The sequence below is a fragment of the Triticum urartu genome, chromosome 1A (assembly GCF_056163025.1).
Source record: "Triticum urartu cultivar PI428250 chromosome 1A, HENAU_Tu73, whole genome shotgun sequence".
Classification (NCBI taxonomy): Eukaryota; Viridiplantae; Streptophyta; class Magnoliopsida; order Poales; family Poaceae; genus Triticum; species Triticum urartu.
Window position 1 is genome coordinate 68,838,962 of NC_141873.1, and position 72,089 is coordinate 68,911,050.

The following is a 72,089-nucleotide window of genomic DNA, read 5'->3' on the forward strand; positions in this document are numbered from 1 at the left end:
AGGGGATCTATCGTAGTCCTTTCGATAAGTAAGAGCGTCGAACCCAACGAGGAGCAGAAGGAAATGACAAGCGGTTTTCAGCAAGGTATTCTCTGCAAGCACTGAAATTATCGGTAACAAATAGTTTTGTGATAGGGTAAATTGTAACGGGTAGCAAGTAAATAAAGTAAACAAGGTGCAGCAAGGTGGCCCAATCTTTTTTGTAGCAAAGGACAAGCCTGGACAAACTCTTATATTAAGCAAAGCGCTCCCAAAGACACATGGAAATTGTTGTCAAGCTAGTTTTTACCATGCTCATATGATTCACGTTCGTTATTTTGATAATTTGATATGTGGGTGGACCGGTGCTTGGGTGCTGCCCTTCCTTGGACAAGCATCCCACTTATGGTTAACCCCTCTCGCAAGCATACGCAACTACGAAAGAAGAATTAAGGTAAACCTAACTGTAGCATGAAACATATGGATCCAAATCAGCCCCTTACAAAGCACCTCATAAACTAGGGTTTAAGCTTCTGTCACTCTAGCAACCCACCATCTACTTAGTGCTTCTCAATGCCTTCCCCTAGGCCCAAATAGTGGTGAAGTGTCAAATAGTCGATGTTCACATAACACCACTAGAGGAGAGACAACATACATCTCATCAAAATATCGTACGAATACCAAATTCACATGACTACTTATAACAAGACTTCTCTCATGTCCTCAGGAACAAATGTAACTACTCACAAAGCATATTCATAATCATAATCAGAGGAGTATTAATTATCATTAAGGATCTGAAAATATAATCTTCCACCAAATAAACCAACTAGCATCAACCACAAGGAGTAATCAACACTACTAGCAACGCACAGGTACCAATCTGAGGTTTTGGGACCAAGGTCGAATACAAGAGATGAACTAGGGTTTGAGAGGATATGGTGTTGGTGAACATGTTGATGGAGATTGACCCCCTCTCGATGAGACGATCGTTGGTGATGACGATGGTGACGATTTCCCCCTCCTGGAGGGATGCTTCCCTGGCAAAACAGCTCCGCCGGAGCTCTAAATTGGTTCTGCCCAGGTTCCGCCTCGAGACGGTGGCGCTTCATCCCGAAAGCTTCCTCTTGATTTTTTTTCCAGGTCAAAACACACCATATAGCCAAAGATGGGCACCGGAGGCCTGCCAGGGGGCACAAAGTCGGGGGGGCGCCCTCCACCCTTGTGGCTGGCTGGTGGCCCCCCTCTGGTTCTTTCTTCTCCCAATATTTTTTTATATATTCCAAAAATAAGATCCGTGAAGTTTCAGGACTTTTGGAGTTGTGCAGAATAGGTCTCTAATATTTGCTCATTTTCCAATCCAGAATTCCAGCTGCCGGCATTTTCCCTCTTCATGTAAACCTTGTAAAATAAGAGAGAATAGGCATAAGTATTGTGATATAATGTGTAATAACAACTCATAATACACTATATATCAATATAAAAGCATGATGAAAAATGGACGTATCAGCGAGCTCCTCCTGCTGCGTGGTAGGGCGCGGCCGTGCCGGGCGCGCGAGCTCCTCCTGCTGCGGGGTGGGGCGAAGCCGGGCCGGACACGCGAGCTACTGCCGCTGCGTGCGGGGTGAGTCCGGAATGAGCGTGTGAGCGACAGAGGTGGCCTCTCTGCATGGCAGGACGAGGCCATGGCGAGCTCCTGCGGCTGCATGGCAGGACGAGGCCTGGTCGGACGCGAGCGACGACGTGGCCGAGGCATGCGCGCGAGCTTCTGAGGCATGGTGGAGGTGCAGAATGGCATGCGAGTGGCTCGAGCGCCGCCACGAGCCGGCGCCCACAATGCATCGAAGCTAGCTAGCTAGCGTGGGGCACCATGCACAGGCCGGCATCCATGCAACTAAGCTAGCTAGCTTGCGTGGATGCTTGTACTGCCCACGGCAGGGCGAGCGCGGCAGCACGGCAGCGTCCGAGCAGGGTGATCATGACGGCGTGGCAGCACCTGTGCCATGGCTCGGCGTGAGAGAGAGAAGAGAGAAAAAGTCTTCTGTGAGTGAATGGCAGGTGGGCCACGCGGGATCGGTAGCCGACAGGGGCAGACGAGAGGGACGCAGAAAACGTCCACTTTGTGTCCGCTTTGGACCCAAATGTGTCTCAAATTTGAAACGAAAATGAGTCCACGCAGACAAAGCAAACAAATTTAAGACACATTTGGGTCCAAAACGAACCGGGCGCAAAATAAAAATGGTTTTTTGCGTTCGACTGTCGTTTTTGTCCGTGCAGACCTAAAATGACATGGGCGAACGATAAGGTGACCACTAGGCGCCGGCGCGCCGGCCGAATACTTTCGGCCGGTCCGCTCCTAGCCGCTCGATACATGCATCTACATCCGCTCGATTGGATCCGACAATACTTTTTCCTTCGCCGCAAGAAACAAAAAAAACATCGTCCGCTCGCATCGGGCAAGGCCATGCCCCGCGCCCTCCCGCTGACAGATCGAAGTTCCCCTCCGGCTTGCCTTGCCGCCGATGCTCGTCGCCGCAGCACGCGCCCCCTCCCCTGTCGTCGACAGTAGCCTTCCACGCGCCCCTTGCCGGTGTTGCCCACCCTCGCTCCCTCCCTCCCCGCCCCCTCCCCCCTCGCCCCCAACAAAATCAATGGCGATGCTGCCATGGTTGGCCATGGTAGCAAAAATAGAGATGGTTCCAGCAAACTCAGAAACACTCTTAGTACCAAAAAATGGAGCCAGTTCTAGCAAATCAAAACGGGTGTGATACCAAAAAATACTGATTCCAGCAAAAGATCAAAAATTATGTGGTAGAAAAATATAAACATAGTTCCAGCAAAAAAAAGTTATTGGTTGTAGCAAACGCCGATGAGGTTGTAACAAAAATTGTCGCAGACCCTCAGTTGTAGCTCGTCACACCATGGACGCCGACCGCACTACTGTAGGTTGCAACATCTTTTGGAGCGGTTTCCAGCAAAAAACCAAATCCGGTGGAAGCATATTGGGCAGTTTCCGTAACCTCAACGTTGTGGGTCTCCGTAACCTCATGAAAAAATGGATGTAACAAATCAACACGGCGGTAGTAGAAAAATATCAAAACGTTTGTAGCAAAAGTGATACAATGGTTCTAGCAAGAAATGACATGGAAGCAAACAAAATATTAGTTCCACCAAAAATTGAAGACGGTTGTAGCAAAAAACACACCGGTTCCAGCAAGGGAAGAAGCATGGAAGCACAAAAATTGGTTCACTCCAAACAAAAATGCAAATACTTGGTAGCAAAATTTGAAGTTGGTTCCAACAAAAAGTACACTTCATTGCAGCGAAAGAAAACTAGCCGAGATCTTGAACGCAGTCCGCCGTGGGGTCTCCAGCACTTGTGTCCGTCCTAGTTGCAGCACTTGTCGTCGTCGCTGTTGTTGAGTATATTGTGTACGTGTATATTTGTGTGTAGGGCCCACCTCCTGTTTCCTTTGTATAGTTGAGGTTGTGGCCCACCTCTGTACTTATATATACGTGCCTGGTGCACCGATCAATACATCGAGATTGCACAGCCCATATCTTGTCCTTCTACATTGTATCAGAGCAGCACGATCCTAAACCCTAAACCGCCGCCGCCGCAGCGCTTCTAGCCACCACCGCCGCTTCGCTTCCGCTCCTAATCACCGCTGTCGCACCATCCCACGTTGCCTGCTCCATCGCTCCAGCCGTCTGCCGCCAGCTAGCTAGCTCCATCGCCACGCCGCTTCTGACCTGCTCCCTCGCTCCAAGCCGCTAGTCCCTCGCTCTAGCCGCTAGTCCCGCCCGCCTTGCTCCAGCCGCTAGTCCCGCTGCTTCGTCCCGCACCGCTGCTCTCGCCAAAAGCCATCGCCAGGCCGCACCTGCACCGCCGCTTCGTCCCTGTCACGCCGCGCCGCATCACACGCATCCCCATGCCGCGTCTCTTTCTGCACTGCCCGCGCTGCGTCGCTCCTCGCAACCCTACCCTTAGTCATGAGTTCCTCCTCCTCCACCGTCTCTAACCCGTTCGCCGGTCCCGATGTCACTCTCGTCCGCGACCTCAACATCCACGAGTGCGTCCCGGTGAAACTTGATCAATCCACCGCCTCCTACTCCACTTGGAAGCGGTATTTTTCGCTGGTGTTTTGCAAGTACCTCCTTCATGGCCACGTTGACGGCACTGTGGACTCGGCCCTCATGATCCATGACGAGGAGTGGATGATTCTCGACGCCACCATCATCCGCTGGTTCTACCTCACCATCTCCACCGACCTCTTCCACACCGTGGTGGATGATGACGACGACGCACACGCGGTCTGGACCAAGCTCAAGGGCCTCTTCACCGACAACCGGCTGCAGCGCAAGGTCCTGCTCTATGGTGAGTTTTACAGGTGCCAGCAACTTGACTCATCCATCGATGATTTTTGCATGTGCCTCAAGAAGCTCGCCGATGAGCTCCGTGATCTCGGGGAGAAGATCGGCGACGAGCTCCTCATCAGCACCCTCTCCGGTGGCCTCAACGAGGATTTTGGGAACGCTGCCTCCAACCTCACCCTCATCCCGGAGCCTACCTTCGCTAAGGTGGTCGCGTACCTCAAGTTGGAGGAGCGCCGGATGCGGGTGGCGCGGACTCGCACGACCCACACCGCCCTCGTCGCCGGCACCCGCGGGGGTCCAGCCCCGCCACCGTCGCGCCCGACGCCGCCACCGCCGGCGGCGCCCGCCTTCCCGTCAGGTTTCCCGCCCGCCCCGGCCGACCCCTTCCCACCGCCCCAGCCGGCGGCCAATGGGGGGTCATCGCGGAAGTCGTCATGGTGGCCGCAAGCAGGGGCACAGGCGCTCAAGGAGGAGCACCCCACCCACTGCAGCAGGCTTATCAGCCGGCCCCGTGGTACGCCGGCCAGAACCCATGGACCGGCGTTGTGCACGCCTATTCCATGCCGGTTCCTTGGGCCCCTGCCCCGGGCATTCTCGGCGCCCGGCCACAGCCGCACCAGGCGTTCTACGCTGCACCCTACGCGGTGCCCTACGGCCAGCAGCCGCAGCCAGGTGGGCCGTCGTTGCTGCCCCTGACGGTCGTGCCACCTCTCCCGCCGGCACCGTGGGACCCAGCCCTTCTGGCGGCTCTTCACACCGCTCCCTCCCCATCCAGCTACACCGGCGGCGGCGACTAGTACATGGACACTGGAGCCACCGCCCACATGGCGGCCTATCCCGGTAACCTCCACACCTCCTATCCTGTCCATACTTCCAACCGCATCACCTTCGGTGACGGCTCCTCTCTCCCTATCACCCATATAGGTCACGCATATTTTCCGTCTAACTCCACTCCAATATCCATGTCTAATGTCCTACTTTCTCCTGAACTTATCAAAAATCTTGTTTCTGTTCGTCCTCTTACACGTGAAAATCCGGTTACCATTGAATTTGACGCATGCGGTTTTTCTGTTAAGGACGCTCGCACGCGGATGGTGCTCCACCGATGTGACAGCCCCGACGAGCTCTACCCGGTTCACTCCGCCACCTCCACCACTTCCGCCGCCCCTGTCGCTCTCGCCACCGGAGTGGATCTTTGGCATGCTCGCTTGGGTCATCCTAATCCTGCCACTCTTCGTCACATACTTCGGAGTTTTTCTTTCACGTGTAATAAGAACGAGGATCACTCGTGTCATGCATGTCGCCTCGGCAAACATGCTCGTCTTCCGTTTAGGGCTTCTTCTTTTGTTGCATCGTACCCATTTGAGTTAATTCATAGTGATGTTTGGACCTCTCCTGTTGCCAGTAATACGGGCTTTCTTTATTATTTTGTCATACTTGATGATTTTTCGCATTATGTGTGGACCTTCCTGTTGCGCCGCAAGTCAGATGTGAAAGAACATGCGGTGCCCCCATGTTTGGTTTTGGTAATTGATGACAATCTCTATGGACTAATGGTTGCCTTGAGTTATATTTGAAGGTTTTTGTCCATAGGCTTTTCTTGGAGTACATGTGTTGGTTTCAAGGAGAGTTTGTGTCGACCAAGGTGCTATTCAAGGAATTACCTAAAGATTGGTCTTGTGAGAGGTTGATCAAGACTAAGTCAAAGAGTGAATCAAGTTGACCAACCCACAAAGCATAGAAGATGTACCAAGAGGGATCAAGTGATCCCATGGTATGGTAAGCATTGTCAATTACGCTTCGTGTACTAACCCATGGTCTTCATGAGGGTTCTTTGTGGGGTTAGGTTGCGGTGTGCAAGTTCAAGTGGAGCATCACGAAGAGATCAAATGCTTGAAGCTTGCCGTCCTTTGTGGTGACAATGGACTTGTGAAGATGTGCGGAAGAGTGGCTCACCCATAGTGGAGTATGGGGGAGCAATCAACTAGTCTTCATCAAGTCAACCCAATCAAGAAAGGTGGTCCAACTTGAGGGAGTCAAGATCGTCTTCATCTAGCTCAAGTGGACCATGTGCAAGGCAAAGGTTTGCCCTTGATAGGTTTTCTATTTTACCGGTCTCATGATGGTAGTTGGGAGACTGGGTTATAGGATCGATTGTCGTACTATCAAGGGGGGCTCTCGATGAGTAGCTTGATCGTATCGTTCGCTGAGAGATCAAACCATTGCATCCTTGCATCATCTTTCTTGGTTCTTGTTTGGTTCTCTTTGAGAGTCTTAGAGCTTTTGGTCATCTTGATGACAAGCTTGAGTTCATCGAAAACGGAGTTCGCTTGCATACTCTATGATGTTTTCGTTGTTGGAGGTTTTGCCGGTTCTTCTCGGTTGGAAGTTTCACTCCCCTGCCTCGTTGTTTTGATGCTACTCGTCGTCTTGTTTCCAACAAGCTTGAGTTTGCTCAATTCGGAGCTCATATGCAGAAGTTATGGCAGTTCTTGTTCTCTTGAGTGTGGTTTTGTCAGGGTCCGCGTTGGAAAGGTTTGGGTGGATTCATCACGCACACGTCTCCTTCTTTTCCCCTCCTTCCTTGGAGCTTCCTCCGTTTTCTTGCCTCCCTTGTGTGGCTGCCGTTGTTGGTTGCGATAGTACTGCTCCCAGGAAAGCGGTAGTACCGTAGGCATCAGCGATAGTACCGTGCAGTGGCACGGTAGTACCGCAGGTGCCCACGGTAGTACCGCTCCCCTGGAGCCGCACTACCGCTGCCCACCAGGCTAGTGCCGCCCCTTTGCGGTAGTAGGAGCGGATGTAATTTTTTACATCCGCACCTACCGCGGTAGTACCGCTTTTGCCATGCGGTAGTACCGCGCTATGCGGTCAGGCAGTAGTACCGCCCCTCGGCAGTACTACTGTGTCGAGTTTTTGCTACTTCCGTTTCTTTGCGGAAGTAGGCACGGAAGTTTCCCTTTTCCCCTGGCTGGGACTTTTGCCTCACGGTAGTACCGCATGGGGGGCGCGGTAGTACCGCGCGTGCAGAAGTTCCGCCCCCAGCTCCTGTGCGTCTGTTTATCGGTTCTGTGCTGGGGTTGCAGCAGTACCGTGGGTCGGTACGGTAGTACCGCACAGCCGTGCGGTAGTACCGCTTGGATGCAAGCAGTAGTACCGCGCGGCCTTGCGGTAGTACCGCTGGCCGCGGGCTGGTTGGTGGGTAACGGTTGGATTTTTCCCCACCTATAAAAGGGGGTCTTCTTCCCCAATGAACCTCATCCTCGGAGCTCATGTTCTTCCCCCATTGTTGACCTTCTTCGAGCTTGCTAACTCTCAATCCCTCCATGGTTTCTTGCTAGTTTTTGAGGGAAAAGAGAGAGGAGATCTAGATCCACATTTCCACCCATCACTTTCTCCTCTATGTGAGGGGAACCCCTTGGATCTAGATCTTGGAGTTCTTTGTGTTCTCTTTCTTGTTCTTCCTCTCATTTTCCTCCCTAGCATTAGTTGCTTTGGTGGGATTTGAGAGAGAAGGACTTGGGCACTCCGTGTGCCCTTGCCATTGCATTTGGTGCATCGGTTTGAGTTCTCCACGGTGATACGTGGAAGTTACAAGTTGAGAAGCTTATTACTCTTGGGTGCTTGGTACCCTTGAGCTTGTTCCTCTTGGGTGCTTGGGCGCCCTAGACGGTTGTTGGTGTTCAAAGCTCAATCATTGTGGTGTAAAGCTCCGGGAAAGCGTCGGGGTCTCCAATTAGGTTGTGGAGATCGCCCCGAGCAATTTGACGGGTTCCGGTGACCGCCCCCAAGGGTTGCCAAAGTGTACGGGTTCGGTGACCGCCCCTAAGGGTTGCCATTTGTACGGGTTCGGTGACCGCCCTCAAGGGTCCCTTAGTGGAATCACGACATCTTGCATTGTGCGAGGGCATGAGGAGATTACGGTGGCCCTAGTGGCTTCTTGGGGAGCATTGTGCCTCCACACCGCTCCAAACGGAGATTAGCATCCGCAAGGGTGTGAACTTCGAGATACATCGTCGTCTCCGCGTGCCTCGGTTATCTCTTACCCGAGCTCTTTACTTATGCACTTTACTTTGTGATAGCCATATTGTTTCTTATCATATATCTTGCTATCACCTAGTAGTCTATCTTGCTTAGCATAAGTTGTTGGTGCACATAGGTGAGCCTAGTTGTTGTAGGTTTTGTGCTTGACAAATTAACCGCTAGGTTTTTTCCGCATTTGTTCAAGCCTAAACCGTAATTATTTTAAAACGCCTATTCACCCCCCCCCCTCTAGGCGACATCCACGATCTTTCAGGATGTTATATCCACTCTCGCCGCATTCTACTCCTATGTTCTCACGCAGTTTGGTCGTCCCATTCTCGCGTTGCAGACAGACAACGGGAAGGGGTTTGACAACCTCGATGTTCGTAATCTTCTCACCACACATGGCACAATTTTTCGTCTCACTTGCCCGTACACCTCGCAGCAGAACGGTCGCGCTGAGCGCATCCTTCGCACTCTCAATGACTGCGTTAGGACTCTCCTCTTTCATGCTAATGTGCCTCCGCGCTTTTGGCCTGACGCTCTTGCCACCGTGTCTCTCCTCATCAACATCCGCCCATGTCGTACTCGTGGGAACTTTACACCTCATCATCTTCTCTTCGGTGCACCCCCCTCTTATGATGGGCTTTGCATCTTCGGCTGCCTTTGCTACCCTAGCATCGTCGCTACTGCGCCTCATAAGCTTGCACCCCGCTCCGTCGCCTGCATCTTTCTCGGCTACCCACCTAACACTAAGGGCTACCGTTGCTATGATCCCGGTTTCCATCGTGTTTTCACCTCCTGACACGTTTACTTTGATGAGATGGTGTTTCCGTTTCAGCAGCAGGTACCTCCTGTCGCCTCGTCACCGCCGGTGTAACGCCCTCGATGCGGCTATATCTCCCACGTGTCGAGGCACGACTTAGAGGCATAACCACATTGAAAGCAATGTCGCAAGTTAGGCAATCATCACAACATCCCATGTAATATAGATAATAAAAGGGGAGATACATACTTGGCTTACACTCGCCACATCAATCAAAGTACATAAATAGCGTTACATCAATCAAACACTCATGTCCCGACTACGGCGCCAAAATAAAAGATAACCCAACATGCGACACGGTCCCGATCACCCCAACTGGGAACCACTACTGATCATCAGGGAAAGACACGTAGTAACGGCGTGAGTCCTCGTCGAACTCCCACTTGAGCTCGAGCGCGTCATCTGGAACGGAGTCATCAGGCCCTGCATCTGGTTTGGAAGTAATCTGTGAGCCACAGGGACTCAGCAATCTCGCACCCTCGCGATCAAGACTATTTAAGCTAAATAGGTAAGGCAAGGAAATTATGTGGAGCTGCAGCAAGCGACTAGCATATATGGTGGCTAACCTGTCAGCAAAAGAGAGCGAGAAGAGGAGGCAAAGCGCGAATGAATAACTAGAGAACATCCTGCGGCAAGCATTACTCCAACATCGTGTTCATTTCCCGGACTCCGCCAAGAAGAGACCATCACGGTAACTCACACTGTTGATTCATTTTAATTAAGTTAAGGTTCAAGTTGTCTACAACCGGACATTAACAAATTTCCATCTGCCCATAACCGCGGGCACGGCTTTCGAAAGTTCAAATCCCTACAGGGGAGTCCCAACTTAGCCCATGACAAGCTCTCACGGTCAACGAAGGAATAGACCTCCTCCCGAGACATTCCGATCAGACTCGGTATCCCGGTTCTACAAGACACTTCGACAAGTTAAAACAAATCCAGCAACACTGCCCGAATGTGCCGACAAATCCTGATAGGAGCTGCACATATCTCGTTCTCAGGGCACACTCAGATAGGTCAAGATACGAGTAAAACTAGCCCTCGAGTTTCCCCGAGGTGGCCCCGCAGGCTGCCTGGTTCGTACCAACACTCAGAGGAGCACTGGCCCGGTGGGGGGTTTAAATAAGATGACCCTCGGGCTCCGGAAACCCAAGGGAAAAAGAGGCTAGGTGGCAAATGGTAAAACCAAGGTTGGGCATTGCTGGAAAAGCTTTAATCAAGGCAAACTATCAAGGGGTTCCCATTATAACCCAACCGCATAAGGAACGCAAAATCCGGGAACATAACACCGATATGACGGAAACTAGGGCGGCAAGAGTGGAACAAAACACAAGGCGAGAGGCCGAGCCTTCCACCCTTTACCAAGTATATAGATGCATTAAGATAACAAGGCAATATAATGGTATCCCAAAAAGTAAATAATGTTCCAACAAGGAACAGCCTCCAATCTTCACCTGTAACTAACAACGCTATAAGAGGGGCTGAGCAAAGCGGTAACATAGCCAATCAACGGTTTGCTAGGACATGGTGGGTTAGAGGTTTGACATGGCAATTTGGGAGGCATGATAAGCAAGTGGTAGGCATCGTAGCATAGGCATAGCAAAAGAGCGAGCATCTAGCAAAGCAAAGATAGTAGTGATTTCGAGGGAATGATCATCTTGCCTGCAAAGTTGTTAGAGTTGACTGGATCCTCGAAAGCAAACTCAACGGGATCCTCGTTAGCGAACTCGTCTCCCGGCTCTACCCAAACAAGGCAAACAAGCAAACGGAGCACAATCAACCACGTGCAAACTCAAACAACATGATGCGAAGATGGTATGCTATGCGGGATGCAATATGTGATGCATATGCAAGATTTGACAAGGAAAGAAAGAACCTGGCCTCAACATGGAAATCCAAGTGTGCCACTGGAAAGACGAGATGAAATAGCTTGAAAACGATATAAAGAACGCCGGAATCGGAGTTACGGTTGGGAAATGGCAAGCAATTCAAATATGACCACGTTCTGCGATTTACAGCAAGTAGCCATCTAAATGCAGCAAGATGAACATGCTACAGCACCCAAACATGGCATCAAAATACATGGCAGGGATCCATTCATGATGCTTAACAAAAGACTAGCACTGAGCTACGGCCAATTCATCCATTAACAGGTTCAAACAAACATGGCAAAAATGCATTTGGTAAACAGATTTCAGACTTAGTGAAATTAACACTTGTCTGGAATTTCAGATCAGGTAGCACACTTTGGAGCATGAAAACTATATGCTACAGGACCTGAACATGGCAAAGTAAAGCATGGCATGGATCTACTCAAAGAGCTTAACAAAAGTCCCTTAGTGACCTTGAGCCAAAAGGGATCAGAAAATACATTTGCAAGCATGTGAACATGGCAAAAACATAATCAGTTCTCAGACTTGGTGAAAACTGGAGCATGCTGAAACAGATATCAATTAGGCATGTTTACGAGCTTGATGCACTCACTACAGAGCAAGTCATGACAATCTAAGCATACACCCATCAAGAATACACAAAATACAAGCTAGACATGGCAAGAACAATAACATAGCATGCACGGATCAACTACAACATCCCCGGCAAAATCGCTAACAAGTAGACAATCTGCCCAGATTCACGAAATGACAAAAAGTAGAGCTCGATTGACTCAAGCTAGGGTGCTCCATAATTGCAAACAAAGACATGGATGGATAGAGCACTACAAGATTAACAAAATATGCTTACTGATCATCCTCAAAAGAGGCACGGATCACTAGGAAACAACATGAACATATGGCATAATGAGATAAACAGACCCTAAGTCCCTGAAATCAGCATTAACGAATGCTCCACTTTGCAAGCTTGTGCTAGTCACCACACACATCAAAAAAATACATGGGTTGCACCTCTGGATAGATGGCAAAACATATAACAAAATCATGTAGAACTCCAGGGCATATCATGCACACAATAATCATGGCAAAAATGACAAATATCTATTTGGAGCAGCAGATCTGACAATTATCTCAAATAGCATTCTTCTAAAAGCATTTCGGGCATCAAGATGAACTCAAATGAAAATGACGCAATGAGATGAAATGATGTGCTCTCTGAGGCGAACATTTTGATATGCTATATGCCCAAAACGGAGCTACGGATGAGGTGTTACGGCACGATGAACAGGGGCAAAATATCTAGGGTTTGAGGCAAAAGTCAACCGAGTTTTGGATCTGGCCGCACGGGTTACGAGGTTCGTCGGAGAGGGACTTGAAGCTCGCCGGAGTTCGTCGGGGAAGAAGGCCGGGGCGAGGGTGGCCGGAGCGGGGCGCTGCTCGCCGGGGCCTTGGCCGGCGTGGAGGAGGCGCGTCGTCGGCGGCGAGGCCTCGGGGAGGCGGCGGCAGGCGGCGTCGGGCGGTGAGGCGAGGAGGCACGGCGGCCGGTGACGAGGTGAAGCAGGGCGGCGGTCGGCAGACTTGGGCGGCAGAGTCGAGAAGACGAGGCGGCGCGTGCGGGAGGCCGGTCGGGCCGGCCGGGCGACGGGGAGGGCCGGCGCTGGGCCTTCGGGCCCGCGTCGGTGGCGGCAGTGAAGTGGGGCGCCCGCTGCCACGTGGCACGCCCCGGTTGGCGGCGGCGGTTTTGTCCGGTGGGGGTCGGACGTGTCCGGCGGCGGCGGTGGATGGATCTAGGGTTAGGGGGAGAATGGAACCATGAATTCGGAGGGTGGTCTTTATATAGAGGTAGAGGGAGCTAGGAGTGTCCAAATGAGGTGCGGTTTTCGGCCACGTGGTCGTGATAGAACGCTCTAGATGATGGAGAGGGTTTTGGTGGGTTTTGGGCCAACTTGGAGGGGTGTTGGGCTGCAACACACACGAGGCCTTTTTGGTCCCTCGGTTAACCGTTGGAGCATCAAACGAAGTCCAAATGGTACGAAACTTGACAGGCGGTCTACCGATAGTAAACCAAGGACGCTTGGCAAGTCTTGGTCCAATCCGGAAATGTTTAATCCCCACACACGAAAGAAAGGTAGAATTGACCACCGAAGGAGAACGAAGCGCTGGAATGCAAAACGGACAACGGGGAAAATGCTCGAATGCATGAGATGAACACGTATGCAAATGCAATGCACATGATGACATGATATGAGATGCATGACAACGACAACAACACACGGAGACAAAAACCTGAACCCGAGAAAATAAAATAACTTAACGCCGGAAACGGCAAGAGTTGGAGTACATATTGGGAAAATCATATCCGGGGTGTTACAGCCGGCCACCGGCGGCTCTTCGGCGACTCCGTCAGGCGGACGGTCTCGTTCGGCCCGTGGACCGCCTCCGGGCTTTGGCGGTCCTCGCGCCCTCACGCCGACGCCGGCCCCCTCGGCCTCCTCGGCCGACCCTCCCGGCGCAGCTAGCGTCCCTCCTTCACCCGCCGTCCCCGACTCGGGCGCCGCGAGGTCGGGCACTGTTAGCTCAGCCTCTTCTTCAGCCGCCTTGACGCCGGCCTCCTCGCCGGCTTCGACGCCGGCAACCTCGCCGGCCCTGACACCAGCCTCCTCGCCGGCTGGCTCGCCGGCCCCGACACCGACCTGTTGGGTAACGTAGTAATTTTAAAAAAAATTCCTACGCACACGCAAGATCATGGTGATGCATAGCAACGAGAGGGGAGAGTGTAATCTACGTACCCTTGTAGATCGACAACGGAAGCGTTAGCACAACGTGGTTGATGTAGTCGTACGTCTTCACGGGCCGACCGATCAAGCACCGAAACTACGGCACCTTCGAGTTCTAGCACACGTTCAGCTTGATGACGATCCCCGGACTCCGATCTAGCAAAGTGTCGGGGAAGAGTTTCGTCAGCACGACGGCGTGGTGACGATCTTGATGTACTACCGTCGCAGGGCTTCGCCTAAGCACCGTTACAATATTATCAAGGACTATGGTGGAAGGGGGCACCGCACACAGCTAAGAATATGATCACGTGGATCAACTTGTGTCTCTAGGGGTGTCCCTTGCCTCCGTATATAAAGGATCAAAGGGGGGGTGCGGCCGGCCAGGAGAGGGCGCGCCAGGAGGAGTCCTACTCCCTCCGGGAGTAGGATTCCCCCCTTTCCTAGTTGGAATAGGATTCGGGAGGGGGGAAAGAGGAGAGAGAAAAGGAAGGGGGGCGCCGCCCCCCTCTCCTTGTCCTATTCGGACTAGGGGGGAGGGGCCCGCGGCCTAGCCCTGGCCACCTCTCCTCTCTTCCACTAAGGCCCACTAAGGCCCATATACCTCCCGGGGGGTTCCGGTAACCTTCCGGTAATCCGGTAAAATCCCGATTTCACCCGGAACACTTCCGATATCCAAATATAGGCTTCCAATATATCAATCTTTATGTCTCGACCATTTCGAGACTCCTAGTCATGTCCCCGATCCCATCCGGGACTCCGAACTCCTTCGGTACATCAAAACTCATAAACTCATAATATAACTGTCATCGAAACCTTAAGCGTGCGGACCCTACAGGTTCGAGAACAATGTAGACATGACCGAGACACGTCTCCGGTCAATAACCAATAGCGGAACCTGGATGCTCATATTGGCTCCTACATATTCTACGAAGATCTTTTATCGGTCAGACCGCATAACAACATACGTTGTTCCCTTTGTCATCGGTATGTTACTTGCCCGAGATTCGATCGTCGGTATCTCAATACCTAGTTCAATCTCGTTACCGGCAAGTCTCTTTACTCGTTCCGTAATACATCATCTCACAACTAACTCATTAGTTGCAATGCTTGCAAGGCTTATGTGATGTGTATTACCGAGAGGGCCCAGAGATACCTCTCCGACAATCGGAGTGACAAATCCTAATCTCGAAATACGCCAACCCAACATGTACCTTTGGAGACACCTGTAGAGCACCTTTATAATCACCCAGTTACATTGTGACGTTTGGTAGCACACAAAGTGTTCCTCCGGTAAACGGGAGTTACATAATCTCATAGTCATAGGAACATGTATAAGTCATGAAGAAAGCAATAGCAACATACTAAATGATCGGGTGCTAAGCTAATGGAATGGGTCATGTCAATCAGATCATTCACCTAATGATGTGATCCCGTTAATCAAATAACAACTCTTTGTCCATGGTTAGGAAACATAACCATCTTTGATTAACGAGCTAGTCTAGTAGAGGCATACTAGTGACACTCCGTTTGTCTATGTATTCACACATGTATTATGTTTCCGGTTATTACAATTCTAGCATGAATAATAAACATTTATCATGATATAAGGAAATAAATAATAACTTTATTATTGCCTCTAGGGCATATTTCCTTCAGTCTCCCACTTGCACTAGAGTCAATAATCTAGATTATACAGTAATGATTCTAACACCCATGGAGCCTTGGTGTTGATCATGTTTTGCTCGTGGAAGAGGCTTAGTCAACGGGTCTACTACATTCAGATCCGTATGTATCTTGCAAATCTCTATGTCTCCCACCTGGACTAGATCCCGGATGGAATTGAAGCGTCTCTTGATGTGCTTGGTTCTCTTGTGAAATCTGGATTCCTTTGCCAAGGCAATTGCACCAGTATTGTCAGAAAAGATTTTCATTGGACCCGATGCACTAGGTATGACACCTAGATCGGATATGAACTCCTTCATCCAGACTCCTTCATTTGCTGCTTCCGAAGCAGCTATGTATTCCGCTTCACACGTAGATCCCGCCACGACGCTTTGTTTAGAACTACACCAACTGACAGCTCCACCGTTTAATGTAAATACGTATCCGGTTTGCGATTTAGAATCGTCCGGATCAGTGTCAAAGCTCGCATCGATGTAACCACTTACGATTAGCTCTTTGTCACCTCCATAAACGAGAAACATATCCTTAGTCCTTTCCAGGTATTTCAGGATGTTCTTGACCGCTGTCCAGTGATCCACTCCTGGATTACTTTGGTACCTCCCTGCTAGACTTATAGCAAGGCACACATTAGGTATGGTACACAGCATTGCATACATGATAGAGCCTATGGCTAAAGCATAGGGAACATCTTTCATTTTCTCTCTATCTTCTGCAGTGGTCAGGCATTGAGTCTGACTCAACTTCACACCTTGTAACACAGGCAAGAACCCTTTCTTTGCTTGATCCATTTTGAACTTCTTCAAAACTTTGTCAAGGTATGTGCTTTGTGAAAGTCCAATTAAGCGTCTTGATCTATCTCTATAGATCTTAATGCCTAATATGTAAGCAGCTTCACCAAGGTCTTTCATTGAAAAACTCTTATTCAAGTATCCCTTTATGCTATCCAGAAATTCTATATCATTTCCAATTAGTAATATGTCATCCACATATAATATCAAAAATGCTACAGAGCTCCCACTCACTTTCTTGTAAATACAGGCTTCTCCAAAAGTCTGTACAAAACCAAATGCTTTGATCACACTATCAAAGCGTTTATTCCAACTCCGAGAGGCTTGCACCAGTCCATAAATGGATCGCTGGAGCTTGCACACTTTGTTAGCTCCCTTTGGATCGACAAAAACCTTCTGGTTGCATCATATACAACTCTTCTTCCAGAAATCCATTCAGGAATGCAGTTTTGACATCCATCTACCAAATTTCATAATCATAAAATGCGGCAATTGCTAACATGATTCGGACAGACTTAAGCATTGCTACGTGTGAGAAGGTCTCATCGTAGTCAATCCCTTGAACTTGCCGAAAACCTTTTGCGACAAGTCGAGCTTTGTAGACAGTAATATTACCGTCAGCGTCTGTCTTCTTCTTGAAGATCCATTTATTCTCAATTGCTTGCCGATCATTGGGCAAGTCAACCAAAGTCCATACTTTGTTCTCATACATGGATCCCATCTCAGATTTCATGGCTTCAAGCCATTTTGCGGAATCTAGGCTCACCATCGCTTCTTCATAGTTCGTAGGTTCATCATGATCTAGTAGCATGACTTCCAGAACAGGGTTTCCATACCACTCTGGTGCGGATCTTACTCTGGTTGATCTACGAGGTTCAGTAGTATCTTGTTCTGAAGTTTCATGATCATTATCATTAGCTTCCTCACTGATTGGTGTAGGTGTCACAGAAACAGGTTTCTGTGATGTACTACTTTCCAATAAGGGAGTAGGTACAGTTACCTCGTCAAGTTCTACTTTCCTCCCACTCACTTCTTTCGAGAGAAACTCCTTCTCCAGAAAGTTTCTGAATTTAGCAACAAAAGTCTTGCCTTCGGATCTGTGATAGAAGGTGCATCCAATAGTTTCCTTTGGATATCCTATGAAGAAACATTTTTCCGATTTGGGTTCGAGCTTATCAGGTTGAAGCTTTTTCACATAAGCATCGCAGCCCCAAACTTTCAGAAACGACAACTTTGGTTTCTTGCCAAACCACGGTTCATAAGGCGTCGTCTCAACGGATTTTGATGGTGCCCTATTTAACGTGAATGCGGCCGTCTCTAGAGCGTATCCCCAAAACGATAGCGGTAAATCAGTAAGAGACGTCATAGATCATACCATATCTAGTAAAGTACGATTATGACGTTCGGACACACCATTACGCTGTGGTGTTCCGGGTGGCGTGAGTTGCGAAACTATTCCACATTGTTTCAAATGTACACCAAACTCGTAACTCAAATATTCTCCTCCATGATCAGATCGTAGGAATTTTATTTTCTTGTTACGATGATTTTCAACTTCACTCTGAAATTCTTTGAACTTTTCAAATGTTTCAGACTTGTGTTTCATTAAGTAGATATACCCATATCTGCTTAAGTCATATGTGAAGGTGAGAAAATAACGATATCCGCCACGAGCCTCAACATTCATCGGACCACATACATCTGTATGTATGATTTCTAACAAATTTGTTGCTCTCTCCATAGTACCGGAGAACGGTGTTTTTGTCATCTTACCCATAAGGCACGGTTCGCAAGTACCAAGTGATTCATAATCAAGTGGTTCCAAAAGCCCATCAGTATGGAGTTTCTTCATGCGCTTTATACCGATATGACCTAAACGGCAGTGCCACAAATAAGTTGCACTATCATTATCAACTCTGCATCTTTTGGTTTCAACCCTATGAATATGTGTGTCACTACTATCGAGATTTAATAAGAATAGACCACTCTTTAAGGGTGCATGACCATAAAAGATATTACTCATGTAAATAGAACAACCATTATTCTCTGATTTAAATGAATAACCGTCTCGCATCAAACAAGATCCAGATATAATGTTCATGCTTAACGCTGGCACCAAATAACAATTATTTCGGTCTAATACTAATCCTGAAGGTAGATGTAGAGGTAGCGTGCCGACCGCGATCACATCGACTTTGGAACCATTTCCCACGCGCATCGTCACCTCGTCCTTAGCCAATCTTCACTTAATCTGTAGTCCCTGTTTCGAGTTGCAAATGTTAGCAACAGAACCAGTATCAAATACCCAGGTACTACTGCGAGCATTAGTAAGGTACACATCAATAACATGTATATCACATATACCTTTGTTCACCTTGCCATCCTTCTTATCCGCCAAATACTTGGGGCAGTTCCGCTTCCAGTGACCAGTCTGCTTGCAGTAGAAGCACTCAGTTTCAAGCTTTGGTCTAGGTTTGGGTTTCTTCTCTTGAGTAGCAACTTGCTTGCTGTTCTTTTTGAAGTTCCCCTTCTTTTTCCCTTTGCCTTTTTTCTTGAAACTAGTGGTCTTATTGACCATCAACACTTTGATGTTCCTTCTTGATTTCTACCTCCACAGCTTTCAGCATTGCGAAGAGCTCGGGAATAGTCTTATTCATCCCTTGCATATTATAGTTCATCACGAAGCTCTTGCAGCTTGGTGGCAGTGATTGGAGAATTCTGTCAATGACGCAATCATATGGAAGATTAACTCCCAATTGAATCAAGTGATTATTATACCCAGACATTTTGAGTATATGCTCACTGACAGAACTGTTCTCCTCCATCTTGCAGCTATAGAACTTATTGGAGACTTCATATCTCTCAATCCGGGCATTTGCTTGAAATATTAACTTCAACTCCTGGAACATCTCATATGCTCCATGACGTTCAAAACGTCGTTGAAGTCCCAATTCTAAGCCGTAAAGCATGGCACACTGAACTATCGCGTAGTCATCAGCTTTGCTCTGCCAGACGTTCATAACATGTGGTGTTGCTCCAGCAGCAGGCCTGGCACCCAGCGGTGCTTCCAGGACGTAATTCTTCTGTGCAGCAATGAGGATAATCCTCAAGTTACGGACCCAGTCCGTGTAATTGCTACCATCATCTTTCAACTTTGCTTTCTCAAGGAACGCATTAAAATTCAACGGAACAACAGCACGGGCCATCTATCTACAATCAAACATGAATAAGCAAGATACTATCAGGTACTAAGTTCATGATAAATTAGGTTCAATTAATCATATTACTTAAAGAACTCCCACTTAGATAGACATCCCTCTAATCCTCTAAGTGATTACGTGATCCAAATCAACTAAACCATGTCCGATCATCACGTGAGATGGAGTAGCTTCATTGGTGAACATCACTATGTTGATCATATCTACTATATGATTCACGCTCAACCTTTCGGTCTCCGTGTTCCGAGGCCATATCTGTATATGCTTGGCTCGTCAAGTATAACATGAGTATTCCGCGTGTGCAACTGTTTTGCACCCGTTGTATTTGAACGTAGAGCCTATCACACCCGATCATCACGTGGTGTCTCAGCACGAAGAACTTTCGCAACGGTGCATACTCAGGGAGAACACTTCTTGATAATTAGTGAGAGATCATCTTATAATGCTACCATCAATCAAAGCAAGATAAGATGCATAAAAGAAAAACATCACATGCAATCAATATAAGTGATATGATATGGCCATCATCATCTTGTGCTTGTGATCTCCATCTTCGAAGCACCGTCATGATCACCATCGTCACCGGCGCGACACCTTGATCTCCATCGTAGCATCGTTGTCGTCTCGCCAATCTTATGCTTCCACGACTATCGCTACCGCTTAGTGATAAAGTAAAGCATTACAGCGCGATTGCATTGCATACAATAAAGCGACAACCATATGGCTCCTGCCAGTTGCCGATAACTCGGTTACAAAACATGATCATCTCATACAATAAAATTTAGCATCATGTCTTGACCATATCACATCACAACATGCCCTGCAAAAACAAGTTAGACGTCCTCTACTTTGTTGTTGCAAGTTTTACGTGGCTGCTACGGGCTTAAGCAAGAACCAATCTTACCTACGCATCAAAACCACAACGATATTTGTCAAGTTGGTGTTGTTTTAACCTTCGCAAGGACCGGGCGTAGCCACACTCGGTTCAACTAAAGTTGGAGAAACTGTCACCCGCTAGCCACCTTTGTGCAAAGCACGTCGGGAGAACCGGTCTCACGTAAGCGTACGCGTAATGTTGGTCCGGGCCGCTTCATCCAACAATACCGTCGAACCAAAGTATGACATGCTGGTAAGAAGTATGACTTATATCGCCCACAACTCACTTGTGTTCTACTCGTGCAAATAACATCAACACATAAAACCTAGGCTCTGATACCACTGTTGGGTAACGTAGTAATTTCAAAAAAATTCCTACGCACACGCAAGATCATGGTGATGCATAGCAACGAGAGGGGAGAGTGTAATCTAGGTACCCTTGTAGATCGACAACAGAAGCGTTAGCACAACGTGGTTGATGTAGTCGTACGTCTTCACGGCCCGACCGATCAAGCACCGAAACTACAGCACCTCCGGGTTCTAGCACACGTTCAGCTCGATGACGATCCCCGGACTCCAATCCAGCAAAGTGTCGGGGAAGAGTTCCGTCAGCACGCCGGCGTGGTGACGATCTTGATGTACTACCGTCGCAGGGCTTCGCCTAAGCACCGTTACAATATTATCGAGGACTATGGTGGAAGGGGGCACCGCACACGGCTAAGAATATGATCACGTGGATCAACTTGTGTCTCTAGGGGTGTCCCTTGCCTCCGTATATAAAGGATCAAAGGGGGGGTGCGGCCGGCCAGGAGAGGGCGCGCCAGGAGGAGTCCTACTCCCTCCGGGAGTAGGATTCCCCCCTTTCCTAGTTGGAATAGGATTCGGGAAGGGGGAAAGAGGAGAGAGAGAACGAAGGGGGGGCGCCGCCCCCCTCTCCTTGTCCTATTCGGACTAGGGGGGGAGGGGCCCGCGGCCCAGCCCTGGCCACCTCTCCTCTCTTCCACTAAGGCCCACTAAGGCCCATATACCTCCCGGGGGGTTCCGGTAACCTCCCGGTAATCCGGTAAAATCCCGATTTCACCCGGAACACTTCCGATATCCAAATATAGGCTTCCAATATATCAATATTTATGTCTCGACCATTTCGAGACTCCTCGTCATGTCCCCGATCCCATCCGGGACTCCGAACTCCTTCGGTACATCAAAACTCATAAACTCATAATATAACTGTCATCGAAACCTTAAGCGTGCGGACCCTACGGGTTCGAGAAGAATGTAGACATGACCGAGACACGTCTCCGGTCAATAACCAATAGCGGAACCTGGATGCTCATATTGGCTCCTACATATTCTACGAAGATCTTTTATCGGTCAGACCGCATAACAACATACGTTGTTCCCTTTGTCATCGGTATGTTACTTGCCCGAGATTCGATCGTCGGTATCTCAATACCTAGTTCAATCTCGTTACCGGCAAGTCTCTTTACTCGTTCCGTAATACATCATCTCACAACTAACTCATTAGTTGCAATGCTTGCAAGGCTTATGTGATGTGTATTACCGAGAGGGCCCAAAGATACCTCTCCGACAATCGGAGTGACAAATCGTAATCTCGAAATAGGCCAACCCAACATGTACCTTTGGAGACACCTGTAGAGCACCTTTATAATCACCCAGTTACGTTGTGACGTTTGGTAGCACACAAAGTGTTCCTCCGGTAAACGGGAGTTGCATAATCTCATAGTCATAGGAACATGTATAAGTCATGAAGAAAGCAATAGCAACATACTAAATGATCGGGTGCTAAGCTAATGGAATGAGTCATGTCAATCAGATCATTCACCTAATGATGTGATCCCGTTAATCAAATAACAACTCTTTGTCCATGGTTAGGAAACATAACCATCTTTGATTAACGAGCTAGTCTAGTAGAGGCATACTAGTGACACTCTGTTTGTCTATGTATTCACACATGTATTATGTTTCCGGTTATTACAATTCTAGCATGAATAATAAACATTTATCATGATATAAGGAAATAAATAATAACTTTATTATTGCCTCTAGGGCATATTTCCTTCAGTCTCCCACTTGCACTAGAGTCAATAATCTAGATTATACAGTAATGATTCTAACACCCATGGAGCCTTGGTGCTGATCATGTTTTGCTCGTGGAAGAGGCTTAGTCAACGGGTCTGCTACATTCAGATCCGTATGTATCTTGCAAATCTCTATGTCTCCCACCTGGACTAGATCCCGGATGGAATTGAAGCGTCTCTTGATGTGCTTGTTTCTTTTGTGAAATCTGGATTCCTTTGCCAAGGCAATTGCACCAGTATTGTCACAAAAGATTTTCATTGGACCCGATGCACTAGGTATGACACCTAGATCGGATATGAACTCCTTCATCCAGACTCCTTCATTTGCTGCTTCCGAAGCAGCTATGTATTCCGCTTCACACGTTGATTAACGAGCTAGTCTAGTAGAGGCATACTAGTGACACTCTGTTTGTCTATGTATTCACACATGTATTATGTTTCCGGTTAATACAATTCTAGCATGAATAATAAACATTTATCATGATATAAGGAAATAAATAATATCTTTCTTATTGCCTCTAGGGCATATTTCCTTCACGACCGCCTCGTCGGCTGCCTCGTTGGTTGCTCCGACGGCGCCAGCTGGCCCAGTTACACGGGCTCGTACCGGTGTTCATCGTCCGAGCCTCCGGTACTCGAGTGACGAGTATGTCCTTGCAGCCTCCACCGCGGAGCCGTCGCCTCTTCCCGCGTCCGTTCGCGCCGCCCTCTGTGATCCTCACTGGCTTGCGGCGATGCAGGAAGAGTTCGATGCTCTTCTACGGAACCGCACCTGGACACTGGTTCCCCGGCCTCCTCGCGCCAACGTCATCACCGGCAAGTGGGTCTTTCGCCATAAGACCCGCTCGGATGGTACTCTCGAGCGCTACAAGGCTCGCTGGGTAGTCCGTGGTTTCCGCCAGCGCGCTGGAGTGGACTTCACTGAGACATTTGCCCCGGTTGTAAAACCGGGCACGATCTGCACCGTCCTCCAGCTTGCCGTGTCCCGCGGCTGGCCTGTTCACCAGATGGATGTCTCCGACGCCTTTCTCCACGGCCATCTTGAGGAGCAAGTGTATTTTGAGCAACCCACCGGTTTCGTCGACGCCTCCCTTCTTGGCCATGTGTGTCTGCTGTCCCGCTCTCTTTACGGGCTCAAGCAGGCACCCCGTGCCTGGTACCAACGGATCGCCGGGTTTCTTCAGACACTGGGCTTCAGCGTCACTCACTCGGACGCCTCACTATTTGTCTATCGTCACGGTGACACGACTGCATATTTGCTTCTTTACATCGATGACATCATCCTGACGGCCTCCTCCGCAGCTCTTCTTCAGCAGATTACCCTCCGGCTGCGTGACGGGTTTGCTATTAAGGACTTGGGTGCTCTCCATTATTTCCTTGGCATTGAGGTCGTTCGGCGCCCGGATGGTTTCTTTCTTCATCAGCAGAAGTATGCACATGAGCTTCTTGAGCGTGCTGGCATGCTCAACTGTCACCCTGTTGCTACTCCTGTTGACACAAAGGCCAAGGTCTCTGCTCTTGAGGGCTCACTGGCGTCGGATGCTCCTTTCTACCGGTCTATCGTTGGTGCTCTTCAGTATTTGACTCTCACCAGACCGGATCTTCAGTATGCTGTTCAGCAGGTGTGTCTCCACATGCACGCCCCTCGTGACTCCCATTGGACGCTCATGAAGCGGATTCTTCGTTACATCCGCGGCACGATGTCCCTCGGATTGACACTCACGGCGTCTACTTCTCTGGAGGTGGTGGCCTACTCCGATGCAGACTGGGTTGGCTGCCCCGATACTCGTAGGTCCACCTCTGGCTACTGCGTCTACCTCGGTCCTTCACTCGTATCGTGGTCGTCCAAGCGACAACCCACGGTTTCGCGCTCCAGCGCGGAGGCTGAGTACCGAGCTGTGGCCAACGCTGTTGCCGAGTGCACCTGGCTACGACAGTTACTTCAGGAGCTGCATCACGACGTCTCCCAGGCTACGATTGTCTACGGCGACAACGTTTCTGCGGTGTACCTCTCCACCAACCCCGTTCATCATCGCCGGACTAAACACATTGAGCTGGACATTCACTTTGTGCGCGAGCAGGTGGCTCTTGGACGTATTCGGGTTCTCCATGTGTCGACTGCACAACAGTTCGCCGATGCGATGACGAAGGGACTGCTAACTTCTACCTTCGAGGAGTTTCGTTCCAGTCTTTGCGTCACTGGCGCCGCTTCGACTGCGCGGGGGGGGGGGGGTGTTGAGTATATTGTGTACGTGTATATTTGTGTGTAGGGCCCACCTCCTGTTTTCTTTGTATAGTTGAGGTTGTGGCCCACCTTTGTACTTATATATACGTGCCTGGTGCACCGATCAATACATCGAGATTGCACAGCCCATATCTTGTCCTTCTACAGCTGTCGTCGCACGTTGTTGCTCACCGCCGATGGTTTGCCACCAAAAACTGCATCTCCTCTCCGTGTTGGTCGCCGCCGTGCGGCAGCAAGGATTGAATGTGGAGGAGGGGGGAGGAAGGAGGGTCGCCGGAGTTGCAAAACGGGGGCCATGCCCAGCAGTGAGCTCGTGTTTCATGTGGTGGTTCTGGAGGTGCTCGCAGGAGCGGGCTTGGAGCTGTTTCGTGGCAGCGAACTCATACGCGGTGGAGCAGGCAACGTCCTGGCTGATGTGGGGAAGAAGAGACAGAGAGGAGGAGGCGAGATTGAGGAGGAGAGAAACAGTGGAGGGAGAGGATAAGATTGCGTGGGTGGATAAGAAGGAAGGACAGGGCGGTGCACGGGTCCCACGGGACACGTCATCACGAGAGGGCCAGGTAGCACTCGATCGTTCTTTCATCGTACGTGCCGCGTGTGACCGGCTCAATATTCGGCCGGCACACCGGCCACACACGTTTCCCGATAAATGGGTCGGCCGGTTGGAATTGCTCTAACGATTTTTCCTAATTTTATTTTTTTTCACTTGCAATGACAATTTACCGTAAGACAACGCGTGTAACTAGGGATCTTAACGGTAACTTCCGCGTGTCCCGTTTTTCTGCCACTTTTACCGGGACATTTCTCGAGTGTTGGGCCTTTTTTTCCTCCTCTAAAAAAAGAGTTAAAAGCACCGGAAGTCCTACAACTTGCGCTGAATGTGATGGTTTGGTGCTAGAACTTGCATTTTGACCCTACCCCTACCCAGTCCTTGAACTTGCATCAAATGTGCAAATTCGGTCCTGACCAATCACAGAGCGACATGTGGACATGTGGGTGCCGACCCGGTCAGCGTGCGGCATTTTGCAAAGAGGCCCCTTCCTTTGGTTTGAATCTACCCGCAGGCCACGAAAACACCTAAATTAATTTTTAAAGGAGACAAACCCGCAGCTCACTCCCTCTCTGTTTGCCTGCATTTGTAACTGTGCTACGCCAGCTCGATCGATCGACAGAGCAATGCATTTGCGGATTTGAACAATGACAAGAGTGTGAATCATTTGCTCATTTGAATCAAGTTGACAGAACAACATCTTGTGATCTTTTTTCTTGCAAACAACCAAATCAGAATCAGATGCGCTAGCTACAACGGCCTTGAGGATTGAGAAGAAGAGCAAATCTCCAAATTTACAGTCAAGAGAGAAAAGAAAAGGAAGAACAGTCAATTGATTAGACCTTCTCATCAGCACCCCAAAGAACAAACCAAATCAGCTAAAAACCTAACAAAGCGCTATGCATCCATCATTGCGTCCCTAGCCTAGCTCGTCGCTTTCCATGCACGACCAAGCGCTCGATCGCCCGCCGTATCTTCAACCGGACGGATCACCCGCAGGGCCTGCTCGCCGCTCCACCGCTGCGGCGTCTGGCGTCGGCGTCGTCTTCCGGCCCAGGGTCGACGACCGGGACGACGACCTCGATGAGGATGAGTCCTTGCTGGCCGCCGACTCTTTCTTGTCCTTGAAGAACCCGAAGACCGGCCGCGAGCAGACTGGCACGTTGAGCACCACGGGGGCCACGTGGACGCCGGACGAGTAGGACCGGTTGACGGCGCAGGCCATGGACCGCGACCTGGCCGCGGCGTGGAGGCTGCATGGGGAGCTGCAGTTGCGCTCCAGGCCCTGCTGGAACACGATCTTGCCCAAGGAGTTCATGCGCGGGGAGTCCACGGAGAGGCACCTCGACGCGTCCTGCCTGGGCGGCGACGGCCGCGCGGCTGGCGGTGGAGTGACGGTGGGAGGAGCGGACGAGGCGGAGGCGCGGAGGGTTGGGGTCGGCGGCGGAGTCGAGGGAGAAGCGCGGGTTGACGTCGTCGTGGTCGTGGCCGGAGGAGGACGAGGAGGAGGAGCGCGAGAAGCGGGAGGAGGCGAGCGAGAGCGAGGCCTCCGAGTCGGAGCTGTCGCGGAGAAGCGGCGCCGAGGCGAGGTCCGACGCGGTGCCCGTCGACATTCTCCCGGGAGTCTTCGCCAATGCGGCCGCTGGTGACGGCGACTGCGACTGCGACTGCGACTGCGAAGGCGTCCTCGGGCTCTGGGCGGCGGCCACCCTCTTGAGCCCGAGCAGCTCGTGCCACCGGCTCGAGCAGCTGGGCGCCTTGGGCGAGAACACGTGCTGGTCGGCAGCGCCAGCCGCCGCGCCGCCGCGGATCGGCTTGATCGGCTCCGGGGACGCCGGCATTGCCTCTAGCCGCGGCGGAGGTGGCGCGGCGGCAGGCTCCGGCTCTGGCGCAGCCGCGGCAGAAGCATCAGCCCGGCGGAGCGGTAGCAGCTTCCCGTCAGCGAAGAGCTCGTCCGCGGGGAGCATGCTGGTGGTGCAGCCGCCCCCGCCAAGGCTGAACTCGAAGTCGATGAAGTCCTTGGAGATCGCGGGCGCGGCCACGACGGTCTCCTTTGAAAATTAATTCAGGTGTTTTCGTGTCCTGCGAGTAGATTCAAACCAAAGGTAGGGGCCTCTTTGCAAAATGCCGTGCGCTGACCGGGTCGGCACTCACGCGTCCACATGTCGCTTTGTGATTGGACAGGACCAAATTTGCACATTTGATGCAAGTTTAAGGACTGGATAGGGTCAAAATGCAAACCATCACGTTCAGCGCAAGTTGTAGGACTCCCAGTGCTTTTAACTCAAAAAAAATCCCTCTCGGGGGACGGCGGCAGGAGCGGCGACGCCCCCTCTGCCTCGCTGCAGCCCCACAGCCGCCTCTCCAGCGACCTCGCCACTCGAGCACGCCCTTTTGCCGCTGACTGCTCGCCTCCTCCACCAACACTACCACTACCACCTTCACCTCCCCTCGGCCACGGAGGTCTGCAACCACAAATTCTGGCCACAAGCTACTGCAGGGCGACGGGGAATAGCTGACGCTGATGGCGCGCGGCACATGATGGCGATGCAGGTTGAGTTTCCACCTCTACACGGGCACTTCTGACTAGGTGAGGCCACCCTATTTCTCCCCCCGTCCACCCCTCCTTAATACACTACTTTTGTTCTTTCTCCATTATGTCATCCATCAAATTTGTCTATCCTATTTCTCCCTCCATTAGAATGTGCGAAAAAATAGATTGACATGCTGGCGTTGGAATTCTTTTCAAATTCGGAACCGTAGAATCAGCGAAGAAATTGACTAACACACTGCCATTCAGTTAGTTCTCTTTATTTCTATATCAACTAGCCTTTAACTGTCAAAAAAGGTTATACTGCTTAAATTTTGGTAGCATATCTATAACCATTCATTTCATAATCCAGTGTACCATCATTAGGTTGCCTCTGATGGAGGGCCCCATGTTAAGAAATCTGGAAAGACACGCGTTTGATTTCAAGTTCACTGTTTCAATATGGGAACATTGAAGCTGTATGGTCTGAACTTCATCATGATCAATTCCAAAGTAAGAACGGTTCTGATTTTTCTGTCACAAGATTTGCTCTATCCATCGGTACACTTTAGATTTCCTTTATTTGCACGGGGGGTAAAGCAGAAGGATCGACACCAAAGGATAAAATGGCTATGTTTAAAGATACATTCCATGAAGTGGTCATCTATACAATTGAAGGCTACCAAATATTTAGAGTCAGACACAAATACAGAGCAGTTGATCATCCGTACAGAATTAGCTTCATTCATAAGACATTGGCCGAGCCAGTTGTTCCCGACCCGATGAATTTCCCTATTTTCTATTTCTCTCGCTATTCATGACGGTTCTGAACATTATGTTTATCTTTATTTTTTTCAGACATGGCTGCACTAATCACTAGGGTAACATATGTTTTACCTCCTATTGGCCTCTGTTCATGAGTCAAGGCATCAAATTTACATTACAGATGGACAGTATGTGATTTTTTCATACTTCTTTATTTGTTTCTTCGATGAAACATAATGAATTCTCAAATGAACACGTCTTTTCTGCAGAAAGTCCACAATTGCGGCGCTTTGGGGGGAATTTGTGGGATCATTTGATGGCGATACATTGTGTGAATGGTCCAAAACTGAACCTGTCGTGTTACTTTTGTCGGAGTGATGGTGGACCATTATGCAGGCAATGATATTTTGTGCTTCCCTTTTTGATAGTTGATCTTCCTTTTGCAACAACAAGACGAGTTCTTAGAATACATAATTAATTGAAATCTACAGGCACACTGGCTTTTAAAAACACCTCATCACCCAGGTGGCACATCAATGTTAACATCCCTGAGATGAAGGCCATGGTCGCAAGGTACTGTCCATATTTTGGATCTAATTATGACTTTGTTTATTTGTATCCACTGATTGCTTATGGCAACCCATATGCAGAACAAGTGGCATGTCTTACCAAATTGAGCTGCGAAATATGGGACAGGGCCAACGGCAGGCAACTGAATCGACTGTTGCAGCTTTGGCAGCTGTTGACCCCAGTAAAGCCAATACCCACCTTACACTATCAATGCCTTCGTTTACATGCGCGCCTCTAACTTATAGTTCCATTACATCACAGACTCAATATTATAAGCTCGAAGATAAGAATCACTGAGGTTATCTCAACTACCGACTGGTGGTACATGGGATGCCAAATATGCTGGAGAAAATTACTAAAAGAGGGAAACATATACAGGTGCCATATATGCACTGAACCAACTCCGTTTCCAAGGTATGTTTTCTATGTATATGGTTTTGCAGTCAATTAAGAAAACTAGCATAATCAAATGAACATGCACCCATATTTGTAGGTACAAAATATGTGCACGTGCAGTAGTCAGTAGATTTGCTAGCCTACAGCAGTGAGATGGTGCAGAGCATCAGATATGCCATGTTCACATTGATTTTTCCTTCAATTCTAACTACTAGAAAGTTTTGGGCGTTTCCTTATGCAGAATCCATCTTATACCTTGCACTGTTGGCTCCCTTAGCTGGACATAATTAATCCCTGTGTTATACGGTGCCATAAATTTCAGAGAATCATGCTGGCTCACGTTGGTAAAAAAAAGTCTTCCCCTGTTTCATCACATAATTCGTACACAAATCATGGTGAGCTTATTGTTGGCACACTTCTATTGCCTTCAAAATACTATTTCTATGAAAATGGAAATGGTGTACCTTTTTTTTATTCAGAATGACGCATTCACCTGAGACTTAAAGGGTGTTTGGATACTCTCTAGTCATGTGACTAGTAGTAGTCAGACTAAAAGTTTTTAGTCAGGCCCTGTTTGGAAGGTGACTACTACTAGTCAGCATTAAATGTCTCAGTATTAAATGTCCCTTGTGCAACACCAATTAGAGGAGAGAGAGGGGGACTTTAGTCAGTAAAAGTCAGGGGTGTTTGGAGGTTTACTGACTAAAGGTGACTACTACTAGTCTCTAGTCAGTAAAAGTTGGGGGTGGGGTGACTAGGGACTAAACTAGTTTTAGTCACCCACTAGTCAGGGATGTTTGGAGGTTTACTGACTAAAGGTGACTACTACTAGTCTCTAGTCTCTAGTCTCTAGTGATCCAAACACCCTCTTATTAATGCTATATCCCCATAGGCAATAAATAATGTTAAGTCTCCAGTAGTGCCAATTATTTCTCCTATCCGTACCTCATTTTTGAGATGCACTTCCATGTTTGTGAGACCAATTCCATCAAGGTTTTAATTACCATGTCTGCCATTTATTGTACTTTGTTGAAACTTAGGGGAAAGGGGAAAGGATTCTTAAACTTTGGTTTGGCCAAATTTAGGAAACACCGGTGTTTGGTTTCCAGTTCAGCGAAAAGGGCCAGTTCTGTTTTCTGGATTTGACAGAAATTCAATCACTTTTTGAGGAATTTGGCCAAAACAATTAAACTCTTATTTCCTTTTGGATCGAGTTGAGGTGTCACTATTTTTTCACTGAATGTAAATATGTCGGTCCTCATGGAAGTCACCGGAATTTTGGATTCTTTTGAATAAAGTTTCTTGGTAAAGAGCACTCTGCTTCAGTGCAGTTCAACATCCAGAAAGACAGGGCATTGGTCAGGGTTCAGTGTAGTTGTCGAAATGGTACCGAGAATAGCCATGTGATCTCAATACCAGTTTAGCACTAGGGTCTCCAAATGGTACCGTGCATAGCAACAGTATCCAGAATTAGAGTATAGAAGCGCTTACTATAGTACTAACTTCTTTTGTAATCGGCAGTGACCTAGATTTAGTTTGTTCAGCGGTAAGTATAGAGTATGATTTATCAGAAGAGCACCATGGCAACATTTCTCCCATGTGTACAAAGCTGCTGTCAGTTTTACCAGGGGACTGGAAGCCTTCAATCTCTGTCCAATTGTTTTGAGAATTGTTGGATGAATGAGCAACTGGCTTTACTGAGGGCCAAAGGCCAGTACATATACAGATGTGGTAAAGTACAGAAAAGCCCCTTATACTACGGGGATGTACACAAAGTAACTATACACATCTAACACCCCCCCTCAAACTCATGGTGGATCAACAACACTGAGTTTGAAGAGGAAAAAGCCATGCTGCGCTCGGGTCTGTGCCTTCGTGAAGAAGTCAGCTAACTATAACTCAGAGGGCACATAGTGAAGAGCGAGAGTCTGATCCTGCACAGCAGCACGCACAAAGTGGGCATCCACGCCAATGTGCTTGGTGAGCTCATGCTTCACCGGATCACGCGCTATACTGATAGCACCGGTACTGTCTGACAGTAGGGGAGTGGAGGTAGTAGCAGACACACCAAAATCCTCAAGTAACCACCGTAACCAGATCACCTCAGCCGTCAACATAGCCATGGCTCTCAACTCAGCCTCTGTACTCGAGCGAGAAACTGCAGTCTGTTTCTTTGTCTTCCAGGCAATAAGAGAGCCACCAAGAAAGACACAGTAAGCAGATAGCGAGCGTCGATCAGAGGAATCACTAGCCCAGGTAGCATCAGAGTAGGTCTGGAGCTCAAGAGAGCTGGAGCGGGGAAAGAAGAGGCGCTGAGAGATCGTGCCACGAAGATATCATAGAACACAGAGAAGGTGACTATAGTGGACAGAAGTGGGGGCGGAAACAAACTGACTCAGGATGTGGACAGGATAGGAGATGTCAGGACGCGTAACAGCAAGATAGACAAGGCTGCCGACGAGGTGACGATAGCGAGTGGGATTAGGAAGAGGATCACCGTCAGAGGCACGAAGCTGAACATTGAGCTCCATAGGAGTCACAACAGTGCGCTCATCACCGAGAGCAGCGCGAGCAAGAAGCTCCTGAATATATTTTTCTTGGGAAATGTAGAAGCCATCAGAGGTCGAGGAGATCTCAATCCCAAGAAAATATCGAAGAGGACCAAGGTCAGTCATGAGGAACTGGTCTCGAAGGCGAGCCTTAACAAAGGCAATGTACTCAGAGTCGTCACCAGTGATGATCATGTCATCAACATAGAGAAGGAGAAGAGTCCGACCACGAGGAGACGTGTGGACAAACAACGCGGGATCATGATCACTGGGAAAGAAACCAGCGGTAGTCACCACAGAGGCAAAACGCTCAAACCAGGCGCGAGGGGCCTGTTTCAGACCATAGAGAGAGCGACGAAGTCTACAGACCATGCCATCAGGAGCATAGTACCCCGGTGGTGGCTGCATATAAACCTCCTCACGTAACTCGCCATTGAGAAAAGCGTTCTGAACATCAAGTTGAGAGATAGGCCAGTGACAAACAGAAGCTACAGCAAGGAGAGTGCGGACAGTGGTCATGTGGGCCACAGGGGCGAATGTCTCATCATAATCGCGTCCCTGCTCCTGCTGAAAGCCACGAGCCACAAGATGAGCTTTGTAACGCTCAAGAGAACCATCAGAGCGAGTCTTGACCTTGTAGATCCACTTGCAGGTGATGGGACGAACACCAGAAGGGAGGGAAACCAGATCCCATGTGCCAGAGCGCTCAAGAGCCGCAAGCTCTTCGGCCATCGCAAGTTGCCATTCAGGCTGAGTCATGGCAGTCCGATAGGAGGTGGACTCAGCAAGAACAGAGAGACCATACCGATCAGGAGAGTAGCGATCAGGCGGAGGGCGAGGCCGAGCACGGAGGTTGTGAACCGGGGTAGGCGTGAACAGAGGTTCACCGGAGGTGGAAGGCGCGTCAGACACGTCAGGGGAAGCATCCTCAGTACGAGGACGGCGAGTATAATGGAGAGGAAACGGTGATAGAGAACGACGGACTAGAGAGGATGGTGGAGAGGTGGAGGAGGAGGAGGGGGAAGATGGGGTTGGTGGTGAAGGAGAAGAAAGGAGAGGTGCAGGAGGAGGAGGTGAAACATGAGGCACATAGCAGGGTGTATCGGGAAGAAGAAGAAAAGAAATATCAGCCACAGAGAAGCTCGAGGAAGAAGGACGTGGGTAATAAGAGCGAGACTCGTCAAATGTCACATCACGCGAGATGCGCAAGCGGCGACCAACAGGGTCCCAACAGCGATAGCCCTTGTGCTCATCACTATAGCCAAGGAAAACGCACTCAACCGACTGAGCAGTCAGTTTGGTGCGTTCTCGTGGGGCAAGAAGGACATAACACACACATCCAAACATCCGAAGAGCTGAGTAGTCAGGAGAGCGACCAGTGAGACACTCCATAGGAATACCACCCTGCAGAGCAGTCGATGGCTGAATGTTGATGAGATAGGTGGATGCAGAAACAGCCTCAGCCCAAAAATGGGGTGGAAGAGAAGCGGCAATCATCAGCGCACGAGCCGTCTCAAGTAGATGACGATGCTTATGTTCGGCAATGCCATTTTGAGCATGAGTACCAGGACAGGAAAACTAGGCAAGAGTACCTTGTTCCGTGAGAAAACCACGCAACAGCTGGGAGATATACTCTCCAGCGGAGTCATCACGAAAGGTACGAATGGGCGTGGAAAACTGAGTGTGAACCATGGCAGCAAATCGTTTGTATATAGAGAGAACCTCACTACGAGATTTCATGAAGTAGAGCCAAGTGTAACGAGAGAAATCATCAATAAACAAAACATAGTAGCGATGACCACCTTTCGAATCAAAGGGAGCAGGACCCCAGACATCAGAATGAACTAAGTCAAAAGGACGCTGAGATACAGACTCGCTAGTAGGATAAGGTAACTGGGTCTGTTTGCCAAGTCTGCAACCATTACAAGGTAAGGAAACATCTCCAGATACAGACCCTAAGAGGCCCTGGCGAACTAAAGAAGACAAGCGAGAGCCACAGATGTGACCAAGGAGATGATGCCACTGCTGGAAGGACGCTGATGAAGAAGCAGCAAGAGCATGGGAGCTGGCAGAAGTAGTGGCAGCGGAAGGAACACAAAGCCAGTCAACCTCCCAAAGGCCCTCTGACTCACGGCGCCGGGGGCCAGCACCAACCAAAGCCTTGGTGCGACGATCCTGAATGGAGCAAGAGTCGGTATCAAGAATGACACGACAACCAGAATCAGTAAGTTGGGCAGCGGAAAAAAGATTCATGGTAAGGCGAGGAACATGCGAAACACTAGGAACAGAAAAAGATGAAGTGGAAAGAAGACCACGACTAGTAACAGGAAGAGGTGTGCCATCGGCAGTAAGAACATTAACAGGCGAATCAAGAGGTCGAAGGGAAGACAGCACAGAAGAATCAGAAGACATATGGAAAGAGGCTCCAGAATCCAGAATCCACGAAGATGTACCTGACTGGGTAGGTGCCTGTGGTGGTGGAAGAGTGGAGGCAGTCATAGAAGCAGCGGAACCGGTCGAGGAAGAGCCTGAGGAAGCCAAGAGACGCTTGAGCCTCACAATGTCCTGGTCGGTGAGTGACGGAGTCGAGGAAGATCCAGGAGTCCCACTGGAAGAGGAGCGCCTCTGGTCTCGCTTCTTCTCATGACAGTCAGACTCTGGATGACCGGGCCGAGAGCAGTAGCCACAGAAGGTGTCACGGCGCGACCGGCCTCTCTCAGTATACGCAGGGCGACCCACCCCCCTGAAGGTGTGGGTAGGAGCGGTGGAGCGGTGGGCCGAGCAGACGACACAGGAGCCCGAGCAGCCAACACAGACGGGACCACCAGCAAACCGGCAGAGCGAAGGCGGGTCTCCTCAGCACGAAGCTCGGCAAGCACCTCCGAGATAGGAACACGACCACGAGCAAGCAGGTGAGCACGTCTGGGCTCAAACTCAGAGCGGAGACGAGATAAGAACTCATGGACCCGCTGACACTCCAAGTCAGACCGCGTAGTCTGACAGCAACGGCAAGTTCCACAAACAACTGCCCTCAGTGAGTCAAGCTGACGCCAGATGGCAGAACACTGGGAGTAGAACTCATCTACAGACGAGTCACCCTACTGGAGAGCATGCTCCTGACGCACCACAGAGAGGTATAGAGCTTCTCCAGAGGGCTGATAGCGCTGACAAAGGTAGGACCACATCGCTGCAACAGTACCGAGACCCATGAACTCTGAAGCAAACTGAGGGAGAACACTCGCAGTGAGAACAGCAGCAGCGCAAGCATCATCATTGCACCACTGAGTGTAAGTAGACAGATCATTCCGATAGACAGAAAGAGCATCAGAATATGCAGATACTTGTTGATCATAAGAATCAACTACAGCGTCATCAAGGGCCTTGGCTGCATCCCGATCAGCCTGAGAAGCATCAGCAGCAAGCACCGGCGGAACCGGCGGAACAGGACCCACCGGAGCAACGGGGCAGGGCGGACAAGCTACCTCGCCAGAGAGCACGCCCCACAGCAGAAGACCGCGCATATGGATACGCATGAAGCCCACAAACTCAGCATAGTTGGTGCCATCAAAGATCACCGAGCAGCGAGGAACAGCCACATAGCCCGAAGATGACATACTGGGATATTCCCTGCCCTATCCTTTTTTTTGGTCAACGAATCTGGATCGGGAGATGAGGCTTACACGCCCGAGCCAGGACCCCCGATTCTGGATCGGGGAGACGCACGCTCGCCCGAGGCAAGGGACCGCGAGCAGGAGCTAGAAGGGCGGCGGCGGCAGGAGGCTACACAGCCAGGCCTGGGGCCTCCCAGGTAGCAGGACGGGCCGGCGACGGCAAGGGGCGCCCGCCAGCAGAGGCGCCAGCCAGGCAGTAGGACAGGCCGGCGGCAGCGGGGCCGAGCTGGAGACAGCGAGGTCGGGTGACCACGGCAGCTGAACGGATCTAGGGCAGCGAGGCCGGGTGACCACGGCAGCCGGACGGATCCGGGGCAGCGAGGCCGGATGGCGACGGCAGCAGGACGGATCCGGGGCAGCGGCACCTAGACGAAGAGAGAGCGGGCAGGCCGGGAGCAACGGCGACGGACAGAGAGATGGCCGGTGGCGGGAGTTGACGAGGCAGACTAGGTATGAGCATGGAGTTGCAGCGTGCGAGGGAGAGAGGCTAGCCTAGCATCTGATGCCATGTTGGATGAATGAGTAACTGGCTTTACTGAGGGCCAAAGGCCAGTACATATACAGATGTGGTAAAGTACAGAAAAGCCCCTTATACTACGGGGATGTACACAAAATAACTATACACATCTAACAAGAATATCACATAACTTCAACTCGAATGACTTGCCTTAGATCGGCTACATATTATTGGTGTTGGAACGATTATGAAATGGTAGCCTTTGAATGGCTATGAAAAATCTGGGTCCTAAGCGACCTTATAAACTGTATGCATTAAATAATTTTGAACTATACTTGAACTACTATCCCCCACTTCAATTGGTAAGAGCATCTCTAGCCCTTCCCCTGATTTTTTTAACTCATCAAATTTATAGCATCATAGTTATTTTAGGCCAATCTCCTGTTTAGTTTACTTTGCTCTCTATACTCTAGAATTCAAAAAACAGTCTTCAGTCTTCAATTCTGTAGTCTTACCAAAATGGAGAAAAGATCCACTGTGGCTGATTTTTAGTGGAATTTTCTGCAGGCTTTCAAACTACATATTTAAGGCAGACCATGCTACAGCAGGTGTGCTCCTACTTCAAAGTCCCATAAGCAACGTGTACACAGTTGTTGAAGGACCATGAGAGGCTGAGCATTGTCTCAGTGTGGAGCACTTACGCGACAAGTGTAGGCACTACGTGTCATAGGTTTGGTAGGTCAGATATGAAAGAATTCCTTCATTGGTACCTGAAGTTTTGGTTCTTGATTTTGTGCTCTACTGAGAGAAACAGTCATACTGTGAATTGGCTGCACTGCTTTCCTCATCCATATTTGATCTAATTGTGACTTTTAACCATGGTTATGTTTTGGTTCAGAGTTATCAAATTCAATCTCATAGTGGATCCAGAAGATTTTAGGATGCATACAAAATGAATGTTCAAAAATTTAAACCTTTTTTAGGGACAATTTCTGAAAAGGCTTCAACCTTCTTTATGAATGTTTTGATTGCAAACATGAGTAATACCAGTTAAAATAGTTTCTCTCTTAATTCACCAACTAGCATCTAACCTATCATTTGCAGTTGGACACTACCGTTCCTAGAGAAATGTTTAGGCTTGCATCATGATAGGTCTCCTTCTAAGTAAGTTGACCTGTTTTTCCTACCTCCCATGTTTATTGGCCATTTTTTTTTTACCTTTCGAGGTTACTAATCTTTTTTTTGTGTATACTGAAATGGTACATAGTTTCTGGGTGGTTCAGATAAGGCAAAAAGCATCGTCGGTTGTTGAAATGTTGGCCTCCGTTTCATCTTGGGTGGTTTGTTCAGAGATGCGGTAAAAGATGACCCCGAACTCTATTTTAGTTTGCATCTGTGTCTGAGAGATTTATTTGATAAGTTCATTCTCCTAAGTTTGGTTGATGACGATGCACATTTAGCCAGCCTGACGTATCACAACTGAATGACAGTGGATTCTGTACTCCATCAACTATGAGTTATAGTTGGTCGTAGCTGGATCGGATTGTGTCCTAACTTCTGATGAATACCATCAATTCTGTTTTTTTTAACGTTTTTATCAGCAAATGAATGCTAAACCACCGTTGCTGTTTCAGTCTTGATGATTACGTTATCTTCTGTGGCTGCTACCTGCTGATGAGCTTCATGTTATGGTGTTATATATATCCAAACAATTTGTTTCTCATTACTTGCAGCTATTTACCATCCAAGTAGACAATGTAACCCACCACTTGTTATCATAACCTCCTCATATTAGCTTCATGCGCTGCCACCACGTCCTTTTTATATGCTAGCTTTACTCAAGTTTTTTTTTTGCGAATACGCAAAGCTTGGCGTATCATTTCATTGATAGGAGGAGTTAGAATGAGTACAGAAGATGTTACAATGACACGGACGGAAAGAGGCGTGAACATAATGCACAAAATAGAGAAACATGAGAAACTCGACCCAACCATAAAAAAAACATAGCTAAACTCTCTGACCGAAGAAGCAACCCAACCAACAACTAGACGACTGACATCTCCAAAGACAGGACCGAGGACGCCGCGAGCAAACAAGACAACGCCTTCATGAAGGAGAACGACACCAAGACGCTGTCGTCGTCCGATCCGGGAAACCGGACTAGGGTTTCCCATGATGCTTGAAGAGGGGCACAGATAATGGCCATAACAGCGCCTCCAAGAAGGGAACGACACCCGCGAGCATCACCGCTGCAAGCACAAGATGCATGGATTTCTTCCTGGCCAAATTCTGAGCAATCCCAAGCCGTCGGAGCACAAGTTGGAGAAGAGGAAGTCAAGCATAGGCTGGAACTGCGACTGCAGGAAGGGGAGTCACGCTCAATGCCAAAGGAGGCACCGGTCGTCGCCGGACGTGCGAGCTTTGGAGGAGGACAAGGTTGCGTGGTTGAGCGGAATGGGATGCAATGCGGATGCGACGGTGGCCGGAGCCCCAGACAAGCCGGGATCTGGATGGGAGCGCAGATCCGGGCCACTAGGACCGGAGCAGCAAGGGCACCGACGGGCCAAAGGAGCTGGAAGGGGACGCAACTCCCATAGCGCGTCGGACCCAAGGGTACGGAGATGCCAAGGAGTCAGCGAGGCATAGGAGCCGGAAATAGCGCAGCTCCCGGGCTGCGCCGGATCCGAAGCCATGCCAGCCGGCCATGGACGCAGGTCCTTGACCGCCGGGTTGAAGCCACCCTTGCGGGGATGGGTGGATGATGAAGAAGGTTTGCACGCAGGTACACTCCCGGGCGGCGCGCTACAGGAAGTAGCGGCCGCCGGGCACAACCATGAGCCTCCAGGCCACCTCCGAAGAGAGGCTGACCCGAAGCCGGCCAGAGTGGAGGGGGTCGGGGTGGGGAGGGGGCGCAGCAAGGAGGGCGGGCCGGCCGGGGAACACCACAACCAGCTAGGGGAGGCCCTAGATCCAATCGGGGCGGAACTGCACGACGTGCCAAGGGCCGGGGCGAAGCCACCCACTACAGCAGCAGGTCGGGAAGAGGCCGTTGGGGGAGGCCGCCTCCGCCACCAGTGTGGGCCGCCGGCGCGACCAGAAACGGATATGGGGGTGTGGCGAGTCAGAGGGCAGGTGGGCAAGGGAGGGGGAACAGCCCCGCCGCCACCATTCCAGGGCCCGGCGCGACTTCGCTGGCCGACCCTCCGGCGACGGCGACGCAGGGGTACGGGTGAGGAGGGGTGGCGAGCCAGCGGCGGCTGGGTTCCCCCGAGTCACCCGGGTCGGGCGACGCGAGGGTCAGGACGAAGCACTTTGTCAACCCGTCGGCGGTGTTCTGTGAAGTGGTGAACGGCAACCCAGAGTACACTGACCGGCTTTACTAAAGTTTTCAAACCAAAACATCAACGAAACAAACCAACAACAGGGTCAAGCACAAGCGTGCCGCGCCTCCGCCTGCTAGTACTCTACTACTTAAGGCCTCTTTGATTCGTAGAATTTTAAAAACGTAGAAAGTATAGGGTTCGAGTGGCATGCCCACTTGAATTCTATAGGATTAGCAATGAGTGTTTGATGCCACAGAAAAAACAATGAAATTGTAAAAAAAAAGGTTGGAGTGGATGTTAGATTTCCTATGAAATGTAGTACAAAATATTTCATATGAAAAAATCCTATAAAATCTAATTCTATGAATCAAAGGACCAACATAAGAGAAAATCCCAAGAATTTCAACCCTCTAAAAATCCTATAAAATTCCTTTAAATCAAAGGAGTCCTTAATCTCGTTAAGATAAAGCTGATGTTAATCATTGTAGTACATGTTTATCCAACGGACAAGCAAGGGGCGAAAAATGATGCCAGCTGTGAACGCACGAGTACGACAGTGGTCCTGCTAGCTAGCTGACGCTCTCCTTCTCACCACACACCACTCGCTAATTTCCAGTTTTGCCTGGAGGAAACATGCTCGTGGTTTCCGGCTGGAGTGGGCGGAGGCAAAGGATCTTGTCGAAGGCCACGTGGCAAAGCGCCAGCCTAGATTTAGATAGCCTCTCTCTCGATCTCCCCGGTCGCGCTCTCCAGCCAGCCACAAGAAAAGTCTCATCAAGGCTCGGACACATCTTTTGCTTGGCGCACAGCTCACCCGCCATATCCCGGGCCCCACTTGCATGTCGACAAGTTCTCCCAGAGGTTGTAATCGGCTAATTGCTATAATTCTAGGGGCAGGAGCAGCATCTGCGATTTCTTATAAATTGGTCCTAAATTGATTAATGTGTTAGTGCGTTGTTGATTGCTTGTGCCGTCTTGTACATTGTTTGTTTAGCTGCGAGTCTAATTGGTTTATGTGGTTCCAAGATTAGACTATTTGATAATTAAGCAAAAATCTGACCAGAAGACGCCTTTTCTGTTGTGAATTCCAACCGAAAGATGTTATCTGGTAGAATAAAGAAAACCGACATCACTTACACATAAACGATACTATCATCTTTATTTCGTGGGAGAAGGATATCATCCCTTAACGAAAGACTTGCCCGAAATTGCGTCTCGCTTAGAGGCTCCATGGATCCTGGTTTTTGAAATATTGAAAAGTTTGATTTTCAGGTTTGGAAAAATTCTGAAAAAAATACACATATACGTATGTATGTATATTGCGAAGAAAAATTTTGATCTATTCATCAGCTATTAAGGTAGCATAAAGAACACTAGAAGTAAAATTTAAATCCAGGTTCGTAGACCACCTAGCGACGACTACAAACACTGAAGCGAACCGAAGGCGCGCTGCCATCATCGTCCCTCCCTCGTCGGGGTCGGACAAACACTGTTGTAGTAGACAATCGGGAAGTCGTTGTGTCAGAGCCACATAGAATCAGCGCCCCAAAACAGTAATCGCCTTTGATTAAGAGAAGCATAGACCGGAAGGATCTAACTTGCAGACACACAGACGTAGACGAACAAACACCGGATCCAGTCGGATCCACAGAAGACGAACACCGACCGGATCCCATGAGATCCGCCGGAGACAAACCTCCACACACCTTCCAACGATGCTTGAAACATCACCAGGACGGGGGCTAGGCAGGGATGACCTTATTCCATCTTCAAGAAGCCACCGCCTCCTCTTCTTCTTGAGCATGGCACAAACTCTAACAAAACTCGAAAAAACATCTAAAGACGGAGCCCTCCCGCCGGCAAGGGCCGGGATCCACCGTGCCTCCATGATCCAAGGACCATAGAAGATGAGGCGGATCGGCGGCGCTGGCGAGAGACAAGGAAACCCTAGATGGCGGTTCGCATGTGGGCAGGAGCGAAGGGTTGAACGCCGCTATTTTATGCGGTCCTGTATGGATGTATACTACTCCCTCTGTAAAAAAATATAAGAGCGTTTGAATCAAGCGCTTCCATGGCAAAATTCATTTTCGTGCGAGCTACATAAATAATAGGATCATGTGTTTCTAGCACATATACTATTCACTATAATTTTTTTTGAAGCTCTAACCACACAGCAAAACACACACACACACACACACAACATCTCATTTCATTTTATTCCTCCAACAAGACAAGATGAAATTACAAAGACGGAAACAACGCTGCAGGTCTTCAAATCATTCAAAAAAATACAAAGGTAAAAAACCCAAAATAAAAAGAAAAGAAGATTTACAAATACAAGGGACCCCCCCCCCCCCCCCCCCCCATCCCTAAGGGGGGAAGAAAGGCACCCATCTGGTAAGTTCCTCTTTGTATCTAGCCTTGATCCTGTGTGCCAACAGTGAAATATCATGAATAAAGCCAACTATCCATCTATCAAAAGTAGGTCTTTCATTTCTGAAGACTTTGTCATTTCTAGTGACCCAAATATCCCACCATGATGTAAACACCACTTCAACATAAGAAGGGCTTGGCAAAGTCCTTCCTGGTCTTGACAACAATATCAGTCATATCATTTACAGCAGGCCAATATATTTTAAGATAATTCCAAATTATAATACTAAAAATTACACTGAAAAAAAGATGATTCCTATCCTCCCTGGATTGGGTATGTCAGAGAATACAAAAAATATGTACAACATAATGAAATACATGATTTTGTTTTTTTACAGCTCACAACAATAAGTGTTTCATAATGAAATTTTACACACATGTAGAATACATCTCTAAGTAATTGTGTATTTACTTTCAGAATTTTTTAATCTTAAAAAAATCAACTCTTAAATTTTTGAAATTTCTGGGCTCCATGAAAAGCCCAAGCAAAAATCAACTCCCTCGCCCTTCTTTTCTTATTCGGAAGTACCGTACCGATTATGCCACCGCATTTTTACGCACACTAACAAGCATGTTCACTTTGTATTAGATCTTGTCTTAGTCACTATGAAGTGTACTTTCTATTGTTTTGAAATCGTCACTTAATGTCTTTGCCTCAACTACTTCAAATCATGCTTTGACGCAGATCATGTTTCTCTCGCGGACACCTCCTAGTCATTTCACATCAAAACAAGCTAAACAACTTGTAGATAATTTCCTATGCAGATATGTCATCCCGTGAATGGTCATCCGTCGCGTCCACTCTAAGTGACAGTTAATGCGCGGCGAGCCTCCTGAAGCGATCCGCGTGGCGAGAGTCTTGGATGGGGCCGCTCAGTCGGATGTCTGCATGAAGCATGTTCGAAAGCCCGCAATCTCCAACCATTTTGCTTTTGGTTTGCGGGATTTCGAACGTCCGAACCTCAGACACGACGTTGGATGACAAAAAGTGTCCAAACCGGCGGCCGAAAACATTTAGTGGTTTTTTGATGCACGCCATTGGAGGCAACTGTTGGCGTAGCTTTTTTATACCATATAAAGTAACCCAGACGGCATCTTTTTGGATACCACAGCTAGTTTACATCACCCACCAGATGCCTTGGCACGTTCGAGGGCTGAGCGGAAATAGTAGTTAGGCAGGGGTGTTTCCGCCTCCCTGCCAAATTACGTGGGAGGATAGAGCGCACTATATTTGAGCAAAGGATCCTTAGGCGTACGTGGCGCAGCGGCAGCCTTGATTTAGATAAGCACCCTCTCCAGCCACAAGTTTGCGGCTCCACTTTTGCTTGGCCCATCGGCTCACACCTCACCAGCCCGGGCCCACCGCAGCACTGACCCGCGGGCCCGACCGCCCGTCTGGCCCGCCTGCCATTGTGTCGCTTTGGTCGTTAAGTAGAGCAATCCCCTCCTCATCTTCTCTTCTCCCCGTCCACCACAATTATACAAGCAGCAGCAGCAGCCGCCTAGACGCTTCCTTCCGCGCATCCACAAGAGCAGCTCCCCTTCCTCATCTGTTCTTCAAGAACAGCACCCAGGACAAGACGGAAAAGGTTTGTGCTTTGCTGATTTACTCTTCTGTTCTTCCTCTCTTGATTTGTTCTCCGCTCAATTGCTCTACTCCGTGCTCTCCCCGTAAGATTTCGTCCGTAAGGCTAATTTCTTTTTAACCTCTGCCGGTAGCTAGCTAGCTTTGTCCCTCATATGGAATATAGTTGCCGGGAACGGGGAAGGAAGCAGCGGTCCTCGAACCGGGTTCGTCCATCCGGATCGAGGGTCGGGGTCGACGTGGGGAACGCCACGAGTCGATAACATTCAGCGAACCAAAGCAACGACAGTGGATCTCGATTCCAACTCGCCATCGCCAACAACAAGCAACGGAAGGATGGATTCGTTGATTCATGGAGATGCTAAGATTTACCCGTCCAAGAGTCCATGGCTTCCACCTTCCCCCGGCCTGAAAGGGGCGCCGGCGGCCCGCTGCCCAGAGTCCCATATTCCGCTTCCGCCGCCGCTGCACCGCACCTGGAAGCCGGGCTCCGTGCAGCCGACTGTGCGAGCCGCCACGGCGGACGGCATCGGTGCGGAGGTTGTGTCCAAGTGCCCAACCGGTGGCCTCTTCTGGTCAATGCTTACCCCGATCTGCCGTGAATTGATATGTTGATGCTTTTCACTTTCCCTTTATAATTTCTATTGTGAAAAAAATTAGCCGTGTAGTATGCGTAACGTAGATAACGGACTTAACTACGAGGCTAGGATTAAGCCGCGGTTGGGGATTGCTAACTCGCGGTTAGAGTATATGGCACGAGTAGCAGCAACCAGCGGGTACTGTAAAAAAGTTCTGCCTTTCGCTTAGCTTTGAAAGAAACAGAAATCATTTTTGATGCTTAGATTTGATTACTTGTCCCTTTTTTTCTTGAATACGCACAAGTGACTTGTCCCTTTTTGCTCGGCTATTTGCAAACTGGTTAGCCCTGAATTGAAAGAGATCCTGAATCGATGAATTATAACTCCAGCAGTCACCTATGAATACAAAATTTGCTTGTCTGACATACATGTAGTTTGGTTAATGTTCTAATAGTGTCATACCTCTTCCAGATGAGTAGCATGTCGTGTTATACCCTGGCAGAAGGTGGAAGCATCTTCCCATCTGGCGACGAACTCGCCGGGAATCAAAAGACAGAGCAAGGAAATTACTGGACACAATGGAATTCAAGGCTATCTGATGATTTGAACACAACAAGCCTATACTCAGACGAGCATGAGAATGGCATCGAGCAATGTTTCGACGACGCCGAGGAACATGAGAGGAGCAGCCAACAGGAGAGGTCTTCAGCATGTCCCAGAGTTGCATCTTCAGATTGCAGCACAGGGCCTTCAGAAGAACATTCTGAGGGGCCAGCGCCGTTGGAACTACAACACTCCAAGGAAACAAACGACATCTTCTTGTATGTACACAACACTAGTGTAGTGCTTTACTAAAGGCTCATATAGAAAGTAATGTGCGAGTGGTCGCCGTAGATCTTATGCATGGTTGTAAGCCCATTTGTCCAAAAACTTTTTCAGGAGTCAATTTTCAGATGATGAAATGAGGATGATGGATGCGCCGTTTCAGGCACTTGATATGTTCCCTGGCTCCATGCACAGGCTGCTGTCCTATGAGAACATGCTGAGTGGAGTATTGACTGATTCTCAAAATCAAGAAACAAATCCGGGTCATAATGAAATGGACACCATGGATACTTGCGGCTTTCCTTTGTTCAGCCATGACTTGCAAAATGATCCTAGCAGCGCTGATGGCAGCTTACAAACACTACTGAGTGCCTCCCAGGACAAGGTATAATCCTGCTCCAGTACAGAAGATTGTTTGTTCAAGCATCTATAGTTACTGAATAAATTACTTATTTGGCTTAAACTAAATTTTGTTAAATTGCAGGCTGAGGTGAGCACCATGAAGAGGAGTAGATCAGTGGCCGATATAGAGAGCTCCTCCAACGGGGAAGTAGCAGTGCTTGAGGAACTTGAAGATGTCATGTTTCAGGTATGTTCACCGGAAGAGGGGCTACCATTTTGGCATGTCCAGTTTGTTCATGTAACCTTTGCATCTTTACATGTCTGTAACTATGAAACATCTGCTTTTGAAGCTGACAAAGAAGACACGTGTATGCCTCCGTGACGCTTTCTACAGGCTGGCTGAAAGCTCGGAAGCGCAGTGCACTGCTGTAAATGGAGGAACACTGACGTGCTCAAACGAGCAAAGTTTTCAGCAATCAGAGGGCACCGAATCTAGGTACATAGTCCGGAGCAATTGTAGAATGTTCACCATATGCTATGCCTCTTGATAGTATGGTCCCGTTTTTTATGTAGTGTGGATGTGTTGCTAATCCTAATTGTTTTCACTGGACAATTTCAGCACCTCGACATCAGACCGTGCAGAACGGGAGACGAACGCGATAGACAGAACCGTGGCGATCCTTGCGTTCAAGCCGGCTTGCTCAGCTGCATGGGAATGAATGCTGCGCCGATGATCCAAAGTCATCCATGCTTACCTGGATCATCAAAGGTGAAGGAGGAGGCTTAGCGTTTGGAAGTACTTCCATCCGCAACCTCGCCATTTTGCTTCATGCAGAGATGTAAATGTACTACATAGGTTGCTAGGACATTTTGTTCTGAGCTTGCAAGTAGGGAGAGCCAGCATGGTACAGGCTGATCATGTATAATGACTTGATCTCTTTATCATTTTTTGCCGGCAAAAAAATGATGATATATGTACTATTAGTTATACTAGCAAATTTGCCCGAGCGTTGCAATGGAAGAAAAAAAACATCATATAACCCTAATTTAGTAAGCATGACTCAGTCGTCCCCTTCACAGGTCGACGCCTTCGTTTCAACACGGCTGCCCACTCATATTGTTGGTTACCCCTCCCCCTGTCGCTTCTTTAATTGCAATGACGACATATTAAAAGCTAAAGTAATAATTAGAAACACACCACGATATGTAAAAGTTAAGAAGCTTATGAAAACAAATAAATAATTGATTGATTCCAAATTATAGTTCACTTCAAAAATAGAAAAATCAACTAAGCATGAAGAATCATATTTATCTAACGGAGAAATGATAAAGAAAGCATTAACATACTCTAAAATTCTAAAACAGAAATGTTTGAAACACACATGCTTTACAATACTTGTTTGTCGAAAAAAATATCTATTTTGTGGCAACGGGAGCAGAAATTGAGACTTCAAAACCCAGGGAGAGACAAATCTGTTGCATGAATATAGATGAAGATTACAAATCCTATTTGCAATCCACATAACAATATTAGGATATATTAATTTTTCTCATATATTTATTTTCACAATTGATTGAGATTGGAAGACTTATGTATCATTTGTCGTGCAAAAGAACAATAAAACTTAAGGCATGGGTGCATAAACTTCAGATAAATGAATGAAATTCTGTTTAGTAAATACATTCAAACAGTGGAAATTCATCCATGCCTGATCCATGGCGAGATCCAAGTAGTAGCCCGGCCTCTAATTATGTGCCTCCATGTGAACCATTCTGTTCAGTAAATACATCCAAACAGTGGAAATTCTGTTCAGTAGTGCACTTCTGCAAACAATTGAAACCCTGACTCGTATGTAATAAAACAGTCAAAGTCGTCAGGCTCACAGCAAGCCTGTACCTGCATTGCACACACGCATGCTGAGTAAATGGACAATTTTTCGATTACTTTAATCCATAGATAAATCACTAGCATGACATTGACTGAATTAACGACATACTGATTCTGATCTAACTAAGCATGTACTACGCAAACAGTAGACATATCTACACATACTGCTAATACTGCTAATACGAAAATAAACAGGAGTGTAACGTGTTATACCCTCCAACAGGCCAGGCAGAAGCCGTGGCGGAGGTGGTGGCAGTAGCGTCCTCGGCGGCCTTCTTGTCAGCCTCGAGCTTCTCGGCAGCGAGACGGTCGGCGTCGGACTGCGACATGGTGATGATGAAGATGACGCGAACGCAGAGGAAGTAGTGGATCGGAGGCGAGCAGTCGCGTCCCAAAAACCTATTCGCCCCTCTTCCGTACAGGATCAGGAGGGGCGGGGTTTCAGAGATCTGCTCTCCCATCGACCGTGTACGCGGCGGATGGGATGGAGTCACCGGCGGCGGCAGCAGCAAGGAACGACGATGGGCGTGCGTGTGGAGCATATGTGATATGTTCGTGGCGGCTAGGGTTAGGAGACACCTCACACTTATATTGGCGCATCCACGTTGAGAGAGGTGGGCTCGACCCACGCCCGAGTCCGTGACAGCCCACGATCCGACATCTCAGATCGTGGCCCAGCTGTCAGTAAACTCTCCGTTAGTGACTGGCAAAAAATAAGCACGTAGGTGTGAGCTCGGTCGGCTCATTCCCGAAACTGGCGACGCGTCGTGGCGTGGCGAGGCGGGTGGCGGAGGAGTGCGCGAGGGCCTCTTCTCTTCTCAAGCTTCAATAACATGTAGACAATAAATCCTTATAAAGAGGTCCAACTCCTTCTCCACTAGCGGGGGAGGGGGGACTAAACTTCGCACTACACCTAGTGCCATGGGCCCTTACAGATTTACTGAAATTACTAGGTGGGCCTAAATCCCACTACATCCAATTGTTGTTTCGATATACCAGTGTTTCAGTGAAGACCTGTTAAGATTGAGCTTCACCTAGAGCAAGTAGCTACACTCCTTCACAACTGAACAATGGACTAAGCCTTGAATTGTCAGTTTGGCGTAAAGAAGCTTCACCACATGTCTTACTAGTACTAGGCTGCCGAAGGCTGATCCCTCGGGTGGAGCATATAAGTCACACTCCTGGCCTATTCATGAGCTTACTAGAGATCACCCCAATCTCATAGACTGTGACCAGCAGTCGGGCTCATATAGGTGTGTTCCTTTAAAGATCGCTCTATAGGATAACATCTTGCTTACATAAGCTTTGGAACACATTAAGACAGTAGTCATCACACCATACAATATCGAGAGTATTGCATCTCCAACGGAGTGAGTGAGTATAGTTACTCTCCTCATTTCACCACTGGCTTGTTTTCCCAGATCCTACTTCACGGGAACTCCGATCACATAGGTTGGGTTACCACCCTGGCAACTCATGTGGGTCTCATACCCATCTCCCTTGACGCATTATCTATCACAACACGTGATAGCCTTTTTGTAAAGGGATCTGCCAGATTCTTAGCCGTATGGATATAGTCCAACGATATCACTCTGGAGTTTCTTAGTTTTCTGATAGCTTTTAATCTCATTCTTATGTGTTTGTTGGACTTCATGTTATCCTTTGAACTCTTCACCTTGGTGATAACAGTTTGATTATCACAGTTCATAAGGATAGCCGGAACCGGCTTCTCAACCAATGGCAAGTCCATCAAAAGATCTCGAAGCCATCCTGCTTAGACACCAGATGTGTCTAATGCTGTTAATTCCACTTCCATTGCCGATCTCGTTAAGATTGTTTGCTTGCAAGACTTCCAGAAAATAGCGCCACCTCCAAGAGTAAACATGTACCTAGTTGTGGCCTTCATCTCATCATCACTATACCCTTCAAGTATCGACGAGTCTCCGGTATAGTGAAGTCCATAGTTCATAGTACCTTTTAGATAGCGCATAACTCTTTCAACTACCAGCCAATGTACATCACCCAGTTTAGAAACAAATCGACTCAGTTTGCTCATAGCAAACGCGATGTCAGGCCTCGTTGCGCTCGCTAGGTACATCAGTGAACCAATGATTTGAGAGTATCTCAATTGATCTTTAGCCGTGCCTTTGGACTTTTGAATCAACACGCTAGGATCATATGGTGTTTGAGATGGTGTACAGTCTGAATATCCAAAACGACTCAACACCTTCTCAACATAATGGGATTGCAGAAGTGTAATCCCACCATCATCATCTCTAAGTAGCTTGATGTTCAAGATAACATCAGCCACACCAAGGTCTTTCATCTCAAAGTTCTGAGATAGAAACGACATGAACTCCTCAATGACTTCGAGGTTGGTTTCGAATATCGGTATGTCATCAACATACAAGCACAGTATAACTCCTTCGCCCCCACCATGTCGATAGTATACACATTTGTTAGCTTCATTAACAACGAAGCCAACGGATGTCAGAGTTGTATTAAACATATCATGCCATTGCTTAGGTGCTTGTTTTAGGCCATATAAATATTTTAGCAACCTACACACCTTTCTTTCCTGACCATCTATCACAAAGCCATCTGGCTGTTGCATGTAGATTTCCTTGTTTAGCTCTCCATTCAGAAAAGCCGTCTTAACATCCATCTGGTGGACGAGAAGACCATGTGAGGCCGCCAACGAGAGTAATACTTGAATGGTGGTCAGTCTGGCCACTAGTGAATAAGTATTGAAGAAATCTTCCTCTTCTTTCTGGTCATAGCCCTTGGCCACAAGCCTAGCCTTGTACTTTTCAATCGTACCATCGGGACTAAGCTTCTTTTTGAACACCCACTTACATCCCAATGGTTTGCAACCATAAGGACTCTCAGTGATCTTCCATGTCCCATTATCCATGATGAAATCCATCTCTCTACGTACCGCATCCTTCCAGTAGTCAGCTTCTGGAGAGGCACACGCTTCTGAAATAGAAGTGGGAGTATCATCCATGAGGTACACGAAGAAATTATCACCAAAGGTCTTTGCAGTCCTTTGTCTCTTGCCCCTACCAAGGATTTCCTCGTCATCCTCCTTAGGATTTTCATCATGTGTTTGTTCATAATATTCCATAGGAATGGCAGGCTCAGGAGTCTCCTCAGATTCCTATCTAGAAGTGCTTTGCGTATCTCTCATAGGAAAAATATCCTCGAAGAATGTAGCATCTTTAGACTCCATAATTGTACCGACCTTCTGGTCAGGTACCTCATATTTCACTACTAGAAATCTATAGCCAACGCTGTTCTTAGCGTAGCCCAAATTAACGCAGTCCACAGTCTTGGATCCAAGCTTACGCTTTTTGGGAATCGGCACATTGACTTTTGCCAAACAGCCCCAAGTACGCAAATACGAGAGTGTTGTCCTTCTCTTCGCCCATTTCTCATAGGGAGTGATTTCATTATCCTTTGTCAGAACTTTATTCAGGACATGACATGCCGTCAATATAGCCTCCCCCACCATGCCTTGGATAAAACCGATGTATCTAACATGGCATTAACCAAATCAGTTAGAGTACGATTTTTCCGCTCGGCAACCCTGTTTGACTGGGGTGAATAGGGAGGCGTCCTCTCATGAATAATGCTATGTTCTGCACAAAAAGAATCAAACTTACTCGAGAAGTACTCTCCACAATGATCTGACCGGACTCATTTAATTTTCTTTCCAAGTTGATTCTCAACTTCTGCCTTATAGATTTTAAAGTAGTGTAGAGCCTCATCTTTAGTACTCCCTCCGTTCTAAAATATAGTGCTTCCTCTATTCCATGCTTCAACTTTGACCATAAATTTAACCAACAAGACCGACTGTGGTGGGAGCAAAAGTTATACCAGTGAATTCGTATTCAAAAGAAGTTTTCAATTATATAATTTTTTCTCCCGCCGCAGTCAGTCTCGTTGGTTCAATATATGGTCAAAGTTGGACCTCCGAAAGCGCAGACGCACTATATTTTGGAATGGAGGAAGTATTTAATAGATACACATAACAATATCTAGTGGAATCATCTACCAATGTCAAGAAGTATTTCTTTCCACCTTTAGTCAACACACCATTCATCTCACAAAGATCAGAATGTATGAGTTCTACTAGTGCCAAGTGTCTCTCCTCCACGGCCTTGTGAGGCTTACGAGGTTGCTTAGCTTGCACACATGAAAGACACTTAGAACATTTGGCTCAAGTGAAACTCAGGATTAAATCCAACTTAGCTAGCCGCGTCATAAAACCGAAACTAATGTGACAAAGACGTGAATGCCAAACTTTAGATTCATTAACACTCGAATGAATATGGTTCACGACTTTATTACAAAAATCTGTGAGGGAAAGGCGAAACATCCCTCCGCTCTCATAACCTTTTCCAACAAATAGTCCATATTTAGTAACAACTAATTTATTAGACTCGAAGACCAACTTAAACCCTTCTCTACATAGAAGGGAGCCACTAACGAGGTTCTTCTTGATGGCGGGGACATGTTGCATGTTATTTAGCTGCACGATCCTCCCCGAAGTAAACTTCAGATTGACCATGCCAACACCATGAGCAAAAGCACTCGCACCATTCCTCATCAATACAGACCTGTGGCTTGTGACCTGGTAAGAAGTGAAAAATGAAATGTCAGCACACACATGACCACCTGCACCTGTGTCCACCCACCAATCGGTAGGCTAAAACACTGAAAAATAGTAAATAAATTACTGTACCCAGTGCACCATTCTCATTGTTGCCCACAATCATTTTGACAGACTTGAAGTCCTGTCCTGACTTCTTAAACTTGGTTGGGCACTTGTTGGCCCAATGTTCAATTGAACCACAAGTAAAGCAGCCCTCATCCTTCTTGTTCTTCTTGAAGGTCTTCTTACACTTCTTCTAAAAGTCGGTATTGTGTTGGACACCATTGACGGAGTCCTGGACTAAGGGGTCCTCGGGCGTCCGGCCTGTTGGCCATGGGCCGGACTGATGGGCTGTGAAGATACGAAGACCGAAGACTGCACCCATGTCCGGATGGGACTCTCCTTGGCGTGGAAGGCAAGCTTGGCGACCGAATATGTAGATTCCCTTCTTTGTAACCGACCTTGTATAACCCTAGATCCTCCTGGTGTCTATATAAACCAGAGGACTTAGTCCGGAGAGGGAGAGATTCATTATCATAGCCATACAAGCTAGACCTCTAGGGTTTAGCCATTACGATCTCGAGGTAGATCAACTCTTGTAATACTCATATTCATCAATATCAATCAAGCAGGACATAGGGTATTACCTCCATAGAGAGGGCCCGAACCTGGGTAAACATCGTGTCCCTTGTCTCCTGTTACCATCGACCTTAGACGCACAGTTCGGGACCCCCTACCCGAGATCCGCCGGTTTTGACACCAACATTGGTGCTTTCATTGAGAGTTCCACTGTGCCGTCGCCAAAAGGTTTGATGGCCCCTTCGATTGTCAATAATGACGCTGTCCAAGGAGAAACTTTCCTTCCCGGACAGATCTTCGTGTTTGGCGGCTTCGCACTACGGGCCAACTCGTTTGGCCATCTAGAGCAGATCGAAAGCTACGTCCCTGGCCATCAGGTCAGATTTGGGAGCTTGAACTATGTTGCGGACATCCGTGGAGACTTGATCTTCGCCGGATTCGAGACCGCGGTAGCCGCTCCCAGTCACCCCGATGATCATGACCTAAATCTGCCATCTGGCTGCATCCAGAAGATTGCTCCTGTAACCGCTCTGGCCCTAGATCCGGAGCAAGCTGCGCCATCCAAGGACGGGAGGATCAACCCCACTACGGAGGCCACAGATTCCACGGCGTTGGATCCGCACATAGACTTAACCTCTCACGACGTTTTTGTCAGCGGAACTCCGGACTCGTCTCCAGTCGTAAGTTCCGAACCGCGTGAGCCCGCGGACGCCGAGCTTGACCGTTTGTCGATCTTCGAATTCAGTGTCGCAGACATCTTCCAGCACTCGCCTTTGGGCGATGTGCTAAACTCATTAAAAAACCTGTCCTTGGCGGGGGACTCACAGCTGAACTATATCCGGCTTGAACTAGGGGCTGACGGTGGAGAATTTTGCTTCCCACCCGCCACCCACTTCATAGCCACGGTTGAGGATTTGACCGACGAACTTGATTACGACTCCGAAGACATCGACGGTATGGACGACGATGCCGGAGAAGAAGAGGCCCAAAATCCGCCGTTCACCGGATGCTGGACGGCCACTTCCTCGTATGATGTATACATGGTGGATGCACCAAAGGAGAACAGCGGCGAGGACAAGGAAGATCCAGCTGAGGATAAACCTTGTGAAATACAGTCCAAGCGCCGGCGTCAGCGGCGCCGCTCTAAGTCACGCCGCAGTAAAGACAACAAACACCAGCACAAGAGAAGATAACACTCCAGAAGGTGCCGAAGACAACGAAGACCCCGTCGATACAGCTAATGAACAAGATGAACGGGAAGGCGGGCAGGTTAGCCCCGGTAAACATGCCACGCATGAAGATTCGGAGGACGATAATTACCTTCTGCTCTCCGACGATGAGGTGAGCATAGGCACCGAGGATTTCATCGTGCCTGAGGAACCTCTTGAGCAGGAGCGCTTCAAGCGCCAGCTAATTGCCACTGCAAGGATCCTGAAAAAGAAGCAGCAGCAGCTTCAAGCTGACCAAGATCTGCTCAATGGTAAATGGACCGACGTCCTAGCAGTCGAAGAATATGGCCTCAAGCGCCCAACCAAAAGCTACCCAAAGCGCAAATTGCTACCTCAGTTTGACGAGGAGGCGCCAGAATACATACCTCCATCGTACAATGCGGCTGACCAACCACCACGTGGTCGAGACAAAACAGCAACTCACGCCGAACACCAGCCAGCCCCGCCTCAGCGCACAGGTAGAGGTAAACTAGCCACGGTCACACATGTGACCTCCGACAAAACCTGAACAGTAAAGTAGGACATACTAGATCAATCTACGGATCGCAAGGACGTGCCTCGACACGCGACGACGACCACCTATTCGGACGTGACAAATTTAGTCATGCGCGGGCTGAAAACCACAGACGGACTCCATCAGAGCTACGTCGCGATACGGCCCGATATAGAGGCGCCGCACACCTTCATTGCTTCACCGATGAGGTCCTGGATCATGAATTCCTAGAAGGGTTCAAACCCGTGAATATAGAATCATACGATGGAACCACGGACCCCACGGTGTGGATCGAAGACTTCATTCTCCACATTCATATGGCCCGCGGCGATGACCTCCACGCCATCAAATACCTCCCTTTAAAACTCAAGGGGCCAGCTCGGCACTGGCTCAACAGTCTGCCTGCAAATTCTATTGGCAGCTGGGAGGACTTGGAAGAGGCCTTCCTCGATAACTTCCAAGGTACATATGTTTGACCTCCAGACGCTGATGACTTAAGCCATATAGTTCAACAACCCGAAGAGTCCGCCAGGAAATTCTGGACTAGGTTCTTAACTAAAAAGAACCAAATCGTTGATTGTCCGGATGCCAAAGCCCTAGCAGCCTTCAAACACAGCATCCGCGACGAATGGCTCGCTCGCCACCTCGGCCAAGAAAAACCAAAATCCATGGCAGCCCTCACGGCACTCATGACCCGCTTTTGTGTGGGCGAGGATAGTTGGTTGGCCCGTAGCAAAAGCAATGCAAGCGACGCCGGCACCCCTGAAGCTAAAACTAGCAAAGACAAGTCTCGACGCAACAGATACAAACGTCAAAACAACAATGATAACACCGAGGACACGACAGTCAATGCCGGATTCAGGGGCTCTAAGTCCGGTCAACGGAAGAATCCGTTCCAAAAGAACAATTCAGGCCCATCCAGCTTGGACCGCATACTTGATCGTCCGTGCTAGATTCATGGCACCCCAGACAAACCACCCAATCATACAAATAGAGATTGCTGGGTTTTTAAACAGGCCGGCAAATTAAACGTCGAGAATAGGGAAAAGGGATCGCAAAGCGAGGACGATGACGAAGAGCCCCAGCAATCGAACACAGGGGGACAGAAGAAGTTTCCCCCTCAGGTCAAAACGGTGAACATGATATACGCTACCCACATCCCCAAGAGGGAGCGCAAGCGTGTGCTCAGGGACGTCTACGCGATAGAGCCAGTCGCCCCAAAATTTAATCCATGGTCGTCATGCCCGATCACCTTTGATCACCGGGATCATCCGACCAGTATCCGTCATGGTGGCTCAGACGCACTTGTCCTAGACCCAATAATTGATGGGTTCCACTTGACTCGCGTCCTTATGGATGGAGGTAGCAGCCTTAATATGCTCTATCGGGATACAACGCGAAAAATGGGCATTAACCCATCTCAGATCAAGCCCACCAGGACTACCTTCAAAAGAGTCATGCCAGGTGTAGAGGCCCGCTGTACGGGCTCAATCACACTAGAGGTTGTCTCCGGATAACTTCCGAAACGAGGAGTTAATCTTCAATATTGTTCCTTTCCGTAGCGGCTATCACGCAGCACACACTGCTCGGACGAACTGCGTTCGCTCGATTCAACGCAATACCACACTATGCTTATCTCAAGCTCAAGATGCCCGGTCCACGTGGCGTCATAACAGTCAATGAAAATATGGAACGCTCCCTCCATACAGAAGAGCACACAGCTGCCTTAGCAGCAGAAGTACAAAGCGGCCTTCTCAAGTAGAACCCTAATTCGGCTGCCGAGCCCACATACACCATTAAGAGGGTCCGAACTACTCTGCAGCAGGAGAGGTCGGCTTGTCAGGAGCTCGACTAGCAATCCGGCCTCCATCGCAGTTCCGATAAAGTGGTGGCATTCGTGCCGCGCGTACATAAATACGCACTCAAAATCCCATGGGCATCGATGGAGGCATAGCTAGCTTGTGGTCCGTAGTACGGTTCAACCGACATCGGATACACACATACTTTCACTTTTACTTGTTTCCTTTTCAGGTCTCAATTCCACAGGCACCATCAGGTGGTCCAGTCATCGGTCCTCTTAAAGGATAAACACACCAAGACGGTGAGAAACGCAGACATATGCGGAACTTTTTAGGCGATTTCGTTAACGATAACTCTACCTATTTTTCAGGACCCACATGCAGCTCTCCCTTGGTTTCGGCATGTCAAATAGCCTGTTGCTTATTGCACTACCTGTATCAATGCGCCTTGACGTACTAATTAAATTACAATGAGAACAGTTTGCGGCTGGAGCTGTAGGACTCCAGGTTTTTACCTTTGTACCTTTTCTGTTTTCTTTCCTTTTTTCAGCTCCCCTGTGGATAACCCTATCAGGTAGCACCCGTACACTTTGGTACGTTTCATGTTCGCCAGGGGCTGCACAGCACCCCACACTATGGCACCAAAAGTCCGAACACTTTTTATAAGTATAGTTTGGCAGCCCGAATTTAGCATTATATGCATTGGCTTCGAATCATGTCTTTGGTCAATATTTGGGTTGCCCAGCTCCTATGCTTGCTACCTTACGTTCTGCTATATCGTCTAAGGTAGTAAAGGGAGAACTACTGTGATTGTGTCTTGGTTTATCCAAAGGAGCACCTCAGTAGAGAAAGCCAAAAACTGACTGTCATGATGCGGCGAGAGCCAGTCAGCTGTTCGGAGGTTACAAATCATTGGGGATTTTTTCCGCATTACGCGAAGGATTGGTACTTCCCGATCAGACGCCTATAGCACTCTAGTTCGGATACTAGGGGCTGCGCCGATGTTTTTATTGTTGCACTCCTATGGCTAAGTGAGGGCGTTACAGCCGCATAATCTGGTTGCTCGGTTTGTTGCGCTAAACAACTCCTTTAAGGACCATCTAATTGGATCAAGATTGTTTAGATTCCATCCCGAACACCCCCGTACTACCTACATGGGGGCAGAAGCCGACGACTTGTTAACCCTCAGATTTCATACAACACGGCTGCACATGAAGTAAAAATTTAAAAACAAAATAAGCATTATATTGCATAAACTCTTTGTTTCATCATACAAGGTAGAGGGAGCTCGCATACATTCATTCAAAGATAATGTCTTTCGCACAGTGATCCGCAACAATGCGGGATCCCTCCAGGACACCATCAAAATACAACTCGGGTCGGCGGTGCTCCTTGCCCTCAGGTGGCCCCTCGGTCATTAGCTTCTTGGCATCCATCTTCGCCCAGTGCGTTTTGACGCGGGCAAAGGCCATCCATGCACCTTCGATACAGACCGACCGCTTTATAACCTCAAGCCGGGGGCAAGCATCAACAAGCCGCTTCACAAGTCCGAAGTAGTTGCTGATACGTCTCCAACGTATCTATAATTTTTGATTGTTCCATGCTATTATATTATCTGTTTTGGATGCTAATGGGCTTTATTTTACACTTTTATATTATTTCTGGGACTAACCTATTGTTGGAAATATGCGCTAGAGGCAATAATAAATTGCTTATTATTATATTTCCTTGTTCATGATAATCGTTTATTATCCATGCTAGAATTGTATTGATAGGAAACTCAGATACATGTGTGGATACATAGACAACACCATGTCCCTAGTAAGCCTCTAGTTGACTGGCTCGTTGATCAATAGATGGTTAAGGTTTCCTGACCATGGACATTGGATGTCGTTGATAACGGGATCACATCATTAGGAGAATGATGTGATGGACAAGACCCAATCCTAAGCCTAGCACAAGATCGTGTAGTTTGTTTGCTAAAGCTTTTCTAATGTCAAGTATCATTTCCTTAGACCATGAGATTGTGCAACTCCCGGATACCGTAGGAGTGCTTTGGGTGTGCCAAACATCACAACGTAACTGGGTGGCTATAAAGGTACACTACAGGTATCTCCGAAAGTGTCTGTTGGGTTGGCACGAATCGAGACTGGGATTTGTCACTTCGTGTGAACGGAGAGGTATCTCTGGGCCCACTCGGTAGGACATCATCATAATGTGCACAATGTGATCAAGGAGTTGATCATGGGATGATGTGTTACGGAACGAGTAAAGAGACTTGCCGGTAACGAGATTGAACAAGGTATCGGGATACCGACGATCGAATCTCGGGCAAGTATCATACCGATAGACAAAGGGAATCGTATACGGGATTGATTGAATCCTCGACATCGCGGTTCATCCGATGAGATCATCGTGGAACATGTGGGAGCCAACATGGGTATCCAGATCCTGCTGTTGGTTATTGACTGTAGAGGTGTCTCGGTCATGTCTGCATGTTTCCCGAACCCGTAGGGTCTACACACTTAAGGTTCGATGACGCTAGGGTTATAGGGAATAGATATACGTGGTTACCGAATGTTGTTTGGAGTCCCGGATGAGATCCCGGATGTCACGAGGAGTTCCGGAATGGTCCGGAGGTAAAGATTTATATATGGGAAGTCCTGTTTTGGTCGCCGGAAAAGTTTCGGGGTTTATCGGTAACGTACCGGGACCACCGGGAGGGTCCCGGGGGTCCACCAAGCGGGGCCACAAGCCCCGGAGGGCTGCATGGGCCAAGTGTGGGAGGGGACCAGCCCCAGGTGGGCTGGTGCGCCCCCCACAAGGGCCCAAGGCGCCTAAGGGGAGGAGGGGGGGGGGCAAACCCTAAGGGCAGATGGGCCTTAGGGCCCATGCCTGGTGCGCCTCCCTCTCCCCCTCCACCTGGCCGCCACCTAGATGGGATATGGGGGCTGCCGCCACCCCTAGGGAGGGAACCCTAGGTGGGGGCGCAGCCCCTCCCCTCCCCCTATATATACTTGAGGTTTGGGCTGCCCAAGACACACGAGTTCCTCTCCTTCTTGGCGCAGCCCTACCCCTCTCCCTCCTCGTCTCTTGCAGTGCTTGGCGAAGCCTTGCTGGAGTACCACGCTCCTCCACCACCACCACGCCATTGTGCTGCTGCTGGATGGAGTCTTCCTCAACCTCTCCCTCTCTCCTTGCTGGATCAAGGCATGGGAGACGTCACCGGGCTGTACGTGTGTTGAACGCGGAGGTGCCGTCCGTTCGGCACTAGGATCTCCGGTGATTTGAATCACGACGAGTACGACTCCATCAACCCCGTTCACTTGAACGCTTCCGCTTAGCGATCTACAAGGGTATGTAGATGCACTCTCCTTCCCCTCGTTGCTAGTTTACTCCATAGATTGATCTTGGTGACGCGTAGAAAATTTTGAATTTCTGCTACGTTCCCCAACAGTGGCATCATGAGCTAGGTCTATGCGTAGTTTCTATGCATGAGTAGAACACAAAGTAGTTGTGGGCGTTGATTTTGTTCAATATGCTTACCGTTACTAGTCCAATCTTGATTCGGCGGCATTGTGGGATGAAGCGGCCCGGACCAACCTTACACGTACGCTTACGTGAGACCGGTTCCACCGACTGACATGCACTAGTTGCATAAGGTGGCTAGCGGGTGTCTGTCTCTCCCACTTTAGTCGGATCGGATTCGATGAAAAGGGTCCTTATGAAGGGTAAATAGCAATTGGCATATCACGTTGTGGTTTTTGCGTAGGTAAGAAACGTTCTTGCTAGAAACCCATAGCAGCCACGTAAAACATGCAAACAACAATTAGAGGACGTCTAACTTGTTTTTGCAGGGTATGCTATTTGATGTGATATGGCCAAGAAGAATGTGATGAATGATATGTGATGTATGAGATTGATCATGTTCTTGTAATAGGAATCACGACTTGCATGTCGATGAGTATGACAACCGGCAGGAGCCATAGGAGTTGTCTTTATTTATTGTATGACCTGCGTGTCATTGAACAACGCCATGTAATTACTTTACTTTATTGCTAACCGGTAGCCATAGTAGTAGAAGCAATAAGTTGGCGAGACAACTTCATGGAGACACAATGATGGAGATCATGGTGTCATGCTGGTGACGATGATGATCATGGAGCCCTGAAGATGGAGATCAAAAGGAGCAATATGATATTGGCCATATCATGTCACTTTTTGATTGCATGTGATGTTTATCATGTTTTTGCATCTTATTTGCTTAGAACGACGGTAGTAAATAAGATGATCCCTCATTAAAATTTCAAGAAAGTGTTCCCCCTAACTGTGCACCGTTGCGAAAGTTCGTCGTTTCGAAGCACCACGTGATGATCGGGTGTGATAGATTCTTACGTTCGAATACAACGGGTGTTGACGAGCCTAGCATGTACAGACATGGCCTTGGAACACATGCAAAACACTTAGGTTGACTTGATGAGCCTATCATGTACAGACATGGCCTCGGAACACAAGAGACCGAAAGGTCGAGCATGAGTCGTATGGTAGATACGATCAACATGAAGATGTTCAGCGATGTTGACTAGTCCGTCTCACGTGATGATCGGACACGGCCTAGTTGACTCGGATCATGTAATCACTTAGATGACTAGAGGGATGTCTATCTAAGTGGGAGTTCATAAGATGAACTTAATTATCCTGAACATAGTCAAAAGGTCTTCGCAAATTATGTCGTAGCACATGCTTCAGTTCTACTGTTTAGATATGTTCCTAGAGAAAATTTAGTTGAAAGATGATAGTAGCAATTATGCGGACTAGGTCCATAAACTGAGGATTGTCCTCATTGCTTCATAGAAGGCTTATGTCCTTAATGCACCGCTCAGTGTGCTGAACCTCGAATGTCGTCTGTGGATGTTGCGAACATCTGACATACACATTTTGATAACTACGTGATAGTTTAGTTAAACGGTTTAGAGTTGAGGCACCGAAGACGTTTTGAAACGTCGCGAAACATATGAGATGTTTTGAGGGCTGAAATTGGGATTTCAGGCTCGTGCCCACGTCAAGAGGTATAAGACCTCCGACGATTTTCTTAGCCTGCAAACTAAGGGAGAAAAGCTCAATTGTTGAGCTTGTGCTCAGATTGTCTGAGTACAACAATCATTTGAATCGAGTGGGAGTTGATCTTCCAGATGAGATAGTGATGTTTCTCCGAAGTCATTACCACCAAGCTGCTAGAGCTTCGTGATGAACTATAATATATCGGGGACATATATGATGATCCTTGAGATATTCGCGATGTTTGACACCACAAAAGTAGAAATCAAGAAGGAGCATCAATTGTTGATGGTTGGTGAAACCACTAGTTTCAAGAAGGGCAAGGGCAAGAAGAGATACTTCATGAAACGGCAAATTAGCTGCTGCTTTAGTGAAGAAACCCAAGGTTGAACCCAAACCCGAGACTAAGTGCTTCTGTAATAAGGGGAACAACCACTGGAGCAGAATTACCCTAGATACTTGGTAGATAAGAAGGCTGGCAAGGTCGATAGAAGTATATTGGATATACATTGTATTGATGTGTACTTTACTAGTACTCCTAGTAGCACCATGGTATTAGATACCGGTTCGGTTGCTAAGTGTTAGTAAACTCGAAACAAAAGGCTACGGAATAAACAGAGACTAGCTAAAAGGTGAGATGACGATATGTGTTGGAAGTATTTCCAAGGTTGATCAAATATCGTACACTCCCTTTACCATCGAGATTGGTATTAAAACCTAAATAATTGTTATTTGGTGTTTGCGTTGAGCATAGACATGTTTGGATTATGTCTATCGCGATACGGTTATTCATTTAAGGAGAGTAATGGTTACTCTGTTTATTTGAATAATACCATCCCGATCGTAGTGATACACATTTTCATGCCAAAGGTATAAGATAGTACCACACAAATGCGGCACTGCAATTTGAGTCATATTGGTATAAAACGCATGAAGAAGCTCCATGTTGATGGATCTTTGGACTCACTCATTTTTGAAAGGATTGAGACATGCGAACCATGTTTGTTGGTAGATATGCATGAAGAAACTCTATACAGATGGATCGTTTGGACTCACTTGATTTTGAATCACTTGAGACATGCAAATCATACCACATGGGCAAGATGACTGAAAAGCCTCGTTTTTCAGTAAGATGGAACAAGAAAGCAACTCGTTGGAAGTAATACATTTTGATGTGTGCAGTCCAATGAGTGCTGAGGTACGCAGTGGATATCGTTATATTCTGACTTCACAGATGATTTAAGTAGATACTGAGTATATTTACTTGACGAAACACAAGTCTGAATTATTGAATGGTTCAAGTAATTTCAGAGTGAAGTTGAAGATCTTCGTGACAAGAGGATAAAATGTCTATGATATGATCATAGAAATGAATATCTGAGTTACGAGTTTGGCACACAATTAAGACACTGTGGAAATTGTTTCACAACTAATACCGCCTGGAACACCATAGTGTGATGGTGTGTCCGAACATCATAGTTGCACCCTATTGGATATGGTGCGTACCATGATGTCTCTTATCGAATTACCACTATCGTTCATGGGTTAGGCATTAGAGACAACCGCACTCACTTTAAAAAGGGCATCACGTAATTCCGATGAGATGACACCGTATGAACTATGGTTTAGAGAAACCTAAGCTGTCATTTCTTAAAAGTTTGGGGCTGCAACGCTTATGTGAAAAAGTTTCAAGCTGATAAGCTCGAACCCAAAGCGGATAAATGCATCTTCATAGGACACCCAAAAACAGTTGGGTATACCTCCTATCTCAGATCCAAAAGCAATAAGGGATTGTTTCTAGAATCGGGTCCTTTCTCGAGGAAAAGTTTCTCTCGAAAGAATTGAGTGGGAGGATGGTGGAGACTTGATGAGGTTATTGAACCGTCTCTTCAACTAGTGTGTGGCAGGGCACAGGGAGTTGTTCCTATGGCACCTACACCAATTGAAGTAGAAGCTTATGATAGTGATCATGAAACTTCAGATCAAGTCACTACCAAACCTCGTGGGATGACAAGGATGCGTACTACTTTAGAGTGGTACGTAATCCTGTCTTGGAAGTCATGTTGCTAGACAACAATGAACCTACGAGCTATGGAGAAGCGATGGTGGGCCTGGATTCCAAAATGGCTCGAGGCCATATAATCCGAGAGAGGATCCATATATGAAAACAAAGTGTAGACTTTGGAAGAACTACTTGATGGTCATAAGGCTGTTAGGTACATATGGATTTTAAAAGGAAGACAGACAATGATGGTAAGTATCACCATTAAGAAAGCTTGACTTGTCGTTAAGATGTTTTCCGACAAGTTTAAGGAGTTGACTACGATGAGACTTTCTCACTCGTAGCGATGCTAAGAGTCTGTTGGAATTGTATTAGCGATTACTGCATTATTTATGAAATCTTGCAGATAGGATGTCAAAACATTGTTTCCTCGACGATTTTCTTGAGGAAAGGTTGTATGTGATACAACCGGAAGGTTTTTGTCAATCCTGAAAGATGCTAACAAGTATGCAAAGCTCCAGCAATCCTTCTAAGGACTGGAGTAAGCATCTCGGAGTTGGAATGTATGCTTTGATGAGATGATCAAAGTTTTGGGTGTATGCAAAGTTTATGAGAAACTTGTATTTCCAAAGAAGTGAGTGGGAGCACTATAGAATTTCTGATGAATATATGTTGTTGACATATTGTTGATCAGAAATGACGTAGAATTTCTGGAAAGCATATAGGGTTATTTGGAAAGTGTTTTTCAATGGAAAGCCTGGATTAAGCTACTTGAACATTGAGCATCAAGATCTATAAGGATAGATCAAAACGCTTAATGGTACTTTCAAATGAGCACATACCTTGACATAATCTTGAAGGTGTTCAAGATGGATTAGTCAAAGAAGGAGTTCTTGCCTGAGTTGTAAGGTATGAAGTTAAGACTTAAAGCTCGACCACGGCAGAAGAAAGAGGAAGGACGAAGGTCGTCCCCTATGCTTTTGTCATAGGCTCCATACGGTATGCCATGTTGAGTACCACACCTGATGTGTGCCTTCCCACATATTTGGCAAGAGGGTACAAAGGTGATCTAGGAGTAGATCACCAAATAGCGGTCTAAATTATCCTTAGAGGAATAAGGATATGTTTCTCGGTTATGGAGGTGATAAAGAGTTCGACGTAAAGAGTTACGTCGATGCAAGCTTAACACCTATCCGGATAGCTCTGAGTAGAGATACCGGATACGTATAATGGAGCAACAATTTAGAATAGCTCCAAGTAGAACAGTTATTTGGAATGGCTCCAAATGTAGCGTAGTAGTTGCATCTACAAGATGACATAGAAATTTGCGAAGTACATACGGATCTGAATGTTGCAGACCCATTGACTGAAACCTCTCTCACAAGCATAACATGATCAAACCCAGAACTCTTGGGTGTTAGTCACATGGGGATGTGACCTTGAGTGTTAATCACATATCGATGTGAACTGGATTATTGACTCTAGTGCAAGTGGGAGACTGTTGGAAATATGCCCTAGAGGCAATAATAAATTGGTTATTATTATATTTCCTTGTTCATGATAATCGTTTATTATCCATGCTAGAATTATATTGATAGGAAACTCAGATACATGTGTGGATACATAGACAACACCATGTCCCTAGTAAGCCTCTAGTTGACTGGCTCATTGATCAATAGATGGTTAAGGTTTCCTGACCATGGACATTGGATGTCGTTGATAACGGGATCACATCATTAGGAGAATGATGTGATGGACAAGACCCAATCCTAAGCCTAGCACAAGATCGTGTAGTTCGTTTGCTAAAGCTTTTCTAACGTCAAGTATCATTTCCTTAGACCATGAGATTGTGCAACTCCCGGATACCGTAGGAGTGCTTTGGGTGTGCCAAACGTCACAACGTAACTGGGTGGCTATAAAGGTACACTATAGGTATCTCCGAAAGTGTCTGTTGGGTTGGCATGAATCGAGACTGGGATTTGTCACTTCGTGTGAACGGAGAGGTATCTCTGGGCCCACTCGGTAGGACATCATCATAATGTGCACAATGTGATCAAGGAGTTGATCACGGGATGATGTGTTACGGAACGAGTAAATAGACTTGCCGGTAACGAGATTGAACAAGGTATCGGGATACCGACGATCGAATCTCGGGCAAGTATCATACCGATAGACAAAGGGAATTGTATACGGGATTGATTGAATCCTCGACATCGCGGTTCATCCGATGAGATCATCGTGGAACATGTGGGAGCCAACATGGGTATCCAGATCCCGCTGTTGGTTATTGACCGGAGAGGTGTCTCGGTCATGTCTGCATGTTTCCCGAACCCGTAGGGTCTACACACTTAAGGTTCGATGACGCTAGGGTTATAGGGAATAGATATACGTGGTTACCGAATGTTGTTCGGAGTCCCGGATGAGATCCCGTACGTCACGAGGAGTTCCGGAATGGTCCGGAGGTAAAGATTTATATATGGGAAGTCCTGTTTTGGTCGCCGGAAAAGTTTCGGGGTTTATCGGTAACGTACCGGGACCACCGGGAGGGTCCCCGGGGTCCACCAAGTGGGGCCACAAGCCCTGGAGGGCTGCATGGGCCAAGTGTGGGAGGGGACCAGCCCCAGGTGGGCTGGTGCGCCCCCCCCCCACAAGGGCCCAAGGCGCCTAAGGGGAGGAGGGGGGGCAAACCCTAAGGGCAGATGGGCCTTAGGGCCCATGCCTGGTGTGCCTCCCTCTCCCCCTCCACCTGGCCGCCACCTAGATGGGATCTAGGGGCTGCCGCCACCCCTAGGGAGGGAACCCTAGGCGGGGGCGCAGCCCCTCCCCTCCCCCTATATATACTTGAGGTTTGGGCTGCCCAAGACACACGAGTTCCTCTCCTTCTTGGCGCAGCCCTACCCCTCTCCCTCCTCGTCTCTTGCGGTGCTTGGCGAAGCCTTGCTGGAGTACCACGCTCCTCCACCACCACCACGCCGTTGTGCTGCTGCTGGATGGAGTCTTCCTCAACCTCTCCCTCTCTCCTTGCTGGATCAAGGCATGGGAGACGCCACCGGGCTGTACGTGTGTTGAACGCGGAGGTGCCGTCCGTTCGGCACTAGGATCTCCGGTGATTTGAATCACGATGAGTACGACTCCATCAACCCCGTTCACTTGAACGCTTCCGCTTAGCGATCTACAAGGGTATGTAGATGCACTCTCCTTCCCCTCATTGCTAGTTTACTCCATAGATTGATCTTGGTGATGCGTAGAAAATTTTGAATTTCTGCTATGTTCCCCAACACCTATTATTCGGAGGCCCATCCCAAATTGCTGGTTTTTGCCTATTTCAATGTTTCGTAGAAAAGGAATATCAAACGGAGTCCAAACAGAATGAAACCTTCGGGAACGTGATTTTTGGAACAAACGTGATCCAGGGGACTTGGAGTGGACGTCAAGCAATCAACGAGGCGTCCACGAGGCAGGGGGCGCGCCTACCCCCTAGGCGTGCCCTCCCCCTCGTGGGCCCCTCGTTGCTCCACCGACCTACTTCTTCCTCCTATATATGTTCACATACCCCGCAAACATCCAGGAGCACCACGAAACCCTATTTCCACCGCCGCAACCTTCTGTACCCAAGAGATCCCATCTTGGGGCCTTTTCCGGAGCTCCGCCGGAGGGGGCATCGGTCACGGAGGGCCTCTACATAAACTCCATGGCCTCTCCGGTGATGTGTGAGTAGTTTATTTCAGACCTTCGGGTCCATAGCTAGTAGCTAGATGGCTTCTTCTCTCTCTTTGGATCTCAATACAAAGTTCTCCTTGATTCTCTTGGAGATCTATTCGATGTAATTCTTCTTTTTGCGGTGTGTTTGTCGAGATCTAATGAATTGTGGGTTTATGATCTAGATTATCTATGAACAATATTTGAATCTTCTCTGAATTCTTTTATGTATGATTGGTTTATCTTTGCAAGTCTCTTCGAATTATCAGTTTGGTTTGGCCTACTAGATTGATCTTTCTTGCAATGGGAGAAGTGCTTAGCTTTGGATTCAATCTTGCGGTGCTCGATCCCAGTGAAAGAAAGGGAAACAACACGTATTGTATTGTTGCCATCGACGATAAAAAGATGGGGTTTATATCATATTGCATGAGTTTATCCCTCTACATCATGTCATCTTGCTTAAGGCGTTACTCTGTTCTTATGAACTTAATACTCTAGATGCATGCTAGATAGCGGTCGATGTGTGGAGTAATAGTAGTAGATGCAGGCAGGAGTCAGTCTACTTGTCACGGACATGATGCCTATATACATGATCATACCTAGATATTCTCATAAATATTCGCTTTTCTATCAATTGCTCGACAGTAATTTGTTCACCCACCGTAATACTTATGCTATCTTGAGAGAAGCCACTAGTGAAACCTAAGGCCCCTGGGTCTATTTTCCATCATACAAGTTTCCAATCTATTTTATTTTGCAATCTTTACTTTCAATCTATATCATAAAAATACCAAAAATACTTAACTTATTATTATCATCTCTATCAGATCTCACTCTTGCAAGTGGCCGTGAAGGGATTGACAACCCCTTTATCGCGTCGGTTGCGAGGTTCTTATTTGTTTGTGTAGGTACGAGGTGACTCGCGCGTGGTCTCCTACTGGATTGATACCTTGGTTCTCAAAAACTGAGGGAAATACTCACGCTGCTTTATGATACGTCTCCAACGTATCTATAATTTTTGATTGCTCCATGCTATATTATCCACTATTATGGACATTATTGGGCTTTATTATTCACTTTTATATTATTTTTGGGACTAACCTATTAACCGGAGGCCCAGCCCAGAATTGCTGTTTTTTTGCCTGTTTTAGGGTTTCGAAGAAAAGGAATATCAAACAGAGTCCAAACGGAATGAAACCTTCGGGAACGTGATTTTCTCAACGAACAAGACACGGGAGACTTGGACCCTACGTCAAGAAAGAAAAGAGGAGGCCACGAGGTAGGGGGGCGCGCCTGCCTACCCTAGGCGTGCCCTCCACCCTCGTGGGCCCCTGTTTCTCCACCGACATACTCCTTCCTCCTATATATATCCACGTACCCCCAAACGATCAGATACAGAGCCAAAAACCTAATTCCACCGCCGCAACTTTCTGTATCCACGAGATCCCATCTTGGGGCCTGTTCCTAAGCTCCGCCGGAGGGGGCATCGATCACGGAGGGCTTCTACATCAACACCATAGCCCTTCCGATGAAGTGTGAGTAGTTTACTTCAGACCTACGGGTCCATAGTTAGTAGCTAGATGGCTTCTTCTCTCTTTTTGGATCTCAATACAATGTTCTCTCCCTCTCTTGTGGAGATCTATCCGATGCAATCTTCTTTTTGCAGTGTGTTTGTTGAGACCGATGAATTGTGGGTTTATGATCAAGTCTATCTATGAACAATATTTGAATCTTCTCCGAATTCTTTTATGTATGATTGGTTATCTTTGCAAGTCTCTTCGAATTACTGGTTTGGTTTGGCCTACTAGATTGATCTTTCTTGCAATGGGAGAAGTGCTTAGCTTTGGGTTCAATCTTGCGGTGTCCTTTCCCAGTGACAGTAGGGGCAGCAAGGCAGGTATTGTATTGTTGCCATCGAGGATAACACGATGGGGTTTTCTTCATATTGCATGAGTCTATCCCTCTACATCATGTCATCTTGCTTAAGGTGTTACTCTGTTTTTAACTTAATACTCTACATGCATGCTGGATAGCGGTCAATGAGTGGAGTAATAGTAGTAGATGCAGGCAAGAGTCGGTCTACTTGTCTCGGACGTGATGCCTATATACATGATCATACCTAGATATTCTCATAATTATGCTCAATTCTGCCAATTGCTCAATAGTAATTTGTTCACCCACCGTAGAATACTTATGCTATTGAGAGAAGCCACTAGTGAAACTTATGGCCCCCGGGTCTATCTTTATCATATTAATCTCCTACTACTTAGTTATTTCCTTTGCTATTTACTTTGCCTTTATTTTACTTTGCATGTTTATCATAAAAATACCAAAAATATTATCTTATCATATCTATTAGATCTCACTCTCGTAAGTGGCCTTATAGGGATTGACAACCCCTATTTGCGTTGGTTGCGAGGATTTATTTGTTTTGTGCAGGTACGAGGGACTCGCGCGTAGCCTCCTACTGGATTGATACCTTGGTTCTCAAAAACTGAGGGAAATACTTATGCTACTTTGCTGCATCATCCCTTCCTCTTCGGGGAAAACCAACGCAGTGCTCAAGAGGTAGCAAGAAGGATTTCTGGCGCCGTTGCCGGGGAGGTCTACGCAAAAGTCAACATACCAAGTACCCATCACATACCCTTATCTCCCGCATTACATTATTTGCCATTTGCCTCTCGTTTTCCTCTCCCCACTTCACCCTTGCCGTTTTATTCGACCTCTCTCTCTCTCTATCCTCCCTCTCTTTTTCTATTTGCTTCTTTTTGCCTGCTTGCTTTTTGTTTGCTTGTGTGTTAGTTTGCTTGCTTGTCACGATGGCTCAAGATAATACTAAATTGTGTGACTTCACCAATACCAACAACAATGATTTTATTAGCACACCGATTGCTCCTCTTACCGATGCTGAATCTTGTGAAATTAATACTGCTTTGCTGAATCTTGTCATGAAAGATCCGTTTTCCGGCCTTCCTAGTGAAGATGCCGCTACCCATCTAAATAGCTTCGTTGATTTGTGTGACATGCAAAAGAAGAAAGATGTGGATAATGATATTGTTAAATTGAAGCTATTTCCTTTTTCGCTTAGAGATCGTGCTAAAGCTTGGTTTTCATCTTTGCCTAAAAATAGTATTGATTCATGGAATAAGTGCAAAGATGCTTTTATCTCTAAGTATTTTCCTCCCGCTAAGATCATCTCTCTTAGAAACGATATTATGAATTTTAAGCAACTTGATGAGAGAATGAAATTAATGATACATAATTGTCCCACTCATGGTTTAAATTTGTGGATGATTGTTCAGAATTTTTATGCTGGATTGAATTTTGCTTCTAGAAATCTTTTAGATTCGGCCGCGGGAGGCACTTTTATGGAAATCACTTTAGGAGAAGCTACTAAACTCCTAGATAATATTATGGTTAATTATTCTCAATGGCATAGTAAAAGATCTACTAATAAAAAGGTGCATGCGATAGAAGAAATTAAAATTTTGAGTGGAAAGATGGATGAACTTATGAAATTATGTGATAATAAGAGTGTTTCTTCTGATCCTAATGATATGCCCTTGTCTACTTTGATTGAGAATAATAATGAATCTATGGATGTGAATTTTGTTGGTAGGAACAATTTTGGTAACAACGCGTATAGAGGAAATTTTAATCCTAGGCCTTATCCTAGTAATCCCTCTAATAATTATGGTAATTCCTACAACAATTATTATGGAAATTATAATAAGATGCCCTCTGATTTTGAATCTAATATTAAAGAATTTATTACTTCGCAAAAGAATTTTAACGCTTTGATTGCAGAAAAATTGCTTAAGATTGATGATTTGGCTAGGAACATTGATAGAATTGCTCTTGATGTTGATTCTTTGAAACTTAGATCTATTCCACCTAAGCATGATATCAATGAGTCTCTCAAAGCCATGAGAATTTCCATTGAAGAGTGCAAAGAAAGAACTGCTAGGATGCGTGCTAAGAAAGATGCCTTTATAAGAGCGTGTTCTTCTAGTTCCTATGAAAATAAAGATGAAGATTTAAAAGTTATTGATGTGTCCCCTATTAAATCTTTGTTTTGCAATATGAATCTTGATAATGATGGGACTGAATATGATCCACCTTTACCTAGAAGGCGTTCTAAGAATTCGGAATTTGTTGATCTTGATGCTAAATTTGATAAAAGTGGGATTGAAGAAATTAAAACTTTAGATGTTGCTAAACCCACTATTATGGATTTCAAGGAATTTAACTATGAAAATTGCTCTTTAATTGATTGTATTTCCTTGTTCTGTGCTAAATTCTCCTCACGCTTATAGTCAAAATAAAGCGTTTACTAAACATATCGTTGATGCCTTGATGCAATCTTATGAAGACAAACTTGAATTGGAAGTTTCTATCCCTAGAAAACTTTATGATGAGTGGAAAACAACTATTAAAATTAAAATTAAAGATCATGAATACTATGCTTTATGTGATTTGGGTGCTAGTGTTTCCACGATTCCAAAGACTTTGTGTGATTTGTTAGATTTCCGTGATTTTGATGATTGCTCTTTAAACTTGTACCTTGCGGATTCCACTATTAAGAAACCTATGGGAAGATTTAATGATGTTCTTATTGTTGCAAATAGGAATTATGTGCCCATAGATTTTATTTTTCTTGACATATATTGCAATCCTTCATGTCCTATCATTCTTGGTAGACCTTTCCTTAGAACGATTTGTGCAATTATTGATATGAAGGAAGGAAATATTAGATTCCAATTTCCATTAAGGAAAGGCATCGAACACTTCCCTAGAAATAAACTTAAATTACCTTATGAATCTATTATGAGAGCCACTTATGGATTGCCTACCAAAGATGGCAATACCTAGATCTATTCTTGCTTCTTATGCCTAGCTAGGGGCGTTAAACGATAGCGCTTGTTGGGAGGCAACCCAATTTTATTTTTATTCCTTGCTTTTTTCTCCTGTTTAGTAATAAATAATTTTTCTAGATCTGTTTTGGTTGTGTTTTTTGTGTTTAATTAGTGTTTGTGCCAAGTAGAACCGTTGGGAAGATTTGGGGAAAGTCTTGTTGAACTTGCTGTAAAAAACAGAAACTTTAGCGCTCACGAGAACTACTGCCATTTTTATTTGGAAAGTGATATTTAGTTAATTATTTTTTAAGATTATTAGTAGATAAATTCCTCACATCCAGAAATTTATTTTAGAATTTTTGGGGTTCCAGATCTTGCGCTAGCTACAGATTACTACAGACTGTTCTGTTTTTGACAGATTCTGTTTTTCGTGTGTTGTTTGCTTATTTTGATGAATCTATGGCTAGTAAAA

At 47.4% G+C, this 72,089-nt stretch overlaps 2 protein-coding genes and 2 pseudogenes across 2 annotated transcripts; 2 read left to right on the forward strand and 2 right to left on the reverse strand.

The window, feature by feature from the left end:
* Positions 1 to 26,257: 26,257 nt before the first annotated feature.
* Positions 26,258 to 28,274, reverse strand: LOC147990074 (uncharacterized; annotated as a pseudogene).
* Positions 28,275 to 28,489: 215 nt separating this feature from the next.
* LOC147990075 (uncharacterized) lies at positions 28,490 to 29,746 on the forward strand. The gene is made up of 6 exons (XM_087537023.1): positions 28,490 to 28,630; positions 28,810 to 28,816; positions 29,120 to 29,201; positions 29,279 to 29,379; positions 29,444 to 29,612; positions 29,692 to 29,746. The coding sequence occupies exons 1-6, from the start codon at positions 28,490 to 28,492 to the stop codon at positions 29,744 to 29,746; spliced, it is 555 nt and encodes a 184-aa protein (XP_087393149.1).
* Positions 29,747 to 34,271: 4,525 nt separating this feature from the next.
* Positions 34,272 to 35,757, reverse strand: LOC147990076 (uncharacterized; annotated as a pseudogene).
* Positions 35,758 to 43,457: 7,700 nt separating this feature from the next.
* Positions 43,458 to 46,347, forward strand: LOC125547318 (uncharacterized). The gene is made up of 6 exons (XM_048711242.2): positions 43,458 to 43,616; positions 44,662 to 45,011; positions 45,130 to 45,400; positions 45,500 to 45,604; positions 45,708 to 45,853; positions 45,977 to 46,347. The coding sequence occupies exons 2-6, from the start codon at positions 44,662 to 44,664 to the stop codon at positions 46,074 to 46,076; spliced, it is 972 nt and encodes a 323-aa protein (XP_048567199.1). The 5' UTR covers positions 43,458 to 43,616; the 3' UTR covers positions 46,077 to 46,347.
* Positions 46,348 to 72,089: the final 25,742 nt, after the last annotated feature.

Coding starts and splice junctions, on each gene's coding strand:
- LOC125547318 (XM_048711242.2), top strand. CDS start 44,662: ATGAGTAGCATGTCGTGTTATACCCTGGCAGAAGGTGGAAGCATCTTC. Junction 45,401..45,499: donor TGAGTGCCTCCCAGGACAAG/GTATAATCCTGC, acceptor GTTAAATTGCAG/GCTGAGGTGAGCACCATGAA. Junction 45,605..45,707: donor TTGAAGATGTCATGTTTCAG/GTATGTTCACCG, acceptor CTGCTTTTGAAG/CTGACAAAGAAGACACGTGT.
- LOC147990075 (XM_087537023.1), top strand. CDS start 28,490: ATGGCTATGTTTAAAGATACATTCCATGAAGTGGTCATCTATACAATT. Junction 29,202..29,278: donor ATGAAGGCCATGGTCGCAAG/GTACTGTCCATA, acceptor ACCCATATGCAG/AACAAGTGGCATGTCTTACC. Junction 29,380..29,443: donor TTTGGCAGCTGTTGACCCCA/GTAAAGCCAATA, acceptor TCTAACTTATAG/TTCCATTACATCACAGACTC.